Source organism: Lagenorhynchus albirostris, chromosome 10 (genome assembly GCF_949774975.1).
Source record: "Lagenorhynchus albirostris chromosome 10, mLagAlb1.1, whole genome shotgun sequence".
In the NCBI taxonomy this organism is placed as follows: Eukaryota; Metazoa; Chordata; class Mammalia; order Artiodactyla; family Delphinidae; genus Lagenorhynchus; species Lagenorhynchus albirostris.
The window spans coordinates 63327420-63397368 of record NC_083104.1 but is presented as its reverse complement, the minus strand read 5'-3'; the positions used below and the strand labels follow the sequence as shown (position 1 = coordinate 63397368).

General features: G+C 43.9%; 4 protein-coding genes across 6 annotated transcripts; 3 read left to right on the top strand and 1 right to left on the bottom strand.

Moving 5' to 3' along the window:
* Positions 1-34717: 34717 nt before the first annotated feature.
* On the bottom strand, positions 34718-41198 carry PSMB9 (proteasome 20S subunit beta 9). Its single transcript, XM_060162550.1, has 6 exons — positions 41044-41198; positions 39135-39202; positions 36759-36890; positions 35960-36089; positions 35574-35715; positions 34718-34898 (listed from the first exon to the last, which is right to left on the bottom strand). The coding sequence occupies exons 1-6, from the start codon at positions 41101-41103 to the stop codon at positions 34771-34773; spliced, it is 660 nt and encodes a 219-aa protein (XP_060018533.1). The 5' UTR covers positions 41104-41198; the 3' UTR covers positions 34718-34770.
* Positions 41199-41330: 132 nt separating this feature from the next.
* Positions 41331-49726, top strand: TAP1 (transporter 1, ATP binding cassette subfamily B member). Its single transcript, XM_060162549.1, has 11 exons — positions 41331-42317; positions 42797-42911; positions 43050-43180; positions 43944-44149; positions 44814-45011; positions 45866-45994; positions 46157-46345; positions 46918-47091; positions 47325-47487; positions 47765-47901; positions 49111-49726. Exons 1-11 carry the CDS (start codon positions 41720-41722, stop codon positions 49321-49323), a joined length of 2253 nt encoding a protein of 750 aa, XP_060018532.1. The 5' UTR covers positions 41331-41719; the 3' UTR covers positions 49324-49726.
* A 1158-nt stretch (positions 49727-50884) lies between these two features.
* PSMB8 (proteasome 20S subunit beta 8) lies at positions 50885-55476 on the top strand. The gene is made up of 6 exons (XM_060162547.1): positions 50885-51077; positions 52832-52979; positions 53139-53250; positions 54069-54198; positions 54573-54777; positions 55180-55476. The coding sequence occupies exons 1-6, from the start codon at positions 50931-50933 to the stop codon at positions 55266-55268; spliced, it is 831 nt and encodes a 276-aa protein (XP_060018530.1). The 5' UTR covers positions 50885-50930; the 3' UTR covers positions 55269-55476.
* A 1968-nt stretch (positions 55477-57444) lies between these two features.
* Positions 57445-69668, top strand: TAP2 (transporter 2, ATP binding cassette subfamily B member). Of its 3 annotated transcripts, none has more exons than XM_060162544.1 (12): positions 57455-57550; positions 57658-58158; positions 58239-58353; positions 60594-60724; positions 60955-61160; positions 61735-61782; positions 62088-62216; positions 64132-64320; positions 64458-64631; positions 64814-64973; positions 68478-68614; positions 68915-69668. In XM_060162544.1, the coding sequence occupies exons 1-12, from the start codon at positions 57487-57489 to the stop codon at positions 69143-69145; spliced, it is 2085 nt and encodes a 694-aa protein (XP_060018527.1). In that variant the 5' UTR covers positions 57455-57486; the 3' UTR covers positions 69146-69668. The 3 variants fall into 3 exon arrangements, with proteins under 3 accessions (XP_060018529.1, XP_060018527.1, XP_060018526.1); XM_060162543.1 differs by having other exon boundaries at positions 57457-57550; positions 61735-61932; XM_060162546.1 differs by lacking the exons at positions 68478-68614; positions 68915-69668 and adding an exon at positions 68211-68470 and having other exon boundaries at positions 57445-57550; positions 61735-61932.
* Positions 69669-69949: the final 281 nt, after the last annotated feature.

Below are 69949 nucleotides of genomic sequence, written 5' to 3'. Positions count from 1 at the left end.
CTCAGGGTTTGTCCAATCAGTGAATTGATTTCCACCATATCCATAGTTTCCCCAGATGGATCCTTGTGATCAGGGCATCTCTTCTGGAAGGAGTTTCATGAAGAAGTCAATGGTAGGGGAAAATGCTCACAAGTTCAAAATAGCTATTCTCTGAGCTGGGCCATATAACGTAGGAAGCAGTGGAGTGCCATGCGCTGTGATCCGTATAGGTAAGCTCAGAAACTAATCTCTACAAATTTTACCAGTTTTATGTTTCATTGAAAAAAAGTTTTTATACAACATTTAATTAATTAGCTTGTATATCATGTAAATAATCTATCACCTCTACCCCACTACCTGCTTTCTTTAAGAACTTGCTGTTTGAAGTCTTGCCATATTGTTTCATTTTCATTTTTCCATTCGCTGTTCTTGTTTTTGTTTGTTTGACAAAGCTAATTCCTTCTGATAGTCTAGTCTGGGTGGGGCTTTGGGTCTTGTCTATGCCTGGCCTTTTGTGAAGGAGACGCTGTACTTCCCAAGGCTCTGGGTGTGGTCTCAGCAGTGAAAATCAAAGTAGCAGGACGCCAGGGGAAGGAGGGAGAGAGTCAGCTAATTAGAGAGCTTCCAGTCTCTCTCTGGAGACCCCGTGCAAACTTTTCTCTGCCCTAATCGCGTAGGTGTTTGGTTTATAGGGAAGGCTGTCCCCTTCCAGATGGGGAGTGGGAAAAAAGTGTCACATAGATCTCCACAGGCGAGTGAGTGGTGCCTGGAAGGAAGGCAGAAGAGGGATAACGATGCGCCACCTCCTGTTTGAGGAGAGTAAAGGTGTGTGCGCGTGCGCGTGCGCGTGCGTGAGAGAGAGACAGAGAGAGGGAGAGAGTTGGGCTTCTGTGTTATATCTAATCAAAGTGGCACAACGATTGGTTCTCTCCCTTCAATGTCTTTTCTTCGTTTTTTTTTTTTGCGGTATGCGGGCCTCTCACTCTTGTGGCCTCTCCCGTTGCGGAGCACAGGCTCCGGACGCGCAGGCTCAGTGGCCGTGGCTCACAGGCCCAGCTGCTCCGCGGCATGTGGGATCTTCCCGGACCGGGGCACGAACCTGTGTCCCCAGCATCGGCAGGCGGACTCTCAACCACTGCGCCACCAGGGAAACCCTTCTCTTAAATGTCTTGTTTTAAAAACTGAACTTGAAGCTGGAATTGACTTAATATGTCATCTAGGCCAACTCTCCACCCATAAAGGACACACGTTTGTGACCATGAGGGCAGGAACTTCAACACTTGGGGCAGATACCAATACTTCAGCCAAATGTGTTGACCCCAAGTTTGAGGTTCTTCTTTGGACCATTGAAGACGATGGTAATAAAACCAAATGCACCCCACCAGAAACTAACACGACATTGTAAATCAAGTATACGCCAATAAAAATTTAAAATAAAATAAAATAAAAGGAAAAAAAAAAAGGAACACCAAGGATTTCCAGCAACCATTGGAAACTAGGAGAGAAGCATGAAGCAGATTCTCTTTTACAGCCTCCAGAAGGAACCAATCCTCTCAACACCTTGATTTCAGACTTCTGGCCTCCTTAACTGTGAGAGAATACATTTCTGTTGTTTTATTTTATTTTTATTTATTTATTTTTAATTTTTGGCCATGCTACACAGCATGTGGCATCTTAGTTTCCCAATCAGGGATGGAACCTGTGCCCCTCGCAGTGGAAGCGAGGAGTCCTAACCACTGGACTGCCAGGTAATTCCCTCTGTTGTTTAAGAAAAAAAAATCCAAACATACCAAATGCATCCCGGGAGGGTGTCTCCTTGGTGTTTTCCTGAAGGAACGCGTGTTCCTGTGTTCCAGGTTCTTTGCTTCCTTACTCAGCACACATTCATGTGAAAGGAACAGACAGGGACTGGTATTTAACCTCACTGTTTATTTAGGGAAACTATTTTTAGATCATCTTCTCAAGTAATTGTGTTTCCAAAGTAAACCCGGGGGTATCAGATGACAGATGAGGGTGGAGTCAAACCCCACCCCCACCTTGGTCATGGATGGAGTACCTGCCATTCCCAAGAGTCCTCAAACTGCCCTGGAGCAGGACCTGGGGGATTCCTCCTTGGTGCTTCCTGCCACCCCTTGGCCAGACCAGTCCGCAGGGGCTGCAGAGAGTGGAAAGGCCCCAAACTCAAAGAGGCTGCTCCCAGACAGGGGCTCACTGGCTCTCCCAACACTGCCTTTCTTTTCCACTGCATGTGGGGCTCCCATGAGCCCCCTGGTCAGACTGGACTGGGGCAGGGAATGAAGAAATAAGTGACTTTCATTGTATCAAGGCCTCAATGGAAAACGAATGGCACTTACACCAGGATAGTTCAAGGAGACTCTATTTACAAGGAAGTGGGTGGAGGACAGTACAGTGACCTGGAGCTAGCAGCAGCTGAGCTGTCACTACTCCCTGGGGACGGGAGGGGTTATCAGAACCCAGAGCAGGGCAAATCCTGTAGAGTCCCTGCCTTGCCAGTAGCAATGCCCTACCCTTCAGTCCAAGGGACACAGCCAGCCTAAGCTGACCTTGCAGGGAGGGAGCCAAGGGAATAAAAACCCTGACCTCACTCTCCTCTTCCCTCTGCTCTCTGGGCAAGGCTAAAAGCAAGAGAAAGCCAGGGAGCAGGGAGCCTGTGATGTCATATAGGTTAGCGCCCTGGGGCAGTGGAGAAGTGCAGAGAGTGGGACCGAAAGGCAGAGGGAGGACAGTCAGCACATTTACAATATGAAGGAAAGAAGCCAAGGTTGGGGGGTGGGGTGGGGGGGAGAAAGATGCAAAACTTGGGGGTTTTTTTGGCCTTGGACAAGACCTCAGTTGCAAGAGAAGACCAAGTTTGTACTTTCCTGCTGGGGGACCTGGGAGAACACTCTCCCTCTCCACCCCTCCCTGCCCCAAGTTTCTGTAACTCTTTCTGAATCTTTCTTTTTTTCCCCTACAAGGTTTACAGTAAGTTTATAGAGTTCTCAAAATGAAAGTCGAAGTTTGATTGAGGTTATACTGAATATATAGAGCAACGTGGGGATAATTGATTTCTTTTTACGAGCAAGTCATCCCATGCAAAAGCAGAGGGTATGTCCTTATTTATTCAAATGACTTATTTGCTCTTCATTATGTCCCCACTCCCACCACACCGCGAAGCTTGCAGGATCTTAGTTCCCTGACCAGGCATTGAACCTGGGCCATGGCAGTGAAAGCCTGGATTACTAACCATTAGGCCACCAGCGAACTTATTATGCTTTTTAAAATTCACTTTTTCACAGTAATCTGGGTATGATCGGTTAACTCTTGGACATTTTAGAGCTTTTGTTGCGATTGTGATTGGTATCTTATTGTAATTTTATTTTCAATTCAGTTATTTCTGGTACAGAGAAATGTAACCAATTTTCTAAAATTGTGGTAAAAAACATTTAACATAAAATTGACCATTTTAACCATTTTTAAGTATACATTTCAGTGTTAAGCATGTTCACTTGTTGCATATTTGTTCAACAAATCGCTAAAATTTCTTCATCTTGCAAAACTGAAACTTTGTACATATTAAACAATTCCCCATGTCCCTCTCTCCCCAGCCCCTGGTAACCACTGTGCTTCTTTGTGTTTTACTGAATTTGACTGCTTTAGATACTTCATATAATTGTAATCATACAGTATTTGTGTTTTTGTGACTGGCTTATTTCACTTAGCATAAAGTTCTTAAAGTTCATCCATGTTGTCACATGATAGGATTTCCTTCCTTTTTGAAAGCTGAATAATTTCCCATTGTATGTGTATACAACATACTGTTTATCCATTCATCCACTGATGGACATTTGTGTTGCTTCCACCTCTTGACTATTGTATATAGTGCTGCTATGAACACGGGTGTGCAAATATCTGTTCAAGTCCCTGCTTTTTTTGTTGTTATTTTAATTGTAGCCATCCTAATGGTGATATTTCATTGTGGTTTTGATTTGCACTTCTCTGATGAGTAGTGAGGTTGAACATCTTTTTGCAGGCTTGTGGGCCATTTGTGTTTCATCTTTAGAGACGTGTCTATTCAAGTCCTTTGCCCATTTTTCAATTGTTTTTTGTGTGGTTTTATTTGTTGTTGTTGAGTTGTAGTAATTTTAAAAATAGATTCTGGATATTGCTGAGGCCATGAATGGGGCTGAGCTCCATGAGTCTCGGCCTGGCCCTAACGTGGCTCTGGCTGCTCATCTGAGCTCCTTTTATTTTCTGATACCTGGACATCCCTGCCCTGTTCGGCCCCACAGCTCCTAGCTAGTCAGTTTCTGTTCCTTGGTGGGACCTCTGACTGTTTGAATAAACCAGACACCCCACATGTGTCACATAAGTTAAAAAAAAAAGATTCTGGATATTAACCACTTATCAGATCCATGATTTGCAAATATTACTTTAAAAAAATATCAATTCGAATTTTGTTAATTTTATTTATTTTAAAATTTTTTGGCCACACAACGTGGCATGTGGGATCCTAGTTCCCCAACCTGGGATCGAACCTACGTCCCCTGCATTTGAAGCATGGAGTCTTAACCACTGGACCACCAGGGAAGTCCCTGCCTATATTACTTTCAACCTACCTGTATTGTTATACTGGCATACATCAGAGATATTGTGGGTTTGGTTCTAAACCACTGCAATAAAGTGAGTCCATAAATTTTTTGGTTCCCAGCACATGTAAATTTATATTTATACAGTACTGTTGTCTATTAAGTGTGCAATAACATTATGTCTAACAGAACAATGTACATACCTTAGTTTAAAAATAATGCTGTTGGAAAAATGGTGCTGATAGACTTGCTCGATGCAAGGTTGCCACAAACATGAATTAGTAAAAAAAAATCTGCAAAGTGCAATAAATTGAAGTGCAATAAAACAAGGTATGACTATATTTGAATTAAGTTTCTTGTAGTTAGCATATCTTTGGTTCACCTTTTAAAAATCAACTCTTCCAATCTCTTTTAATTGATGTATTTAGACTATTTACATTTAATGTAATTATTGGTATGTGTAATTGTCTACTTGGGATGCCATAACAAAATACCATAGATTGGGTGGCTTAAACAACAGAAATTAATTTTCTCACAGTTCAGGAGGCTGGCAGTCTGAGATCAGGGTGCCAGCATGATTGGTTTCTGGTAAAAACTCTTTTCCTGGCTTGCAGATGTCTGCCTTCTGGTTGTATCTTCCCTTGCATGGGGCAGCCATTCCTCAGGTCTTGGCATCCTAGATGGTCTGCCTTCTTATCTCTACCTTTCAGAGACTTCTTATGTTTGTCTTATATATATAATGCCTGGGGGTTTTAGTTGTACTTAAAATTAAAAAAATAGTTTCCAGCATTGATTTATTTCATCACATATATTTTCCCTCTTAATCTTCTAATATAGTGAATTATATTGAGAGATTTTTTGATGTGAAATGTCTTTGCATTCTTTGGATAAATCCTATTTGATCATCCTATAGTTATATATTAACAGTTGGTTTTATTTAGTTATATTTTACTTAGAGTGTTATATTTACTTTTATAAAGTATGAACATAAAATTTGCTTTTCTTACATTTCCTTATTTATTTTTACAATAAAAATTCCTCTATACAATGAGCTGGGCAGATTTTGTTCCTCATTCTTTTTTTCTGGAACAACGTCCATATGTATATTTTCAAAGGCCAGTTTTTGTTTTCATTAGTGCTTTTATTGCTTTCAGTTCTCTATTTCATTGATCTCTATCCTTATTGTTATCATTTCCTTCTGTTTGTTCTGTTCATCTTTACTTAACTTTTGAGTTGAATGCTTAGCTCACATTCACATCTTTTATTTTTATTTTTTTAGTTTCCTGATAAGTATAGTTAAAGGTAAAAAATTTTCTCTAAGTTCTGCTTTAGTTATATCTAACACATTTTGACATGTACTGATTTAATTTCTATTCAGTTCAACTTATTCTTTATACTTTTATTTTAACTTGAATGTTATTTATGAAAAATGTAAGCTTTTTATTTTGAAATAATTTCAAACTTACAGAAAAGTTATAAGAATAGTATAAAGAATTCCTGTATACACTTTGTCCAGATTCAAGTTTTTAACATTTTTCCATATTTGCTTTCTTTTTCTCTATTTCTGCCTCTCTCTCTAATGTTTTTTCCTAATCATCTTAGAGTAAGTTGAAACACATATGCCCCTTTACTGCTAAATATTTCAGTGTATTTCCTAAGAGCAAGGATATTCTTTTATATAAACACAGGAGAATTATAATATTCACGAAATTTAACTTTGTTGTAATACTATTATTTAATCCACAGTACATATTCAAATTTCACTAATTTTCCCAATAAAGATTCTTGTAGTCTCCAATCCCCAACCTTCTGCCCTGCATTCTGGAATCATGCATTTCGGTAAGTTGTCTTATCTCCTTTTTTTAAAAAAAAATATTTATTTATTTGGCCACACAGCTTGTGGAGACCTTAGTTCCCCAACCAGGGATTGAACCTATGTCCCCAGCAGTGAAAGCAGAGTCAGGGAATTCCCAAGTTGTCTTATATCTTTAGTCATTTTTAATCTAGAAGAGTTCATCAGTTTCTTATTTGTTGGGGCCTGAATAACTTGACTGTTCTGCTATTCAAGACCTCTTTTTATTTTTCTCTCTTCCACATTTTGAGAGGGTTTTGTTAAAATCTCCAACTGCAATTTTTAAAAACACACAACTTTTTTGGCTGTGAGCCTTGGCTTGCGGAATCTTGGTTCCCTGACCAGGGATTGAACCCGTGCCTCCAATGCAGTCTTAACCACTGGACCGCCAGGGAGGTTCCCCGCAAAAAACACAACTTTTTTCGGGCCTCTCGCTGTTGTGGCCTCTCCCGTTGCGGAACACAGGCTCCAGACGCGCAGGCTCAGCGCCCATGGCTCACGGTCCCAGCCACTCCGCGGCATGTGGGATCCTCCTGGACCAGGGCACAAACCCGTGTCCCCTGCATTGGCAGGCGGACTCTCAACCACTACGCCACCAGGGGACCCAAAAATCACAACTTCTAACTGTAGTTTTCTTTAGTTGTTGCTTTATAAGTTGTGAGGCTGAAGTTTCAATTTTATATATATTTCTGATACTCATCTTCTTGCTCCACTGTTTCTTTTTTTAAAAATTTAATTATTATTTGGCTGCTTTGGGTCTTCGTTGCTGCTCGCGGGCTATCTCTAGTTGCGGAGAGCGGGGGCTACTCTTCCTTGCGGTGTGCGGACTTCTCATTGCGGTGGCGGACCATGGGTTCTAGGCATGCGGGCTTCAGTAGTTGTGGCACATGGGCTCAGTAGTTGTGGCTTGCGTGCTCTAGAGCGCAGGCTCAGTAGTTGTGGCGCACAGGCTTAGTTGCTCCATGGCATGTGGGATCGTCCCGGACTAGGGCTCGAACCCATGTCCCCTGCATTGGCAGGCAGATTCTTAACCACTGCGCCACCATGGAAGTCCCTCTACTGTTTCTTTTTAATATAAACACATTTTCTTTTGTCCTTTATGCCCTTTTATTAAAACTTAAATTCTATTTGTTGTGCATTGAGATTATTGCCCAATTTTCTTTTGGGTCATATTTGTCACCTGGTTAATCTTTTTCCTCCTTTTAATTTCAACTTTTATGTGTCTTCTTGCTTTAGGAGTATTTGTTGTGAATAACACATGGTTTGGTCTTTTTATTTCCTCCATTATGAGAGTCTCTGTCTTTTTGACTGGTGACTGTTGACATAGTAAGACTTATTTTGCAACTCATTGCACATTTTGTATTTCTGTACGTAGTTTCTTCCCTTTTTCTGCCTTCCATTTGATAAACTGATTTTGTTTTCTGCTGGACTGAAAACTATACATACTGATTCTGTTCTTTGATGGTTGCCTTTAATTTAAGACCTACACTTACATTTACCTATCTTTATTATTTTCTTTTTTTATTCTTAAAATATTTATTACTATATTGGACATACTTCCTCAAAATTATTTTTGATCTTGAAAAATTTATCAAATGGAACATATATGCAAACAAATGTATACATATTTCTTGTTCCTTAACTTAAATGTATCCAGTGCTTTATTTCCTTTGGTTATCATTTTAGCAAAATGCATTCCAGGTCTGTTTGTAAGGTTTTCTTTTTCTTATTATTTTCTTTTTTAACAATTTGAATAATATTTTGTCATTATGAAAATTAATTTCTTAATACAAAGGTAACTATTTTTAGCATATTGGAATTCTATTTATTTATTTTTATTTTTACCATTTTAACCATTTTTAAGTGTATAGTTCAGTAGTGTTAAGTTTCTTCACATTGTGGTGCAACCATAGTTTTTCTTAAATGGAACTTAATTTATTGCTGAATGTAGTGTTGCTGAAGCAATATCTTCATGTTTTTTCTACTTTATTGTTCTTTCTCCAGAATATGTATCAATTTGAAGGCACTGGGTTTTCAAATATCCCTCAACTTATAGCCCATCACTATTCAACAAAACAGGTCATCACTAAGAAATCAGGTGTAGTTCTGCTGAATCCTATTCCTAAGGTAGGTGCATATATACACCTAAAATTTTTTTTAAGTTAAAAAAATTTTTTTATTGAAGTATAGTTGATTTACAATATTGTGTTAGTTTCAGGTATGCAGCATAGCAATTCAGTTTCATATATATATATAATCTATCTATCTAGCTAGCTATATTCTTCTTCAGATTCTCTTCCCTTATAGGTTATTACAAAATATTGAGTATAGTTCCCTGTGCTATATAGTAGGTCTTTGCTGGTTATCTATTTTATATCTAGTAGTGTGTATATGTTAATCCCAACCTCCTAATTAATCCCTCCTCCCACACCCCTTTCCCCTTTGGTAACCATAAATTTCCTTTCTATGTCTATGAGTCTCTTTCTGCTTTGGAAATAAGTTCATTTGTATCTTTTTTTTTTTTTTAAGATTCCACATATAAGCAATATCATGATATTTATCTTTCTCTATCGGCTTACTTTACTTAGTATGATAGTCTCTAGGTCATCCAAGTTGCTGCAAATGGCATTATTTCATTCTTTTTTATGGCTGAGTAATATTCCATTGTGTGTTTGTGTGTGTGTATAAAATATTCCATTGTGTGTGTATATAGATATATATAGATATGTATACATATCTCTATCTATTTATCTATCTATGTCACATCTTCTTTATCCATTTATCTGTTGATGGACATTTAGGTTGCTTCCGTGTCTTGGCTATTGTAAACAGTGCTGCAGTGAACATTGGGGTGCATGTATGATATTTTTTCGAATTAGAGTTTTCTCTGGATATATGCCCAGGAGTGGATTGCAGGATCATATGGTAACTGTACTTTTAGTTTTTTAAGGAACCTCCATACTGTTCTCTATAAAGGTTGTGTCAAATTACATTTCCACCAACAGTGTAGTAGGGTTTCCTTTTCTCTACACCCTCTTCAGCATTTATTATTTGTAGACTTTTTGTTGATGGCCATTCTGACCAGTGTGAGGCGATACCCCATTGTAGGTTTTTTTTTTTTTTTGGCAGCTCAACACGGCGTGTGGGATCTTAGTTCCCTGACCAGGGATCGAACCCGCGCCTCCTGCAGTGGAAGCGTGGAGTCTTAACCACTGGACTGCAAGGGAAGTCCCACCTCATTGTAGTTTTGATTTGCATTTCTCTAATAATTAGCGATGTTGAGCATTTTTTCATGTGCCTGTTGGCCATCTGTATGTCTTCTTTGGAGAAATGTCTATTTAGATCTTCTGCCCATTTTTTGATTGGGTTGTTTGTTTTTTTGATATTGAGCTGTATGAGCTATTTGTATATTTTGGAAATTAATCCCTTGTTGGTTGCATCATTTACAAATGGGAGAAAATATCTGCAAATGATGCAACCGACAAGGGATTAGTTTCCAAAATATACAGTCATTGATTTCTTAAAAAAGATTTGAAACAAGTAAGGCAAAATATTAAGATTTAATAAAGCTGGTGTTTGGGCAATGAATGTTCTTTAGTGTTTAAATATTTAACAATTAAAATAAAATAAAAGATCATAAAAAGATTGACAAACTAATTGATTTTAAGAAATGCTAATCATAGGAACAAAATCAGTTGTTACTTGCTCAAAGAACCAGACATAATTAATAACACCTGATTCTGTTAGAACTAGACAGAATTAATTAAAACTTATTCTATTATCTGTATATGGATTATGAGAATAAGAAGTTTGATCAGAAGAGTGGTATTCTATAATTGGCAGCATGAGGGACCTGAGTACATTTTACATTGTTATAATTAGTATTAAACATTTCTAACACACAGAAAACACAAAGAATCATACTTACACACCTGACTTCAGTTCCACCTTTCTTTTCCCTCCTCAGATGTAATTATTAAAGTTAGTGCATATTATTCTTCATTATGTTTGGAGAATTGTCCTTGTGAGATATTGCAAAATATTTAAATCTGGTTAATAACACAACTGATGTTTTTCTGAGGGAATTCAAAGATACACTAATAATATTCATTGGACTGTCATAACTATTCACAAAACACCTTAATTTTCTAAAGGCTGAGGATGCTTTCACATTCCACTTGGTAACAAGGGAGGAATCACTATCTACAGCAGTATGAATGGACCTCAAGATGATCATACTAAGTGAAGTAAGTCTGACAGAGAAAGACATCTCTTATATGTGGAATCTAAAAAAAAAATGATACAGGGACTTCCCTCGTGGTCCAGTGGGTAAGACTCTGAGCTCCCAGTGCTGGGGGCACGGGTTCAATCTCTGGTCGGGCAACTAAGATCCCGCATGCCACACAATGCAGCCAAAATAGAAATAAAATATAAATTTAAAAAATGATACAAATGAACTTATTTGCAAAACAAAACTAGACTCACAGATGTAGAAAACAAACTTATGGTTACCAAAGGGGAAAGTGGGGGGAGGGATAAACTGGGAATTTGGAATTAATGGATACATGCTACACATACTACTATATATAAAATAGATAAACAATAAAAACCTACTGTATAAAACAGGGAACGATATTCAATATCTCATAATAACCTATAATGGAAAGAATATGAACAAGAATATATGTGTGTATGTGTGTGCGTGTGTGTAAGTGAATCACTTTGCTCTACACCTGAAACATTGTAAATCAACAATATTTAATGAAAAAAATGCTTCAGGTTGAGTAACCTTGTGTTAAGGGTGACACGTGGCCTAAGAAACGAGGGAGTTTTGGTCTATGTTACAATATTCCAGATTAAGACAGTCCCTCAGTGGACAAGCTGGGACGCTGAAAAATTTTCATCTGATGACTTTGATGTTTCCTTTCTGATCATTATAAAGAATGAATAGCTCCTTAGCATTGGCAAGGAATACTGATGGTGGTGGTGATTTCATTCAAGTGACAAACTCCTGCCAAGTTTCCAATCCTTATCTGCTTTAGGATTAGAATATGTAATTAGTAAAAATCATGGAAAGAAATACTAACTTGCTACAAAGCACTCTGAGTACCAACAAAGACCCCCTCATGTCTCATCTGTACTTCACGTGCTTATTTTGCATGATTTCAAGGCAGTGAAGGCAAAAGTCTCAACATTTATTTCTGACAGATCAACATCACATTTTGGAGTAAAAGAAACACATATGAGGGGTACTATGATATATGTTTTCTTGAACTTATTCAGACTCCTAGGAGAAATATTTTCATTAACTTTTACCAAATATTACTGGATTGTATAAATACATTTTCTACTTGGGTTCTGGTCTATGATATACTGTTATTTCTCTACTCATTTATTTTTTATCATATACTGACTAGATTCAGATTAATCTGATAAAAAGATCTTGTGGATTCTGCTGTACATAATGCACCTAGCAATCAGTGATAGAATTTCTGTAAATTTACACTTATTGGTGATCTAATACCTTCTCTTCATTTAGCTGTTGATTTTCACTAAGTAGATTAAATGGTGTTCTTAAAAGCAGAAAGCCACTTATGAATAAATACAAAACGAAATGTTCCCAAATGCAATCTTGGATGCAATGTCTTAAACTTAAAAAAATTCAGGTTCATTTATTTTGGATTAATTTCTCCCTGTTGGATGTTGACACATTGTTTTTCATCTGTCAAATGTATAATTATAAAACTAATCATTGTTGACAATGAAGTGAAATGATATACACACATTAAAGTGTCCATCTCTTTGCCATACTTCTATTTTTTTTTAAATTTATTTTTTATTTTTGGCTGCGTTGTGTCTTCGTTGCTGTGTGCGGGTTTTTCTCTAGTTTCGGTGAGCGGGGACTACTCTTCGCTGCGGTGCGCGGGCTTCTCATTGCGGTGGCTTCTCTTTGCTGCGGAGCACGGGCTCTAGGCACATGGGTTCTAGGTGCACGGGCTTCAGTAGTTGTGGCACGCGGGCTTTAGAGCACAGGGTCAGTAGTTGTGGCGCAAGGGCTTAGTTGCTCTGCGGCATGTGGGATCTTCCTGGACCAGGGATCGAGCCCGTGTCCCCTGCATTGGCAGGCGGATTCTTAACCACTGCGCCACCAGGGAAGTCCCTCTTTGCCATACTTCTTAAACGCACTTCCAGATGACATAAAAAAAAAAATGGAAAAAAAGGTCTTTATTCAGAACCCACTGAATTTTCATTTTCAATTCTGTGGGTCTGTCTGTTTCTTTCTATCCCCAATTTCATCTAATTTGAGTTTCACAAACAAGATGCCTCTAAGTGAATGGTTAACACGTAAAATTATTGGTTATTTCATAAGAATTTGTAAAGCCTTTTTGGTATTGAGAAAGTGATAGAACCTAATGTATGTGCAAAAACAGTTTTGCAAATCAAGTAGTTTCTAATTCTTTGCTTCAACAAAACTGAAGAAAAACTCTACATTTGAGACTTCCCTGGTGGCGAGGGGTTAAGAATCCGCCTGCCAATGCAGGGGACATGGGTTCGAACCCAGGTTCAGGAAGATCCCACACGCCGCAGAGCAACTAAGACCGTGTGCCACAACTACTGAGCCTGCACTCTAGAGCCTGAGAGCCACAACTACTGAGCCTGCATGCCACAACTATTGAAACCCACGCGCCTAGAGCCTGTGCTCCGCAACAAGAGAAGCCACCGCAATGAGAAGCCGGCGCACCGCAACGAAGAGTAGTCCCCGCTCACCGCAACTAGAGAAAGCCTGCGCGCAGCAAGGAAGACCCAACGCAGCCAAAAATGAATATATAAAATAAATTTAAAAAGAAAATCCCAAAACCTCTACATTTGAGTTGTGAGACTATTAAAAATAGTATTTGACAAGAGCTTACTATGTGAGTTTTTGGCATATAACTAAGAGGAAATTTGTAAAATTGGGTGAAGTTGCTACAAGAAAATTATTTCCTCTTCCATACTTTTTCTGTTCCCACACTTACATATGTGAACAAAATTCTTTAGTTATTTTACATTAAACTTTTTTTTTAAGGGAATAGAAATCATATAGAACCTGGCCTCACAATAAGTAATTTTCATCAACATGAAATTGGGAAAATAAAGCTCCTATCCATCTCAGTAAGAGATGCATTTCAGTTAAATTTTACTTTAAAAAAATTATAATTTCATATTTTATTTACCATAATCTATATTATTTATATTGTTTTGATCATCTGTGTATCTTTAATAATTGTAATTATTTTAATTCACATGACTTTTTAAGCACTTAGAAGAGAAAATTAAAAATTCATTTTTAGAACGTACTTTGCTGCAAAGAAACATAATAGCTGGATCAAGAAAAGATTTCCAAGAACAAAAATATATTACATTAGGATGCAGCCAGGGTGGAGAATTCAAAAACAATTCCATAGGGGGCAGTAAAATGAAAATAGGAATTCAAAGGAAAAAGGAGCAAAGTAAAAATTCCAACTGTTAAGGAAGGGGTTGCTTGTGCCTTTTAAAAATTAATGATGGGTGTCAAACATTATGGTACTTGGATTCCACTGGACATGTGATAGAGTGATTAATAGTTTTATGTAAATGTGTTGATATATATATTGAAATTTCTATTCTTTGTAACTATTTGAATCCATGATGAGAATTTCAGGTCAACTTCAGCTTGTGGGAAGAGGCATATGATGTTTCACAATTCTTTTAGGAGAGATGTGAAGAGAAGAGCACTAATTCTTCCCCCTTCTTTTGTTACCCTGATAGGAACACAGACATATTACTGGGGAAGAGAACCTAGGTGTCAGCAGACACAGGAAGGAGTGGACATTTTTTCAGTTCTATGTCAGGAAGTCCACTCAAACTGAGGCTGGAAACAATAAGACACACTAGTCTTGAAGCCCCTGGTATTCTGGAATCCCTTCCCACACCCCAATGACCAACCCCCAAAACTTCCTTCCACTGAGTAGACTATTCTGAAACTCTCAGTAACTCTTCCGCACAGCAAAGAACTAGTTTTTCCTTTCCCGTGTGATTTGAATCCCTCCCCCTTATTTACTAGATGATGAGGATACCACCCTTTTTCATTCCCCATGAAGAGAAAATGACCGTGTGGGGTCAGGGTGAAAGTGGAGGCTGTGAAGTCCTAGAGCAGACCCATTAGTCTTATATTTGAAGCAGTATAAAAATGTAGATGCCAGATGCAAGGTAGCATCTGGAAACAATGGAGGGGAAGACACATTTGTGCCAGGCATGGACAATGGCTCTCCTAGAAGTCTGTCCTGAAGTAGTGGCTTTCCTCCAGTGAACCCTAGATCTGGGGACCACACCAAGGTGCTTTGATTCCAAATTTTCGTCTCATCTATGCTTGGGGTAGAAGTCCCCTTTGACTATTCAACACACCATTTGTAGCACCATTTACATACCCATACATGCCACCTAGAGGTTTTTGGGTTCATTTTTTGTTTTTAATCAAGGCTGGGACCTGGTTTCCTCCCATGGAATCACTATTTTTTTTTTTTTTGAATCACTATTGACAAGCTTGAGAAGAGAATTCTTGGAGTGGATATCTTGAAGCTAAAAGAACCATTGCTCAGGTCCCTGGTACCCTTCAGTCACTCTCCAGCCTCCTGGCTTGGCTTCCCCAGCCTTTTTGAATAAGCAGGGGAGCTCTGAATGCAGACCAGCCAAGTGGAGCTCAGCCCACAGAGACTGGCCATTCCTGGTGGAAGGCTGCCATTGGGCACTGGGACTCCTGGAAAACCTGTACTGCTGAGTTTGCAGTTCTCCATCTTGGCTGCTTCTCGGACTGACCACGAGGCTGAGTTTTCACCAGCCTCTTGCCTCCCCTCGTTTCCCACAAGCAGACATGGGAACTCACTTGCACGTGCTGACCCCCTCTGCAGTGGCTACATGGCCACACGCTTCTACCAGGCTGAGACCCGCTTGCCTAAGGTCTGACTCCCTTCTATCCTCTACAGAACACTTGTGAGTCAACACCTCTGGCCCTAGCGTAAGAGTGGTCGGATATTGTGTAACTCAGCTACTTAAGAGTGGAAAAACAAAGTCAAGGTGAAGAGACCTGGTATCCTCACTCAAGTTTTTCATCTATGTTATCCAACCTCCACTCTGATAACCAGAGCACCAAGGAATAGTAGGTCAGCAATTATGTCCATGATGATTTTTTTTTAGGGTTACAGAAAAATGGAAGTTTATTCAACTTTTTCTTATTGGTAAATTTTTACTTCTTTAGTCCTTTTCTATTTCCATTGAAAGACCTATAAAAGGGAGAGCTCAGTAGTTCAGATTGAATATAGAATACATAAGGTATCTTACTTTTATAAGAAGGTTATCCATTTCTGGGATTCACCAAACTCTTGGCTTTTAGTTTACTTAAATTATGAAACCAAATTAAAACTGCTTTTTAGATATTGAAGAGTCCAGAAAAATCGTTTGCTTTCTACAACTAAAATTTTGATTTTATATTTATAATTTTATTTTTGTTTTAGACTTCCATGATTATACCATTCCAAATTGGAAAAAAAATACTTGTTAGTTAATATATTTACTTCCAGGACTCTGTATAGAATAAATATCTACTATACTATTTCTCTCATAGAGAAATAGAGAGCTATTTCTGATCACTGATCATTGGTATTTCAGTTAGAAATATGATATTCAGAAGAAGTTCAACTTAGGATTTTTTCCCCTAATTTCTTTATTATTTTGAATTATGGAGCAACTGTGTCCATGATTATAAGGAGGTAGGGCGATGGCTTTTGAAAAGGGGAAAGGAGATGGCTTATGATTCTCTCTTGGCTGGAACCCTGGTCCTGCCTGCACCTTGGATGGCTCCTGATTGCCTTGGTCTGAGAAGAGATTCCCTTCCCCACACAACCCTCCGTACCCCACTTCAGGCTGAGGAGTGCGGATGTGAAGCCCAGAGGTTGGTGTCTAAGAGAGAAGACGGCTGTTGCACAAACTAAGGCCACCTCAGGTTAAACGGAACGAGTTACACATCCAAACAAACGCGGTGAGAACCGAAGGGATAAACGTACTACCCGAAGTATTCTCCTGGGACCCTCCCCAAGAACCTGGATTGCTTTAATGATCCCGCCAGGACAGGAGGACTCAGCGTACACCTCCCATAACTAAAGGGTCTAAAGGTCTGGGCAGACCCCGTCCCTCCCTCGTCAGGGACGAGACCTATTCTCATTGCTCTCCCTCACCTCACTCCAGGGCTCCGTGAAGAGAATGAGAGAGGAATCTAGGGGTCCGGATCCCTTCCTCACTACCCCAGCTGGGTGGTACCTGGGGGACACAATCACGGTTCCAAATCTCACCCCACAACAGCGTCTCCTGCGAGTTCTTCAGGTATTTATTTGCAAGCCACCAGATGCATGCCCTCTTTGTCCAGGCAGGCGCTTCGGGACTTTGCAAAATAGGCATCTATTTTGGGGGCTTTGAGCAGCAGCACCCGCTTCTGTCGAGTCTCCAAGCCCGGGTGCAGGCTTTTTTTTTTGAACATCTTTATTGGAGTATAATTGCTTTACAATGGTGTGTTAGTTTCTGCTGTATAAGAAACAGAATCAGCTGTACGTATACATATATCCCCATATCCCCTCCCTCTTGCGTCTCCCTCCCACCCTCCCTATCCCACCCCTCCAGGTGGTCACAAAGCACCGAGTTGATCTCCCTGTGCTATGCGGCTGCTTCCCACTAGCTATCTATTTTACATTTGGTAGTGTATATATGTCCATGCCACTCTCTCACTTCGTCCCAGCTTACCCTTCCCCCTTCCCAGGTCCTCAAGTCCATTCTCTACGTCTGCGTCTTTATTCCTGCCCTGCCCCTAGGTTCATTAGAACCATTTAAAAAATTTTTTTTAGATTCCATATATTTGTTAGCATACCGTATTTGTTTTTCTCTGTCTGACTTATTCACTCAGTATGACAGACTCTAGGTTCATCCACCTCACTACAAATAACTCAATTTCCTTTCTTTTTATGGCTGAGTAATATTCCATTGTATATATGTGCCACATCTTCTCGCAGGCTTTTAACGAGGGCTGCCAGAGGCGCGGAGAAGCGGGACTCTGCCGGTGCCCCCTTGCACCAGAAAGACTGTATCCCGGTATCCATCTCCGCAAGAGCCCTAGGAGCGCTCAGGCCCCACCCACCTGTGGGCCGGAAGCTATGATTGGCTCTCTGGAACGCCAATCAGAGCTCGGCGCTCTGAGTGGGGCGGGGGGAACGCAGCCCTGCCCTCCTGCTTGAACCTGGCCTGGGGGGCTGTCTGTGCTCTCCCGGAGGAGCCGTTTCCCTGGAGTCCCTTAGTGCGGTCCCGTGGTGACCTGAGATGTCCGGCCACACCTCAGTTCCCCACGCACCTGCTCACCGCTGCGGCAGGGCCCGTGAAAGGAGCAGGAGGGGGATTTCTAGTAGCGTTAGCGGGTTCCAGATGCCACTGCATGAAACAGCAACCTAGACCCTAAGTCAACTCCAGCTGACTTGGTAAATGTGAATCTTGACTAGCCCTGGAGTCTTCCCCATAGGCAGGTGGAAAAGAGGGACGTCAGCTGCCCCTGTACAGAAAAACTGAAATCGCAGGTACCATGGATGTGGAAATGTGGGGTCCTGGGAATCCTCAGCACTGATCACGCTCCGAAGTCCACTCCCAAGCCACATCCACGACCCTGAAAGCCTGTATGTATCTGTGTGTGTGTGTGTGTGTGTATATATATATATATATATATATATATTAGTGGACTGGAATAAATAAGATATAAATATATAATATAAACGTATATAATATTTATATAAAATACATTTATATATAATATATAGTAATATATAAAATATATAGTAATATATGTAGTAACATGTAAAACATGTAGTAATGTGTAGTAATTATAAAAATGTATATGAAAAAATATGTTTACATATGTGTATACAAATATAGTGGAATGGAATAGAATACAATAGAATAGAAAATACCAGCCTGCTCCACAGATAGTGAGTGTAACTATAGTTTCATGAAATGTTTCAGTTAAATATATTTGTGTGTGTGTATTAGCAGATATATATATATATATATACATACATACATATATATATATATAAAACATTTTTAAAAAAATGTTTGAAAAGCACGGAGCCCTCTCCCTGAATTGAACTCCTGGTGCCCTTGCTCCCAAAGTAACCAAGAGGCCCTCTCCCTCTGAGCCCTACCCCCACCACCCTTAGACTCATCCTTAGGGAAAGGAGCCCTCAGCCAGAGTGACCTTCCTTCAGGACATAGCAGGTTATGGAAAGGGGCTGTGCTCTTTCTTTCTGAAAATAGCTGCTGTCTGGGGTTCCACATGATGATCAGCTCATCATTTTTCAGTTACATCGAATCCTTCATTTTAATAATCATCTGCAGAAAAAATTGAATTGATCATTGACTATCTTCACACAAAAGAAACTCAAACCCTAATTGCTACATCAGTAAGTTGTACCAAACACTTAAAGAAACAACAATTCTAATCCTACAGAAGTTCTTACAGAATATAAAAAGAGGATATATCCCCTACTTATTTTAGGAGGCTTGTAATAACCTTTATACTAAAAATTTGACAGACAGTACAAAAAAGGAAATTTATAAGTCAATCTCACTCGTGGATATAGATACAAAAACCCTAAACACACAGTTCACATGGACTTTCACACAGGTAGAATAAATCTCACACTCAAATAAAAGGAGAAATCATTAACTTCTTGGAAAAACTAGAGATTGTTCTACTGTACTTTCCTTCCAAGGAAAAGAAAGAAAAAAATACATTCCATCTAGAAGAAAAAAAAAAATCACACAACTTTCCTATGTTTCCTTTAAAGAAATATTTTGGGGTGGGGGGTTGTGGATCTCTTACTGAGGAAAAGCAACCTATTGGAACCTCTGTGTTCTGCATCGTGTACTTAAACCCAGGCTGGGTTATTCTCAACTCTCTCTATGGAGACACTCTCCATCTCAGCCTCATTTCTCACAAAGAATCACTCACTTAGAATCAGATGAATTTTTAACACAACCAACTTAGAAAAATGAATGATAGAACATGTGCTGGAATTACAGCTGTTCTTCTACTCCAGTGGTTCTCAAAATGTGGTCTTTGGATCAGCAGCTTTTGAAATGTATTTAAAAGGTAAATTCTTAGGTCTGAACCCAAAACTTCTGAATCTGACACTCTGGATGCGGGACCCAGAAATCTGCATTTTAACACGCCTTCCAGGGGATTCCAATGCATTCAAGTTTGGGAATGCCTGCTTGGATTCAACTGCTAGTACTCTCACAGATAAGAGTGCACCTGGACCCATACCAGTGACATCTGGCAAAAACCTTTAGACAAAAATCAACAACAAAAGAAAATCCCATAATTTTCTTACTTTCTAATAGCTCTGGATTTTCAGTACAAATAATTCTTTAACAACAAAGTTTTGAGCTAGCTAGGGAAAGATCACGGAGGCAGAGAGGCTCCTATTGAGGCCAAAATAGAGATTTGTCTTACTTGATATTTTTAGAACTAAAAACTTTTTTTTTTTAATTGTGGGCTTATTTTTAGGCTCAGCATGGAATCACCCTCCTTATGGTTCTACTCTCTGCTTGGTTCACTCATTGAACAGTCTTTCATTCTTTGTTTAATAAAAAGTCCAGTAGAGTCATTTATTCTGTGTGTGTGAGAAGAGGGAAATGCCAATGATGCTTTTTCTCATTTGACAGAAGAAATTCGCAAGTAATTTTAGCTTCCTGCAGATGGAGATGTTAACAATATTATCACTAGAGCTTACATTATCAAGAAAGATGAGTGGTCAGATTACAGATGTTTTATAGGTTAAGGGGTATTTTATCCAGTCTTGTCCAAAGTCTTTGATATATAGGGGTTTGACAACTTGTCTTTGTTAGATGTATCATTCACAAAGACAGCGTTATGTTAAAAAAATGCATTCATCATTCTCCCCAGCTTTGCGAGCAGAAGATAACATCTTTTCCTTATTACCTTACAGAGAATTTTGTCACCTGCGTCTTAAGGCTAAGAACTGAAATTCCATCTTTGGCATTGAGTTAAAAAGAGGTAGACCCTTCTAGAGAGTCAAATATTATACTGTGAAATGGAAAATGGCTTAGTGGGGTTACTTAGGCAGAGAATTTGGGACTTTTTAACAACAGGCAAAAGGAAAGAAAGAAAGAAAAAGAAAGGAAGGAAGGAGGGAAGAAAGAAAGAAAGAAAGAAAGAAAGAGAGAAAGAACGAAAGGAAGGAAGAACATAGAAGCATAGGAAAGGAAAAAAACAAGCTTTCGTTATGTATAGGTGGTATGATTGTCTACAGAAAAAATACCAAAAAAATCTGAGATGTAAGAATTAATAATATTTTAGCAAGGTGGTTGGATAAATACACAAAAAAATCAATTGCACTTTTCTATCAAAACAAAAAAAATGGGATATGTGATAAAATGGTCTCTTTTAATAGCAAACGTACAGTAATCAGAAATAAATTCTCAGAAAGAAAAGACAAGCAAATTGTCTCATTTCAAAACACAAGAACAGGGCTTCCTTGGTGGCGCAGTGGTTGAGAGTCCGCCTGCCGATGCAGGGGACACGGGTTCATGCCCCGGTCCGCGAAGATCCCACATGCCACGGAGCAGCTGGGCCCATGAACCATGGCCGCTGAGCCTGCGCGTCCGGAGCCTGTGCTTCGCAACGGGAGAGGCCACAACAGTGAGAGGCCCACGTACCGCAAAAAAAAACAACAACAAAAAAAACCCCACAAGAACGTAAGATTTCTAATGTTATTGTTAAATTATTATCTTTAAGATGATTTAATACACAATTCATTGTTAATTTCCTTTTGCTGCCCAACATCTGCTAATTTCCTTTTTGTACATTCATGTTTTGGTTGTTCATTTGCTAAGCAGGACTTAGAAGAAGGAAAGTGGCCAGATTCTCTGCCTCTTCTGAATGAGATTTTCACAGTGTTTTAAGTGAACAAATACTTATTGCATGCACATTTAAAATATAAATGATCATGATTAGGAATGATATTTGATGACCTTTGTTCCCGTACAAACAGGGACGCGTGTATGTGCTTTTCTTTTCCTTAAGTGAAATCTTTTCATAAGACTTTGAATCTGATTTAAGTAGCTCTGAATTTGAATGTGCTCTCAAATATTTACTAAACCATCATTATTAAGCATATACTTTGTGTGCAGTGTAATAAGTCTCTTGGAATGTAAATGTGAATAATATGTAACCCCTGCTCTTAAGGAAACGAAAGTCTAATAGAGGAGGCAAATATGTTGATAAGTGATTATAATAGACTCTAATGCTATACTGTTATATGGTAGTTATGTTATAATGACCCTGGGAGCCTCTTACAGGATTGACTGTAGCTTGGACAATCCTTCACCAAGAAAAAAAAAAAAAAAAAAAAAAGACATGCAAGATTTAAATGGGGAAAACTAAAAACATTGAAAGGGAGTTCTCTGGTGGCCCAGTGCTTAAGAATCCGCCTGCCAACATGTATACAATGGAATATTACTCAGCCATAAAAAGAAACGAAATTGAGTTATTTGTAGTGAGGTGGATGGACCTAGAGTCTGTCATACAGAGTGAAATAAGTCAGAAAGAGAAAAATAAATACCGTATGCTAACACATATATATGGAATCTAAAAAAAAAAAAGGTCTGAGGAGATATATCCAAAATATATAAAGAACTGTTTGTCAATTTTGTTTATCTTTTCAAAGAACCGGTTCTTAGTCTCATTAATCTTCTCTTTTTTTAAAGTCTCTATTTCATTTATTTCTGCTCTAATCTTTATCTCCTCTCCTCTACTAACTTTGGGTTTTATTTGTCCTTCTTTTTCTAATTCCTTTAGGTGTAAAAGTAGGTTGTTTATTTGAGATTTTTCTTGTTTCTTGGGGTTAGGCCTATATCGCTATGAACTTCCCCCTTAGGACTGCTTTTTCTGTGTCCCATAGATTTTGGACAGTTGTGTTTCTATTTTCACTTGTCTCAAGGTATTTTTTGACTTCCTTCTTGATTTCTTCATTGACCCATTGGTTGTTTAGTAGCATGTAGTTTAGTCTCCATGTGTTTGTGTTTTTTGCAGTTTTTTCCACAGTATTTTAAAATATTTATTTATTTGTTTATTATGGCTGTGACAGGTCTTAGTTGCGGCATGCAGGATCTTTGCTGCCGTGTGAGGTATCTTTAGTTGCGGCATGCATGTGGGATCTAGTTCCCTGACCAGGGATCGAACCTGGGTCCACTGCATTGGGAGCTCAGAGTCTTAGCCATGTACTACCAGGGAAGTTCCTGTAGTTGATTTCTAGTTTTATACTGTTGTCCCAAAAGATGCTTGATATGATTTCAACCATCTTAAATCTATTGAGACTTGTTTTGTGGCCTAATATGCCAGTCTGGAGAATTTTCCACGTGCAATTGAAAAGAATGTGTGTCCTGCTGAATTTTGATGGAATGGGCAAAGCAACTAGGCAGAGACATAAGGGTCAGTGATGCGATGAGTCAAGCATGTTGGAGATTAGGTAACGATGCATCCACAGCCCACTTGTGGATGTTCATCCTTCAGATACATATCCTCCTTTTTTTTTTTTTTTTTTTTTGCAGTACGTGGGCCTGTCACTGTTGTGGCCTCTCCCGTTGCAAAGCACAGGCTCTGGACACGCAGGCTCAGCGGCCATGGCTCACGGGCCTAGCCGCTCCGCGGCATGTGGGATCTTCCCAGACCGGGGCACGAACCCGTGTCCCCTGCATCGGCAGGCGGACTCTCAACCACTGGGCCACCAGGGATGCCCACATATCCTCCTTTTATCCAGGGAGACTTAAGGAGAGGAATGTGTACAGATCCAGTGTATATTTCTACAATTTCACTTCAGCTAAGAAAAAAGAGTGTATATCTTTATTATCAGTGTGTGTATCTCTTCTCAAGTTTCCATCATTCCTACCATAATGCACTGCAATTGTTCACTTTCAGTAGGAGTACATCTCAGGCCCATTTTCAGAAAATCAGATTACAGGAGAACATAACCAGGAAAGCATTACTCAAAAGAGCAGATACCTATCATCTGGTGTTCATGGAGCAATTAAACCTCAGACTGATCTACTTAATAAATATTTGTAGCTGCAAATGGGCTACAGCCTTTGATTTTCGGCTTAATAAGTATTTCTTTTTGCCCTTCAGGTTCAGACTAATATTGATTGTAATTCTCTACTACCACCTAGTGGAAAATCCATCCATTAAAAAAAAAATGAAAAAAAGGTCCCATTTTTTATTTCTTAAAATTCCGCAGTAAATACCTGATCATGTTATAAAATATCTTGTTATAAAAAGTTCCAACCATATAGAAGAGTGTAGAAAGGGTAAAAGGTCTCCTTTTATCACTCCCCTCTCTCCATTTCGCTCTGCTTCCCAAAGGTAACTGTGCATTGTAGCCTGTATCCTGCTAGGACATTCCCTGTGCTTTTGCATATTCAGGTATACAGCAGGAAAAATTCTAAGACATCAACTAAGGATTGTTTTGTCTTTCTACTATAGAGACAGATAAGGCATTTTACCCTTCATGCCTTGGGTGGCCACAGCAAAACAATGATGATCGAAAGGTTAAGCTCTTGAGCTTCAAATTTACCTTTGAAAACTATGGTAGAAGCAAGATGAATGAAAGGCCTAGATTAGTAAATATCTGGTCAATGCTTATGCCATAAGTGGTAGATTTGGGAAGAACTCCTGATGAAGTTAGGGCCAGTTTTCTTGCCTGGAGTTGATACAGAATCCAGGCTTTGCACCCTGTAATCCTTCTAAACTGTGTCACAGATGTTTTTGTTTTACTTTAGTTTACATAATTTAAATTAAAAAAACCTGATCTACTAAATTAGGAGGCAAAAAAGGAAACAGGATATTTGATTGTGCTATGCTTGACCTATGACCTACTTGGTTTTCTATTGCCAAAGCCCACAAACTCCACAACTGAAATTTCTGATCTCATTTTGTGGTTTTTAATAAAATTTTGGAGGTGTAATTTACATAAAACCAATGGAAACATTTAAAGCAGGGTTCCTCAACCTCTGGGCCACGGACCTGTAGCGGTCCGTGGCCTGTTAGGAACCGGGCCACACAGCAGGAGGTGAGTGGCAGGCAAGCGAGGCAAGCTTCATCTGTGTTTACAGCTGCTCCCCATCGCTCGAATTACCACCTGAGCTCCGCCTCCTGTCAGATCAGCGGCAGCGCTAGATTCTCATAGGAGCGTGAAACCTACTGTGAACTGCGCATGCGAGGGATCGAGGTTTCGCGCTCCTTATGAGAATCTAATGCCTGATGATCTGAGGTGGAGCTGAGGCGGTGATGCTAGCGCTGGGGAACGGCTGCAAATACAGACTATCATTAGCAGAGACCATAATAAATCAATTGCTTTCAGACTCATATCAAAACCCTACCAGTGAGTGGCAAGTGAAAAGAAGCTCAGGGCTCCCATTGATTCTGCATTACGGTGAGTTGTATAATTATTTCATTATACATTACAATGTAATAATAATAGAAATAAACTGCACAATAAATGTAAGGCACTTGAATCATCCCCAAACCATCCCCCCCGCTCCCGTCTGTGGAAAAAATTGTCTTCCATGAATCTGGTACCTAGTGCCAAAAAGGTTGGGGGCCGCTGATTTAAAGTATTCAGTTTGATGAGTTTTGACAAATGTATACACTGTGTAACCACCACCCCAATTGATACATAGAACATTTTTCGTGTCTCAAAAAGTTCCTTCTTGCCCTTTTGCAGTAACTCTAGACACCTACTAATTTGATTTCTATCACTTTAAATTGATTTTGGGGAAAAAAAAGAAAAGGATTTGTTCCCCGTTCTCAGATTTTTTTTTTTTTTTTTTTTTTTTTTTTTTTTTTTTTGGTCACTGCCATGGGGCATGTAGGATCTTAGTTCCCTGACCAGGGATCAAACCAGTGCCCCCTGCAGTGGAAGCACAGAGTCTTAACCACTGGATCATCAGGGAAGCCCCTCATTTTGCTGTCTTAATTTCTGGGAAGAAAACCTAAATGTAAACATATGTATTTAATCTAATTAACACAGGACATGCTTTTATTCTGTAAACTGTTAGCTCTTGTGGTCTTTAGACAATGCTGCAAATCATTGACTTAGTTACTCCACTTACTTTCTCAGTAAAAATTTAAAATTTCACCTCTGAAAAACTTCTAAGGTCAATAGTGGTTATTATGTTCAACTTCGTAGTCTTACCTAAATGATTTTATAAGTTTGGACTAATTTAAATTGAGTTAAGTAAGAAATGACTTTTAATTACCCGCAACATTCTTTAAAAAAATTTATTTTGTTTTAATTTATTTATTTACTTTTGGCTGCGTTGGGTCTTTCTTGCTGCATGCAGGCTTTCTCTAGTTGCAGTGAGCTCGGGCTCTAGAGCGCAGGCTCAGTAGTTGTGGAGCACGGGCTTAGTTGCTCCGCGGCATGTGGGATCATCCTGGACCAGGGCTCAAACCCGTGTCCCCTGAATTGGCAGGCGGATTCTTAACCACTGAGCCACCAGGGAAGCCCCACTTACAACATTCTTAAAAGAAATAATAATTCATAGAGACAAAGAAAAAAATACTGAATCACCAAAAAATACTGAATCAGCTTCTATGTATATACTCTAGTCCATATTTACTTTTTGCAAAATGAAATAATATGGTAAACTCAAGTCCATTGACAGATGAATGAATAAAGAAGATGTGGTGTATCTATATCTATATCTATATATTTACACAATGGAATGTTACTCAGCCATAAAAAAGAATGAAATAATGCTATTTACAGCAACATGGATGAACCTAGAGATCATCATACTAAGTGAAGTAAGTCAGACAGAGAAAGACAAATATCATATGATATCACTTATATGTGGAATCTAAAAAAAATGATACAAATGAACTTATTTACAAAACAGACTCACAGATATAGAAAACAAACTTTTATGGTTACCAAAAGGGAAAGGTTGGGGGGAAGGATAAATTAGGAATTTGGGTGTAACATATACATACAGTACTATATTTAAAATGGATAACCAACAAGGACCTACTGTGTACCACAAGGAACTATACTCAATATTTTGTAATAACCTATATGGGAAAAGAAGCTGAAAAGGAATATATATATATATATATATATATTTACATATATATGTAAAACTGAATCACTTTGCTGTATACCTGAAACTAACACAACATTGTAAATCAACTATACTTCAATAAGAAAAGATGGTAAACTCAATGTGGTATACACATAAGTGTATTGTATTAATAAGATTAATTATATTTTAAAGCTGAAGTTGAAAGCTTTAAATAATATTGTCATCTAACTATACACATATTTGAAACACACACATAATGATGACTTAAAATTAATAAGCAAAAAAAGAGAGGGGCTTCCCTGGTGGCGCAGTGGTTGAGAGTGCGCCTGCCGGTGCGGGGGACGCGGGTTCGTGCCCCGGTCCGGGAAGATCCCACATGCTGCGGAGCGGCTGGGCCCGTGAGCCATGGCCGCTGAGCCTGCGCGTCCGGAGCCTGTGCTCCGCAGCGGGAGAGACCACAACACAGAGAGGCCTGCGTACCGCAAAAAAAAAAAGAGAGGACTTGTTCAAATTTGGTCTTGGAATATTCATTGTACTCTTTAAAAGAGATAGAAAAAGCTTTTATTTCCTTGAGTGTAATCGGCTCAGCAAGCAGCCATTTTCTCTCAGAATACTCTCACTCAGTATCCTGATAAATTTGAGTGCTTTTGCTGATATTTTCATGGCCTTAAATATTTTAAAAACAAATAACAAAAACCCTTTGAATCGTGAGAGACCTACAGGCTTGTATAATTATTATGTTACCTTCTTTATTTATTTTAAAATGTTTTATTATCACTCTGGTTATTGGGATAGAAAAAACTTTAACAATTGACCACTCTTAGGTACCTGTCCACTTATATGAATTAAGTGACCAGTTTCCTCTGACAATTCTTTTTTGTTGTTGTTGACTTCCTGAAGACTAAACTCTTAATTGAAAATATTAAAACTGTCAAGCTATCTTTTACTGTACTCTAAAAAAACCCTTTTCCCCACTAGATAGCCACTACCCATTTGACCACTAGGTGGCCCCAAAGCCTTAATCTGTCACAATATGAAACGCAGGAGGCCAGAAGTTAATTAGGTGCATTTTGCATGCCTTATATACTTTAAATTAATTCTATACTCTCAAAAGAGCTACCCTGTGTATCAACCCCACAATGCTGAAAAAGCTGACAAAACACAGGAGCTCAACCTTTCCTTTATTAATCTTGTCCAGGTAAAAATATTGCGAATGTGTGTCTTAATGACTGTAGATGTTTCAGGAAGGATAAAAGCATACTCTTGTTCGTATTCCAAGTCTGGATGGGTGATTTTAATACTTTTTGTTTTTTTTTTTTGCGGTACGCGGGCCTCTCACTGTTGCGGCCTCTCCCGTTGCGGAGCACAGGCTCCGGGCGCGCAGGCCCAGCGGCCATGGCTCACGGGCCCAGCAGCTCCGCGGCATGTGGGATCCTCTCGGACCGGGGCACGAACCCGTGTCCCCTGCATCGGCAGGCGGACTCTCAACCACTGCGACACCAGGGAAGCCTCAATACATTTATTTTAAAGAAGGTTTTGTTTCTGGGTTTAAAATACCCTTGTCAATCAGTAGGAATCCTAGTCCGCACTTTACAGGCTGAATTAGAAGAACACGGAAAGTTGCCAAAGCCCCTCACTGTCTAGAATGTGTACTTACCTTCAGAGTAATGACTCATAAGTCTTTGTGAAATTGTGAGATTTCTAGATTCTACTCGTCTATTCTGATATTGTTGGCTACTGTGATAAATTAAACTGCGCCATCTGGCCAAACAGATGTTTTCTGTTTTTCTCTCATACTTGAAGAAGCCCTCTGCTAGAAGCTATCACCAAAAATTGGGTCTTCTGAGAGAAACAACAGAAAAGGACAATCTCAGGGGCTCAGTGGAAATGATGACCAGGATTTCTTGATTCTTGCTATTGCAGAGAATAGAATTATGAGAGCAAATTTACCAGTTTAAGCTGATATGGTCACCTATTGACACCTGTCAAACTGTATCGGGGACTTAAAAATTGGAACTTATAGGACTATTTTAGTACAGAAGCAGAGAAGTCATTAACATAGTCTGCTAGCCCTAGATCAGTGGGACAGGAAATAAGACTGAATGAAACTGTTAACCAATATTTAATTATGGTGATTTATTTCAGAACATTGTTTTAAGTGTTCTATTTTCTGATGAGCATGTAAGCAGACCATTTTATTTTCTTCTTTTCTATCTGTAATCCTCAGGTTTAACCTATGCTTATGGAAAATAAAACCCAGTGTTCTTTGAATGGTGTCTTGTTCCATTGGAACCACAGAATTCAGGAAAAAATATCCTATAGTAAATCTTAATATAGACTGCAAAGTATAACTACTCAGGAAAAATGAAAGATAATCATGACCCTATTCCTAATTGGAATTCTGACAAATGCTTTTACAATTTTTAAGCTTAGAAAAATCCCAGCTATCCTTTGTTAAAGGACAGTGAGTCAAATTTTGCTTTTTATAGCTACCATAGCTCTATAGACAATCAAATATTTTTGTAGACAGCATCACTGGTGGAATATATGATAATTCTATAGAAAATTTGGTATATAGTTCTTCTCTGCAAATAGTGTTCAAAGTGCTTTTGTGGGTTGCTTTATGTTTTTATGGCAATGTAGTGATATGCAGTGGTTCACATCTCCAAATTTGGAACGCTGAGCATGCCGGAAGTGTCACATAAAAAGGAAAATCTCATTTCATTAATCTCATTAATTTCTCTAATAAGAGAAAGAACTGCAGTTTGTTTGTGGAAACAAGGCCTACAAAATCCTCTGAGCACACTGGTTCCTAGTTTATTGTCCCCACCCGACAGGTGGAAAAGGATGTTAATTTCTGATGAGCCAGAATCACTGATGAACTTTGAGCATCTCAGAGAAAATGGGATTTCATCCTCAGTGAAAGGCCCTACAAATGAAGCTCTGAGATGGTGAGTCGGGGAGGGTTCTTGGGATAAGTAAGCTCTTGCATGGCAATAAAATGATTTCTGGTTATCATAGGAGTAATTAAAACTATGACCTTATGGGCTAAAGCCTTCCAGAAAGATGTGAACTGTTAACATCATTAAGACCTTTGTTTTGTTAACTACATGACAAGGAAGTCTTCACATCTTAATCCTAAAACAGGCCAAATAAAAGAGCCTGTCAAATTAAGGATATTGAATTAGAATATTTCTGGAAAATCTTATTTGGTCAATTCATTACTTTAGGGGTAGGAATCATGTAGGGAAAATGTTCCAAAATTTGGAAATAAGGCAAACATCTGCTTTCTTGATTAATATATGTGAACATTTTCTTATAATCCTGCCTGATTATAATCCTGTTTCAGGGATTGTAAGTTGACTAAAAAGAACCCAGCTGGCCCTGTACTATGAGATGTTAATCTGTAGAAAGCTGATAAGGTGTGATGCCTTTGCTTTTTATCTGGTAAAGGAGATAACTCCAAGGTTATGATTTTATTGCTTTGTAGTACATTAACCATTTTGAATCTCTAACACAGCGATTTCCCCTGACTATGTGCAACTTTGTTTTGCAAATACTCTTTGAATCTAGTCTCTTGTATTCTTCCTGGTTCCCTCATTAATTTTTGGTAACACTTTAAAAAATCTAACAAATACATTTCTCCAACATATGGTAGGCTCATCATAAACAGATAACCATCCCCCCCCCCCACCAAGCCAGAACAGGTCTCATAAACCACTTTACTGCTGCTTCCAGGTGCTGCTGCTTCCAGGTGTTGCTCTTTCATTAGGAATTAGACTTTATTGCAACCACCACTGAAGATACTTCGAAGCCGCTTTGGTGGCAGGAACTTAGCCTTTTTTTTTTTTTACCACTACTTCCCTCAAAGCCAGTTGCTTTTCCTGTCACCTTTGCCTCGAACTGAATGCAGGGTAGATGCCCATTTCCTCCTGTCACTCAGTTGTGAATTGAAGTCTGAGGTGCATGAATTTGATTTTTTTAAAGGTGGGACTTAGGTCTTATATTGGTGCCCTGGCTTCCAAGAGGACTGGGAGAAGTGGGTTTTCTGAATTGTTCTATGGGGAGGCAGGACCCATAAAGTCGGGGAAATTTTTACAGTATTCTAAAGGTGTTCAGATCTGATGGGACAGGTAACCAATGTCCTTACATGAAATGTCAGGGATTGTCTGGATTGGCTGCCGTGATAAATGCTTTGGTTCACGGGCTACATCAGTGGTTCTTCAAGTTCATTTAACCCCCAGAATAACAAGAAACCATAAAATGATTGTTTTTGTTTTAAGCCACAAAGTTTAAGGGCAGTTTGCTCCACAGCAATAGATAACCGAAACCTATATATATATTTTTTTCTTTCTCTAATTTTATTGAAGTATAGCTGATTTGCAATGTTGTGTTAATTTCTGCTGTACAGCAAAGTGACTCAGTTATACACATATTTTCTTCATATTCTTTTCCATTATGGTTTATCTCAGGATATTGAATATAGTTCCCTGTGCTATACAGTAGGACCTGGTTGTTTCAAAACATATATTGTGTAGTTTTGTGTGCATCTGGCTTCTTTATTCAATATTATTTCCATGAGATTTATCCATCTTGTTGCATTGTCAGTAGTTATTAATATGCATTGCTTATGCAGTATTCTATTGTATTACTAAGCTACATTTTATTTATCCATTCACTATTGAGGATCTATGTTGTTAAGCCATTTGAGAAAATTTGTGGATATATAACATTTTACCCTAAAATAGTTTGGAATGTGTATTTTAAGAATAAGGATGTTTCTTCTACAAAACCAGAATAACATCATCACCTCTAAGATACTTACCATGGATATAATATTATCAAATACACAGTCCGTATTTAAACTTCCCCTGTGTTCCCAATAATGCCCAATTGTAAATGGTTGTTATTTTAAGCTGCTAAATTTTGGTGTCATTTGTTACACAGCAATAGGTAGCTAATGCAGTGAGTATGAGACAACAATAGAAAATTAATTTCCTTCCTTCTTATTTCTTTAGGTTTGCTCAATTGTTCTTTTTCCAACATTTTAGGAGAATTTTTAAGTCATTTATTTTAAACTTTTTTTGTTCTAAGAAATGTATTTGAAGCTATAAAATTCTAAGTATTCCTTTGTGTCCCACAGAATCTGATAGGTAACGTTTTTACCACCTGGTTCTAAATGAGTAAATTTCTTTTATGAGTACCTTTTAAATCTGTTATTTATCAATATTGTTTTAGTTTGAAAACCATCAGAATTTTAGGTATCCTTTTGTTATCAAGTTCTAATTTAATACAATATGGTTGCTGAATGTAGTTTCAAAGATACTGATACTTTGGAATTTATTGGCGTTTTCTTTATGGCATGATGCATATTCTATTTCAGTTAATGTTCTATGTGATTTGAAAAACTATATATATATATTATATATATATTGTTGTTGTTTTTGGATGATTCGCTTTTTAAATGAATCTTTCAAATCTTGTACCTGATTTCATTTCCTTTTTTGCTTTCACTACCCTGTAGCTCAGAGCCAGTTGTTTTTCACCCATGGATAGCTGGCTGATCAACATGTGGCCTGTTAAACTGGCTTTCTGGGGAAAAAACCAAAAAAGTTCTGATGCGTAGCATTGCTGGTTTCTGTAGTATAAATGCTTTCACCACGGTCAATGTCAAGCTACCAATGGTTAACAGTTACCTCTCAAAATTCCTGAATGTTTTACAATCTCTTTTCTTTTCTTTTCTTTTTTTTTTTTTTTTGCGGTACACGGGCCTCTCACTGTTGCGGCCTCTCTCGTTGCGGAGCACAGGCTCCAGACGCGCAGGCTCAGCGGCCGTGGCTCACGGGTCCAGCCGCTCCGCAGCATGTGGGATCCTCCCGGACCACGGCACGGCACGAACCCGCGTCCCCTGCATCGGCAGGCGGACTCTCAACCACTGCGCCACCAGGGAAGCCCTCACTTTTCTTTTTTAAAAGGAGATATTCATGTTGTATATTGTTTTTACCTCTTGGCTTCATTTATTTCTTAACTTTGTCTTTGCTCTAATTATTTTCTTCCTCTACTCCCCCTTCTCCCCCTCCCCCTCCTCGTCCCCTGCCCCTCCCCCTTCTCCCCCTCCTTCTCCTCCTCCTTCTTCTTTTAAAATTGTAAGCCATTATTTTGGAATGAGGGGCATAAGGATGCAGTATTTTGGCCAATAAAGAAAAAGACCACCATCTAATTTTAAAAGGTTTACATCTTAATTCAGTCCTCAAAGTCTTTGCTGTTTTGTGCTGGTTATGTCATATGTGCAGCTCAGGAGTAACCCGGCTGTCATGAGGATTCATACCTAGAATTAGGGAGCCCCGTCCCTGGCTCTCTCATCTGGGAGATTCCCCTACACTCTCCTGCCCACAGGGGCCTCTTTTCACCAGCCAGAACGGCAGTGGAGATTCAGTTCAGAAGTGTAGCTCTGTAGCTGCTGCCTGACTTCAGGGCAGAGCCATGAGAGGAAAGAGAAAAAACATTGAACCCTCTTTTTCCCCCCAGAGCGTTGCCTCCCCAAGTTTTGACTCCGCAATCCCCCTGCTTTTGTTTATTTTTCAGAGTGGTTTAGTCCTTGCTTTTGTCTACTCTCCAGAGTTCGAGGTGGGGAGTTGTGATCAGCAGGAGAGATAGGCTCTTAAACTATTATGTTAAATTGCAAAATAAGTTAAATCTCGTGGCTAGAAAGAACTCAAGGCTCTAGTAATTTAATTTATTTTTTATTTATTTTTCAGTTTAAATGGTTGATCTAATTTTTATTTGCAATGTACAATTTATTTATTTAACATCTTTATTGGAGTATAATTGCTTTACAATGTTGTATTAGTTTCTGCTGTATAAGAAAGTGAATCAGCTATATGCATAGATATATCCCTATATCCCCTCCCTCTTGAGTCTCCCTCCCACCCTCCCTATCTAGAGGGCTAGATGGTCACAAAGCACCGAGCTGAGGCTGCTTCCCACTAGCTATTTTACATTTGGTAGTGTGTATATGTCAATGCTACTCTCTTTGTCTCAGCTTACCCTTCCCCCTCCCCTAGGCTCTAGTAATTTTAGATTATTTTTCTCCAAACCAAATACACACTACCAAGGACACAGGAATGTCTTAGGGTACTTTGAATTTGTATGTTGAGCCTGAGATCCAGAAAGAAAAGCAGACAGAAGCTTCCTGGGTAGCCTACTAGGATTTCTGTTAAATACACCTCTTAACTGCTTACTTATGAGCAAAATGGCATTGAATGTCAAAACTATAAACCATCTTAGAAGTCACTCAACACCTTCATTTGACAGAAGAGAAAATGAGGGCTCAAAGAAGGGGAGTAATTTGTCCTCTCACTCAGAAAGTGCCTGGCAACGATAGGACCAGAACTCAGCCTGTTTCGTACAGTTACTCAAATATCTAGTGACGACTTCGGAAGTGTCAAATCATGGGCTGGGCTAATTACTGCAGATTTCAAGGAGGAGATGCTATATGAAGCTTGTGGGAATAGAAGGTTTCATGTTGTGGTAGAGGAAAGGCATATGGTAAACTAAATCCCACATCTCAGCTTTTGAACTTGCCATGGCTTACTCTTCCTAAGTTCCCATCTATCCGTACACAGAAGTAGTTGTCCTACCTACATAAGATTATTTTGTTTGGGTTCTAAGAAATGAAGTTTATAAGCATGTAGCTAATGCCTGGTTCAATACATGTAGCTTTTTTGGTTCTTGTTATTATTCTTTGAAATTCACAAGTACCCCCCCACCAAATATTTAAGTACTTATCAGTTTTTCGTCTCTAACGTGAATGAATGCATTATGAAAGGAATTCTCTTCCATGTGAGTTTGCTGGTGCTCTTAGCTAATTCTCCTGTGTGTAGCTGTCTTAGCTACCTATGACCTGTCCTGTGTAGAGCTCTTCCTGGTTCTAGTATACACCCCGCCTCCCTGCCCACCTCTCTCTCCTGTGGGAAAGATGTTTTAGACCTGGGGACAAAAGAATAAAAAAGATATGCTAACACCTGGGTGGGAAGAAGCCCCCTTCCCAAGCTTCATCTCCCTGAGTGACCATGACCATACCAGCTTCCAGTCCCAGAAAGTTTATTGTAAAATAAAGAAGGGAAGTCTGAGAAAGATTCACTCGTCATAGAATTTCGGCAGCTCGTTGCCCAAGATGACTCGATGGTCCACACCAGCGGCTGTGATCGTGACCAGGTAGATGACGCCCCCACTGGAACCATCCCGGTTCATGGCCAGAGCAATAGCTGCAGAGGGTTTCAAGTTGCAGAGAGGAAGAGAGAATGGCTTAGCTTCAAATATTGTTTCCCTTCCCTCCTGTCCCTATGCCTATGACCACTTTCAGACTTCAGAACCCGTCTCCTAGAGATGCATATTTAGTGGTGGTCAACCAACTTAAAAAAAAAAAAAGTCTTCACATGATGTCCATGGTCTCAATACTCCCGCCATGATTGACTTCAAATTATGAATAGATAAATAAGCAGCTCCGCAACCTTGAATATTTAACCATCAGCTCTTATGCGCGGGCCCAAGCTAGCTCACCACTGGTTTTTGTGGTCGCCCTAGATCTTAATTTGGTGTACTCGTAACAATCCTGGTTTATGCCTTTCATCCTGAAAGCCCATCTAGTTTAGCCTTTGTCCTGCCGTCTCTCACTCTCAAAAGTGTCCCAGTTTGGACGTTTTCTGTTTTTTTTTTTTTTTTGGCCATGCTGCATGGCTTGCGGGATCTTAGTTCCCCCACCAGGGATCCAACCCGGGCCCCGGGAAGTAAAAGCGAGGAGTCCCAACCACTGGACCGCCAGGGAATTCCCATTGGACATTTAATTAAATGGTCACCCACGTATTCCTATTCCTCATACTCTACCTCCTTCCCACAATTAACAACACCTGCCCCAGGTACCCTTCCACTTGCTTAGTTACCATTCGTGGTGAAGCGCCTGCACTCCTCCGGGGACATGCCTCGTTTATACGCCGCGTCCACGTAACCGTAGATATAGGTGCTGCCAGAGCCACCGATGGCAAAGGGCTGTCGAATCAGCATCCCTCCCATGGTCCCATATACCTGGGGGAGGCATCCTCAGGTCAGACTCTAGAAGCCTCCCTCCTCTGCTCACCACTGAGACAAGCAGGTGGTGTCCACACTCTGCAGTGAAGCCCCAGCATCTCATGCCCTTCTCCTTTGAGACTATCCTACATTTTCGAGGCAGTGTCTTTGGAACCCTTAGTGAGAATGCCATATGACCTCCATCTCCCTCTCTGCAGGAGAGGGGAACCCCGAGGGAGGGAGGACATTGGGAGAGACTCACCTGGCCTCCTTCGCGTCGGTCCCAGCCTGCTACCATGAGATGTGCAGACAGGTCCTCCCGATACTTATAGGTGATATTCCTCACCACATTTGCAGCAGCCAGAACGAGTGGGAGTTCCTCCATTTCCATTCTGAAGGAAGGGTTAGGAATAGGCAGCAATAATGATTTTCCTGAAGTTCCACCCTCCTGGGCCATTACCATCATCGCTGCCGGGGGAACACCCGAAACCTATAGCTGCAAGGATTCAAACTCTAGCTCCCCTCCCACAAGTGCAGGGGAACAAGAGTCTCACATCACCCACTGGGAAGAAGGTTTCAATTGCTAATTGTTCTCCCTCCTTTACTCTGTCCCACCCCCAGCCCCCAATGACATAATTCTCCTGACTGCCAGAGCCCTGCCCATGTGGGTCAAAGCAGGTAAACTTTACTTCTGCCCTAATGACCTTGGTTTCCCCTACGGTCACCACCTGATATTATGGTGGCCCATGTCCTAATCTTCGTCCCCACTATTTATATTAGGGAAGTGATTTGCCGTTTTTGAACTACTTTCACTCATATGTTTTGATTCTGGAAATAACCATCTGGTGAGGTAGGGCAGGTACTATTAGTCATCTCTACTCTACAGGTGCAGAAACCAGCTTCGAGAGATCCAAATGCCAGTTCAACACCAATGAAAGCCGGAGGCAAAGCAAGAACTTTTCATTTTCCACAGCACTGCTCCTGGAACAGTACTCTGTATAGGGGTTCACTGGTTGGGGGAACTCTAGGTGGTGTGGACTGGGGACCCCAGAATTTCATACCCATGGAGCTCCAGCTGGTAGGCAGCCATGTCCGCTATGGCCTGAGCATCAGCAGCTGAGCCAGAGAGAGCACAGTAGATGCGCTGGTGCAGGGGGGACAGCTTGTCAAACACTCGGTTCACCACCACCTCTCTGTCAGGAAGGAGTCAAAAGTCATCAACGTTAGAGATGCCAATTTTTTACGAGATTTTATTGAAGTATAGTTGATTTACAATGTCGTGTTAATTTCTGCTGTACAGCAAAGTGATTCAGTTATACATATACATATTCTTTTTCATATTCTTTTTCATTATGGTTTATCACAGGATATTGAATATAGTTCCCTGTGCTATACAGTAGGACCTTGTTGTTTATCCATCCTATATATACTAGTTTGCATCTGCTAACCCCAAACTCTCAATCCATCCCTTCCCCACCCCTCTCCCCCTTGGCAACCACAAGTCTGTTCTCTACGTCTGTGAGTCTGTTTGGTAGATATGTTCATTTGTGTCATACTTTAGATTCCACATATAAAGTGATATTTTTTGGTATTTATCTTTCTCTTTCTGACTATGCTTAATCTCTAGGTCCATCCATGTTGCTGCAAATGGCATTATTTCATTCTTTTTTATGGCTGAGTAACAGTCCATTATATATATACACCACATTTTCTTTTTTTAAAAAAATTTTTATTGGTGTATAGTTGATTTACAATGTTGTGTTAGTTTCAGGTGTACAGCAAAGTTAATCAGTTACATATATACATATATTCACTCTTTTTTTTTTTTTTTGTATAAAGACAACCCTCAGAATGGGAGAACATATTTGCAAACGAAGCAACTGACAAGGGATTAATCTCCAAAATATAACGGCTCATGCAGCTCAATATCAAAAAACCAAATAACCCAATCAAAATATGGGCAGAAGATCTAAACAGACATTTCTCCAAATAAGACATACAGATGGCCAAAAAGCACATGAAAAGATGCTCAACATCACTAATTATTAGAGAAATGCAAATAGAAACTACAATGAGGTATCACCTCACACTGGTCAGAATGGCCATCAACAAAAAATCTACAAACAATAAATGCTGGAGAGGGAGTGAAGAAAAGGGAACCCTCTTACATTGTTGGTGGGAATCTAAATTGGTACAGCCACTATGGAGAACAGTATGTAGGTTCCTTAAAAAACTAAAGATAGAACTACCATATGACCCAGCAATCCCACTCCTGGGCATATACCTGGAGGAAAACATAATTCAAAAAGACAGATGCACCCCAATTTTCATGGTGTACCACGTCCTCCTTACCTGTTCCTCTGTCTATGGACATTTAGGTTGCTTCCATGTCTTGGCTACTGTAAATAGTGCTGCTATGAACATAGGGGTGCATGTATCTTTTCGAATTATAGTTTTGTCTGGATATATGCCCAGGAGTGGGATTGCTGGATCATATAGAGAGTTGCCAAAATTTCTGATGTTCATCTTCCGGTGTTTTTCAAATTTATTTCACAAGAGAATGGCTTCAGAGTACATGAAATATAATGCTTGGATTAAAGCAGGAAGCAAAGAATTGTCTCAAACAAACGAAACACTGCAAGTAATGATCAAAATTAGATTTATTTTCAGACTTAGATTTTTTTTTTTTTTTTTTTTTTGCGGTACGCGGGCCTCTCACTGCTGCGGCCTCTCCCGTTGCGGAGCAACAGGCTCCGGACGCGCAGGTTCAGCGGCCATGGCTCACGGGCCCAGCCGCTCCGCGGCACGTGGGATCCTCCTGGACTGGGGCACGAACCCGCGTCCCCTGCATCGGCAGGGACCACTGCGCCACCAGGGAAGCCCCTCAGTCTTAGATTTTTATAGTAACACAAAAAATACTAAATTAAGCTAAGAATAATCTTCGCCTTATTAATTTTTCTTTGTTATTAACCATATTGAGGACGTTATGTGTTCTGTGGAACATAAAGTAAGTAATATTGATCTAATCCTGTATACTTATCTTGTATGTGAGGAAACTGGCCAGAAGGGAGAAAGACAAACTTAGTTCAACATGTGATGGATCAGAAACCAGAATATCTGCTTGGCAGGACCATCTTTTCTATCTCTAAACATAGATGGAAGGTGGGCCCCTGAAATCTCTATCTCCTAAACCCTTTTCAGACCCAATTCTGTGACTCCCTGGGACGGGCCACATTAGCATCCAGGCCCCAGATTCTTCTCCATGAATTCAGAGACCCAAATACCCACCCAATATCTTATCACAGTGGCCTTTCTGAAAGGTTCACTCAGTTTCTCCAATGCTTCAGTTTGCCAGTCTCTTTATGAATGGTTAAGAAAAATGTGCACTCGGGGCCATTAGCTTCCTTCCAAAAGAACACACTGGCACTGCTACTCACCCTGCAGACACCCGGGAATCAGATCCCACCACGACGCCCCCATCAAACTCTACCGCCATGATGGTTGTCTGCAGAGACACAGAGAATGGAACGTCAGAGCAGCAAGAGCCTTGATCCCTTCGTGTTACAGATGAGGAAACATTCTCAGAATGGGGAGGCGCCTGGCTCAAGGTTATACAGTAATTTAGGCCAGAGCTGACTCCCAGAATGGGATATTTTTCTTCATCTTTCCATTTTCTCTCTTGTCTCTCCCAGCAGCAAGGGAATGTCAGAGCCTGGCAGTGGTATCACACAGAAAGAATGGCATCCCTAGAATCCTTCCACTGGAAAGAGAGAGAGGTGGGATGAGGCTCCTAGGGGCATAAGTGCTCCCTTTGAGTGAAGGGCTCAGGGCGGGCACTTCCAAGTCCCGGTGATGCAGTTCCACAAATGAATTACCTCCGCATGCGTTTGTTGTGTGTACAGATGTGCTACAGACCTCCCCACACAGCGAGTGACCGTGACCTTGGGAAACAAGCTCAAGCCCTTCTTTTGGGCCCACAATCATCCACCCCCCCCCCTTAATCAGAAGTGAGCTCTTTCAGTTTACTGAACAACAGAAAACATCTCAGGGGTCAGTGGTTAGCATGGCCACGTGTCAAGGAAGGAGGAAAGCAGCAAGAAACACATGGGACAGTTTAAAACAGAGGTCTCATTTAAGGATTTCTTATCAAGAGGTAAACAGCCAGGGGAAGAGAGTAGCCAGGGAAAGAGATCTGCACCAAAAGAGGATTTGATTGGGGAGTTTGAGCTGACTTTTTCAGGTCAAGAAAAGAAATTAAACAAAAGAATTAAGGAAGAGTGAAGGAGGATAAAGCTACATTTTAAAACTCCTGTTGAACTGGAAAAAGCCTTAAAGATCCTACAAATGAAGAAACTGAGTCACAGAGAACGCAAATGACTTGTCGAAGGTCACACAGGACTAAAACCCATGTCTACCTCCCATGCTTTGTTTTAACTTCTACTTCTTATTTTTCACTGCTCATCTGGCAGTGAGGAGAGATTTTCTAATTTATAAATGGTTTTACGGCTATACTTCTCACCACTCCATAAATTACTCTGGCTTCCAGGGATGCTGGCCGAGTGTTCATTTTGACATACTGATTCATCATGAATAGCACAGCAGAGAACAGAGGCAACCCCATCCAAGAGGTTATTCCTATATAACAAAGCTGCCCCAAAGCTAAGCTTGGTGGTAGAAGTTTGAGAGCAGAAGCCAGCCTGCCTTGGGCTGCCATCTGCCCCACGGGTCCAGCCTGGGCAAAAGTCGTCCAGCAGGTTGTGGAGGTGGGTGGGGAAGACATAGGGAAGGGAGCACGGTGGCACCTGGGCCAAGTAGGAGCCTTCCTGGGCCAGGCTGGGGAAGGGCCCCTCCAGCTCACATGGAACCCCCATTATCAGTGCTGGGGCTATGTTACCCACGGGCTAGTTTATCAAAGGTCTGTGTGATGCGTCCCTTCTCAATCAGTGCCCATACTCCCCTCTCTCAAGTGCTGTCCTACTTAACCCAGGGCACCGTTTCCTTTTCTCTGTGCACCTTCTCCAACCCCCTCCCTTGATTTAACCAGCCGCTCTCTCTAGCCCAGAGTGAAAGCGAAAGCGCTTTAGGGCAGCTTCCCCTTAACGCTTCCAGCTCAGAGCCAAAGTACACCTTCTCTGCCTGCCTCCCGTGCCCAGTCCCTTCGCGGACCCCTAGACGACCCCTTCAGAATACAGACGCCCGTGTTCATTTCGGGATGTGAGCACTGGCTGCTACAAGCTATCTCCCCACTCTTGTTAGTCTCCAAATTTACTCTTTGGCGCTTCCAGGGTCCCCCTATCGCTCTACTTCCTCCACCCCTCCGCTAACCCTCAAGCCCAGACTCATTACCCCGGTGTGGACTTCTCTGGCCCGGGGTAAGTCTCCGGTGGGTGCTCCCGCTCGCAGCATCCCTGCGCCGCGCTCCTCGCCGCCTGGTGCACTGGTTTGCGACCTGGGACAGCGCGCCACTCGCTGCCTACAGCTCCTCCCCTTCTCCACGCCCGCCAGGGGGCGCCCGGGTCCATGCCGTGAGGCTTCGCATCCGGGCGCTAACTTGCGCGGGGCAGAACTGCCCGGAGACAGATGACGTAGGCACCCCGCCCAGAGGCTGGAGTGAGAAAGTCGCGGCAAGTGGGTCCCGCAAGTGGAGGCGAGGACAGCAGGGTCGGGTGTTGGGAATGGAGAAGGTGGAGCACCAGGGCTGCTCCCCTAAATCTCGGATCTGATGTCGACGCCCTCCCCCCACATAGTCCGGGCGGGCCGCCTTCGGAGTGGGTGGGTCTGGGGAGCCGGAGACGCTTTCGTTTTCCCTTTACTGTAAACTGCTCACTTCAGGCCAGCGCCCGCGGGCTCGGCGGGTTCCCGGGACTTTCCGAAGCCCCGACCCGGCTCGCCCTGCTCCCTCCCCGGCGCGGTCCGGGGACCCGCCCTGCTACGACTCCAACTGCGTCCAGAGACTAGACTCCGTCCTGGCGAGGACGGCGAGAGTCCCAGGACCTGGGCCGGCCTCGAACCGCGCGCGCCCATGGCCTGCTCGGAGTCCCCCGCTCCCTGCGGGTGTCTCCGCCTCTCCCGAGCCTCCCTCGCGTGCCTGGGGACAGCGCTGCTGCTCCTCGCCGACTGGATGCTGCTCCGGCTGGCGCTGCCTCGAATAGCCTCCCTGCTGGTACCCCCTGCGCTGCCGCTGCTCAGTGTCTGGGTGGCGGGCCTGAGCCGCTGGGCGGTACTGTGGCTGGGAGCCCGAGGCGTCCTCGGGGCAGCGCTGGGCTTCCGGAGAGAAAGCGCAGGAGTCCGGGGATGGCTGGCTGCTTTGGAGCCGCTGGCGGCGGCGCTGGGCTTGGCTCTGCCGGGACTTGCCTCGTTCCGAGAGCTGCGCTCGTGGGGAGCCCCCGGGGACGCTCACAGCACCCGGCCACTGCACTGGGGGAGTCGCCTGGACGCCTTTGCGCTCAGCTACACGGCGGCACTGCCCGCGGCCGCCCTGTGGCATAAGATCAGGAGCCTTTGGGTGCAAGGAGCTCACGGCGCTTCTGGAGTGGCGGTGAGACGGCTTCTAGGCTTCCTGGGCCCAGAGATACAACGCCTGCCGCTCCTTCTGGCCCTGGTGGTACTCTCCTGTCTTGGTAAGGGGGATGCAGGGGGAGAGGGACGAGGCTAGAGGACTGGGAAGGAATCGAGAGTAATGGTCAGTGAGATCGATTGGTATGAGTTCTCAGAAATGTGGATGAGAGGAAGGGGACCCAGCTCAGGTCTTGAGAAGAGCCCCCACTCCCCACCCCCGTGGAGAGGGAAGAGCCCTGTACTGGGTAGGAGTCAGGAGTCCTGGACTCCAGGGCTGCCCCGGGCGTTGCTTCACTGGCCACCTTGGACAAGGCCTTTCCTCTGGGGCAGACCATCCTATGATCCCTAGCCTTCCTCATCCAACCTCTAAAGGTCTTGTGGGGCCACAGGGTTTTGAGTTCCCAGGTGGCCCATTTAGGTGTAGATTGTGTCTTTCTGCCACTGCCCTCCAGGATTATGGGCAAAGGTGAAAGGAGGGTGGGCCGGGGGTCGTCTGGTTAGAGCTGACCTTCTTAGACTTGATATTTCTCTCCCTCCCCAGGGGAGATGGCTGTTCCATTCTTCACGGGCCGTTTCACGGACTGGATTCTACAAGACAGGACAGGCGCTGCCTTTGCGCGAAACATAACTCTCATGTCTGTCCTCACCATAGCCAGGTCTGGGGGCTGAAGTTGGAAGGCTGGGGATGGGGGAACCCTGAAAAAGAGGGAGTTGAAAGTTGGGGCTACCGTCTGGAGTGCATTTCTGGGGGGCCCCCTGACCGTGCCTGGCCCTCCTTCTCTGTCTCCTTCTAGTGCAGTGCTGGAGTTCACGGCTGATGGAATCTACAACAGCACCATGGGCCGTGTGCACTGCCACCTGCAGGGAGAGGTGTTTCGGGCTGTCCTGTGCCAGAAAACAGAGTTTTTTCAAAAGAACCAAACAGGTTTCTCATGAAACTCTTTTCACTATCCATCCACTTACTGTTTATATCCCCATACATATTTTTACTTATAACCTTGATCCTCCTCTCACACAAAAACGTCGTCATGTCTTATTCTTGACGTACCTCAAGAGCAAAATACATATACTTCCTATTTGCAGAAAAACCTAGTGTTTCCATCCAAGATTTTCCCACAAATATATCCCTCTGTGTGTATTTAGATAGAAACGACAGGAATCTCAAACCTGGAAATTTTGAGATCACAGAGTCCAACCACCTCGTTTTACAGAGACGGGAACTGAGGCCCAGACCCTAAATGCCAACACTTGCATAGACACGTATGGATAGAGATGAACTTGGGAATAGAAGCCATCTCTTGATTCCCAATCCAGGACTTGCTACAGTTTCCTGGACTGCTTTCTAGCAGCACCTTCGTTTTTCTCCAGCTCTGTTATATGATCAGTTTAAGTTTTTCCTGCCTATGTGCAGGGGATATACAAGTTCTTTAGAGAACAGAAATCTGTCAGAGAATTAGAAATTCACAAGGGCATCAATTTCTTTAGAGTTAAAAGGAAGGTCTTTGACCAGGCTTTTCCTCTGGAACCCATTCTCCTTGAGTTGAGAGTCCAAGCCTCCCTAAACCACTGACCTTGTTTTCCAGACCTGCTTAGAACCCCTCCCCCTGGCACCCTGGCTCATTGCCAGTCCCTCCCATCACTCTGAGTTTCTCACTCACTCACTCTCTTTTCTCCTCAACCCTTGGCAGGTGCCATCACATCTCGGGTCACAGAGGACACGTCCACCGTGAGTGAGTCTCTGAGTTCGGACCTGAGCCTCTTTCTGTGGTACCTCTGCCGTGGACTGTGTCTCTTGGGGCTCATGCTCTGGGGGTCCCCGTCCCTCACCATGGTCACCCTGCTCGCCCTGCCACTACTTTTCCTTCTGCCTGAGAAGCTGGGAAAATGGCACGAGGTATGTCCAGGGAGTTGCCTCAACCTATACTGACCCTCATCACCCAGACTTGGTGGGCTCTCCTCACAGATTTCTTTCCTGGCACCTTCGCTGATTCTTCATCTTTTTGAAACTCCTTGTCCACGTTCCTGGATTGCTCAGTGTCGATCTTCACCTTCTCTGTGTCTTCTAATGTCTGCCTACCGTCTGTCTTTAAGCATATGATCACCGAGGTTGGGATTAACATATACACACTACTATATATAAGATAGATAAGTAACAAGGACCTACTGTATAGCACAAGGAACTCTACCTAATACTCTGTAATAGCATATATACGAAAGAACTCTGGAAGAGAATAGATACGTATGTATGTATAACTAAATCACTTCGCGGTATACCTGAAACTAATATAATATTGTAAATCAACTGTACTCCAATATAAAATGAAAACTAAAAAAAGGAATATGATCACCAGTCTCAAGAATATGATCCTCTATGACCCTTCTGAGTCACTTTCCTCTTCTCTGTATCTCTTTAGTATCCGTGGGGGATATAGCTGTGTCCCTTTCTCTTCTGTCTCTCTGCCCTTTCTCACCTTTAATCTACAATTGGATGACTCAGGTCCTAGCGTCCCTTATGGTTTGCCAACCACGTGTGACATCTCTTGTCCATGTCTCCACAGGTGCTGGCAGCACAGGTGCAGGAATCTCTGGCAAAATCCAGCCAGGTGGCCATTGAGGTGCTGTCAGCCATGCCTACAGTCCGGAGCTTTGCCAACGAAGAGGGTGAGGCCCAGAAGTTCAGGCAAAAGCTGCATGAAATGAAGACACTTAACCAGAAGGAGGCCCTGGCCTACGCGGTCAACCTCTGGACCACCCGTGTGAGCACCTGGGGATGAATGCCTATTCCCTGGTCCCCTTGGCAGGGGACTGCTTCAGTGCCATTCCCTGTCCCATGACCCTGCTCCACACTCTTCCTCCGCTGGGCAATGGTGGGTTCAGTGTCTGTATCCCAGCAACCAGAGGCTCCATGACCCCACTCAGTGTTCCTAACCCCCTCCCTCTTTAGGCATGCTAGATGGCTTCGTTTCCGAAGGGTGCACAAAATCTCCCCGACCCCCTTTATAGGAAAGTACCAAGTCTTCCAGTCCCAGGGCCTTCCTTTGCCTCATGGGGGGTGCTCAGGGAGCTATACATTCCTGCACCTGGGCCTGCTTCATGCCTGAACTATGCGGATGTACTCCTGAGAGCCATGGGAACAGCGGAAGCCAAGGATGCGGGGCATCCTGTGATATAATTGACAGAGAACTAGATCAGCGATCAGAAGTTCCTGCCTTGATGCTGCCATTTACTAGCGCTGGGACCACGGGCTAGTAACTTACTTTCTCTGAGACTTTTTTCTCATTTTAAAAAAATGGGAGTAATATAACCTAGTTTATAGGGCTGTTGATATGAATACTAGATGACATTACATTCATAAAAGCCTTTTGTGAAGAGCAAGACGCTCCCCAAGCAAGGCATTACTGGTGATGGTGATGGTGATAATTGACTTCTATCGTGGGTAACCGAGTGAGACTCCATGGCACGCTATGGTTCATTCTTTAATACCTATTGAACCCCCTGAGTTACTTGCGGAAATGGGACGCTCTCTCTCCTTACTGTTAATGATTCTGGATCTTTGCACCAGAATTTTAGGTTTTCCTCCCACAGTCCCTTTTCTCTGTGGTCTCCACAGATCTCAGGATTGCTGCTGAAGGTGGGAATCCTGTATTTTGGTGGGCAGCTGGTGACAAGTGGGTCTGTAAGCAGTGGGCACCTGGTCGCCTTTGTTCTTTACCAGAACCAGTTCACCACAGCTGTTGAGGTGAGGTCCTTCCGTTCCCACTCCCCAGTGCTTTTCCTTCCCCTGTGCCGTCACCATCTGAATCACTTTCCTTCCCTCCTTTGCCCTTCTCACATCACATAACCCTGGTAACAGATTGGGTCCCTCCCATCCCCCGCCTCACTATTCATACCTCCCCTCCAGGTACTGCTGTCCACCTATCCCAGGCTACAGAAGGCTGTGGGCTCTTCAGAGAAAATATTTGAATACCTGGACCAGATCCCTCACTGCCCAGCCAGTGGTGTGTTCACTTCCTTAAAGTTGCAGGGCCTCGTCCAGTTCCAGGGTGTCTCCTTCGCCTACCCAAACCGTCTAGATGTCCCAGTGCTGCAGGTACAACCTACCAATCCCTGTATTCTACCAACCTCACCCTCAACTCGACCACCTTAAATTTTCTCCCTGCCTTCAACCTGCTTAGCACCAGGTTTAGGTAGAGCCTCCCTCACCCTTCAGAGGCAAAGACAAGCTCACGCGTTCCATAAAACTGCCCCTGAGCTCAAGGACCAGGCTGGATTTCCAAGAAGAATGGAAGAGGAGGCTCTCAGGGAGAAGGCTCTCCTGTCCTAAGGCATCATGGAAGCAAAAGCTGTGTCTCCAGTCTTCCTTTTTCTTTCCATCTGTGGTTTGGAATGTGATTGTTTTCGTTTTTCTCATGCTCTCTGAGATTGCGTGTGTGGCACAGTGGTCTTAGTGTTTGCCTTTGTCTTTGTTTCATCTTCCGTCTCTACTCCATGGGGAGGTGTCTGTGCATGTGGAAGGGGAGTAGTTGCTGTACTTCACCATTTTCCTCCTCTCTTCTCTGGGGGAAGACATTGACAAGACAACGTAACAAGACAATGACTGACAGGTCTCAAGCTTAGGGGCCTCCGGCTGCCTCTTAGTGTGTGTGATTCTCTGGCTTCCAGGGGCTGACGTTCACCCTTCGTCCTGGTGAGGTGACGGCGCTGGTGGGGCCCAATGGGTCTGGGAAGAGCACAGTGGCTGCCCTGCTGCAAAATCTGTACCAGCCCACCGAGGGGCAGGTGCTCCTGGACGGGGAGCCCCTTCCCAAATATGAGCACTGCTACCTGCACAGACAGGTGAGCTAGAAGATGGCATGGGGGAGGGCAGGGAGCCTCAAGTCAGAAGAGCATTCTTACCGAGCACTCTGAACAGAGCGTTAGGAGACCTTAGGTGGAGGTGAGCGCGTGGTCAGGAGAGAGGCTGTGTAATTTTGTGGTATGCTTCCAGTAGAGATTCTCAGTCTTCAGTCTCTAGAGAACCACACTCCTGTGTTCCTTGTTCTATGACTCTGCATCGTATTTTGTCCCAGGTGGCTGCTGTGGGACAAGAGCCACAGCTATTTGGAAGAAGCTTTAAAGAAAATATTGCCTATGGCCTGGTCCAGAAGCCAACCATGGAGGACATCACAGCTGCTGCAGTGGAGTCCGGAGCCCACGGGTTCATCTCTGTACTCCCTCAAGGCTACGACACAGGTGCTCTCTCCACTCACATCACCACCCAGACATCTTTACCTTCCTTGTAACCCCAGTAGTCTTGCCTTGATTCCTTAGCTCCCCCCACCCCACTGACATCAATTTGAAGTTGTAAGATCTTGTTCCTATGGCTCTTTTATCCTCATGTCCTCAGAACTCCTTTACCTTCCCAGAACCTTCTCTATCTTGCTGCATCCATCAGTCCTTGGTGTGCGTGTACGTGTGCGTGTGCGTGCGTGTGCTTATTCAGCTCTCACCTTGGCCCTTGTCTCTGCAGAAGTAGGTGAGGCTGGGGGCCAGCTGTCAGGGGGTCAGCGACAGAGAGTGGCCTTGGCTCGAGCCTTGATCCGGAAACCGTGTGTACTCATCCTGGATGACGTTACCAGTGCCCTGGATATAAACAGCCAGTCCTGTGTAAGAGAGTCATCTTCTTCTTTTTTTTTTTGCGGTACGCGGGCCTCTCACTGTTGTGGCCTCTCCCGTTGTGGAGCACAGGCTCCGGACGTGCAGGCCCAGCGGTCATGGCTCACAGGCCCAGCCGCTCCGCGGCATGTGGGATCCTCCCGGACCAGGGCACAAACCCGTGTCCCCTGCATCGGCAGGCGGACTCTCAACCACTGCGCCACCAGGGAAGCCCGAGAGTCATCTTCTTAATGCCTATTTCCCATCCAGTCCTCCTTCCTTCACTCATCCTTTGTTATTATATTAACATCATAATTCTCCAAACTGGTCCTTGCAATTCTCAGTTCCCGTTAGCTTCTCCCCAAGATGCCTAAAACCAGTTAAAAGAGATGATCTATAGACCCTGAATCTGTGAAGCCAAACATAAGCAAAAGACCGCCCTCATAATACTAATATGAATTGAACTTTTACTATGTGCTGGACGTGCTGGATGTAGTCTCTTGCTCACTTATTCATCATGAATGCTTGTGAGCTGGGTGTTGTTACCCTCATCCAACAGATGATAAAACAGAGGCTAAGAGAGGTTGAATAACATGCTCACTGTCATTCAGCTATTGAATAGCAGAGCCTGGACCCCAATTCAAGTCTGCCTGACTTGAGTGCTCATGCTCTTTACTAGTAAGTTATATTTCCTTAAAAGAGAATTTAAAAATTAGAGAGGAGAGACTATTCAATACCTTTCACTCTTTTCTTATGGGTTTCACCCTAGGGCTCTTTCTTTCATTACTTTAAAAAAAATTTTTTTGTTGGAGTATAGTTGATTTACAATGTTGTATTCGTTTCAGGTGTACAACAAAGTGATTTTTTTTTTTTTTAGATTTTTTTTCCCATATAGACCATTACAGGGTACTGAGTAGAGTTCGCTGTGCTATAGAGTAAGTTCTTATTAGTTATCTATTTTATATACAGTAGTGTGTGAATCCCAATCTCCCAGTTTAGGCCTCTTTCTTTTATTCCACCGTTGCCACCTCATGTAAACAGCCCTTCACAAATCAAAGGTTTGACAGAGAAGCACCCAGAAGGAGAATCTTCAGTTTCCTTTGGGTTATTGGCAGAGGTGGCAATGATCCTGGCGAGGTCTGTCCCAGCTCTGGAAACACAGATGTCTCCCTGAGCTGGGAGTGGTCCCCTGGTCTGACAGAGTGTATGTTTTTTTCTCAGGTGGAGGAGCTCCTGTATAAAAGCCCTGAGCGGTGCTCTCGGTCTGTGCTTCTCATCACCCAGCGCCTCAGCTTGGTGAAGCAGGCTCACCACATCCTCTTTCTGGAAGGAGGCACCATCATTGAGGCGGGAACCCACCAGCAGCTCATGGCGAATAAGGGACGCTATTGCACCATGGTTCAGGCTCCTGGTGGGTCAGGTGCTCCAGAATGAAAGACTCCTCAGATCTGCACACTCCATCTCCTTCCCTTTTTCCCTCCTCTCTATAGTGGAGAGTTTGAGAACAAAGGTCTTACCAGAGTTGCAGAGTGGGCAGCTGCTACTGGGAGGGGTGACATTCTAAAACGTAACCCCTGAGGTGATGCCTGAAATTTTGCCATGAGTGTTAACTGCTCTCCAAGCTCCTCTTGGTTATACAGATTTCCTGGAAAAAAACAGGCTTCAGAACTTCTTAGTGTAACTGGGTTTGGAGCCAGGGTTGGTGTGGCTAGCATGAGAAATATTTAGAATACACAGAAATGGAAGGTCAGCTCCTTTTCAACCTGACCCGAGGCATATGCTGGCCCATAAATACCCTCTGGTTTCTTGATATTTATAATAAAATTGGTGTCTTGTACTGTGGTTTCTCGTGTTTTCAGTGGACCAAATGGCCCACCGACCATTGCAGCGCCATTTTCAGGAGCTGGGTCCCTCCCTCCTTCAACATCCTCAGTGTTTCCCAGCCCTAAGTGTGCCATCTTTTCCCTTAAGTCTTCTATTTCCTATGGTTGCCCCCTTCACTTCTCCATCCCCCTGTGCCCACCCCCAAGGATGAGCCAAACGGGGATACGGTGTCCTCCAGCAGGCACCAGCAGCTGCAGTGCCTCAGAGCCCGGAGATGGAGGATGGAGGATGAGCACGTCTAGAGGAAGTTCACCACCTCCTTCGCTTGCCCACCCCGGTCCGTTACAGCAGGGCTCGCCGGGTTCTGCAGTGGCACCTGCCCCGGTAACTCAGCGTAGTGGGCGGGGTGGTCTAGTAGATCTCTTCCATTCAGGGAGGGCCGTGGTCATGTGACGTCAACAGTTGCCGGGCAGATTAGGCCAACTCAGGTTGCAAGGAGAGGCGGGTTTTAGAGACTTAGAACAAGACAGTGCTCAGTCAAGCAAGAATTACGCAAGTAGGTGCGGTCAGAAAGGGCAGTTCTTGTGGGTGGCTACAGGTCAGGGAGACCGTCGAACTGGGAGAGGCCCTAGGTCGAAGGATTCAGAGGCTGCACCCTCTCCTTGGTGCTCCCTTCCCCCAAACGCTGCAGGTGTATTCTATTGCCTGTCTCCCCAAGACCTGTCTGTCCTCAAGACTCAGTGCCCCCACGTACTCCTATCCCTCCCCTACTTCTATAAAGCGATGCTCCTAGGCACACCCCTCCCCCATTCCCGGTTTGAAACTGCTCCCAGGTTCTCACTGACTTCCAGATTTCTGGTTAAGGCTACGCTTTTGATGCTATGACCCCTGCCTACCCCATAACTGTCCCCGGAGGATGCCCCAGCCTGTCGGTGTCTCTTACAGTAACCTCATCGCCCAGGGAGCTTTCGAGCTGCTCGCTCTCTTTCTTCCTTTCTTCTGGCAGTCTATCACCCCCGTTTCCCTAATTTCCATGAAGGCGGATCAGAGAAGCGTGTCCCCAGCATAATACTCCTGGTCCCCATACGCCCACTGGACACTTCTCGAGAAGGGCAGGGGGATGTGGAAAAAATTCTGGTTCCCTCCCCTTAAGGCTTCGGGCTTTCGCTTTCACTTCCTCCTCCGAGAGCCGCCAGATCTCCGGGTGCTGGGCGGTCATGGCGCTGCTGGACGTGTGCGGAGCCCCGCGCGGGCAGCGGGAGGACTGGGCTTTCCCTCACGCGGGAAGCCGGCAGCGCTCGGACCCCGGTCACTACAGTTTCTCTCTGCGATCTCCGGAGCTCGCCCTCCCCCTGGGAATGCAGGTCAGGGCTGTAAGAAAATCCCGTGGGAGGCGGGCAGGAGGGAGCAGAGTAATGGAGGGTCTTCCTTGAGACTGTCCGGAGGCGGGGAAATGCGGAGGGGGCCATCCTTTAGTCTAGCAGAGCCACGTCCAGGGTCTAGGGCCGGAGCCAGGGAAGAGGCCACGTGGGACTTGGGGGCTGGCCGCCTGAGGGTTAGGAGGTGCAGATTAGGACAAAGAAGGAGAGGTGAGCGGGAAGGGGGCTCCCATCGGGAGACCAGAGAGCTTTCCTGCCTGTTCTCCATCACAAACAAATCACGAAGCTTTTCTCATGGGCCTATCCTATGATACAGGGGCTGTGTAGTGTCTTGCAAAACCTATGAACTCGAGCGTTTAGCCTGGGCTCAGCCACTCACAGTTGTGTGCCTTGGATCAAGTCCCTTAGTCTAGGTCTTGGGTCTCTCTTCTGTAAAATGGGGATAATATTTATAAAACGTTTTTCCTGAGAGTTAAATGACCTATGAATGGAAAACCATTACAGTCACCCTTAAAATGTTTAGTTATGGTAGCACTATTTTTTTTTATGTATCAGAGATGTCAATTTATTGTAAAACACAATTAATACTTTCCAGAAACATGGTTTTATCATCAAGTAAGAGTCACAATCCCAGCTACGAATGAAGGCTTTATCAAATCACCTTTATTTTAAACTGAATTCAGAATACCTCTACCTGTGTACCAGGTGTGTTCTTTTTCCAGTTTTCTAGGAAGTAAGGTACACAGAATTTGTGTTCAAAGTTGGGAGAGTCAGTTTAGCTTATAAACAGATGGACTAACCAAAAATCTATGCTAAATTTTCGCCGTTCATTCATTCATTCAACAGATATTCATTGAGTACTTACTATATGCCAAACTCCACTCCTTGTGCTAGGGATAGACACATGTTAAAACAAGACAGACAAGATCTCTGTTTACATTTTGCAAGGAAGCCAACAAAAAACAAATGAAAATAAGACAATTTCAGGAAATTAAAGTGTTTTAATGAAAACCTTTAAAAACAATGAGATAAGAAATCGGGGGAGGTATTTTGGGAGACACTCACAGATGGTCTCTCTAAAGGAGCAACAGAGTGGAAACCTTAATAAAGAGAAGAAGGCATCCAGGCAAAGCTTCAAAGTATTGCAGGCCAACAGCAAAGACCCTGAGGCTAAAATGAGCTTGGCTCATCCTGAGATTTAACGTTTGTAGTTAATACAACTGATTGTATATTTTATTTTAATTAATTAATAGTTCAAATATATTAAAAATTAAACTTGAAACAAACTTGAAGTATTTCCACTGAATGCTGCTGTCTTACAAGACACAGTCTGCCCTAAATAAATGCATCTATATCTCGGCTACACATTAACATCAATTATAGGGCAATTAAAAAAAATACCAGTGTCCAGGTCCCACCCAAGACCAACTGAATCAGAATCTCAGGATGTTTTAAAATTGCCCAGATAATTCTAATACAAAATGAGAGTTGAAAGCCATTGTTCTAAGTTAATCTAGTGTAGCACTTAGTCTATTGTGCTGGCATATGGAAAAGGTTGGTGTCATGGCCTCTTCTTTCCCTTCTCCCAAACCATTTCCTTGTAGAGCTAGGTTATTAACTGTTTCATTTATTGGTGGTTGGAGAATTTCTGGGTATCTCCTTCCTCTACATTCTTTTCCTGGAGTGTCCAGCTTCAGAAGTTTTCAGTGGCCCTTTCTCTGCCTTTTCTATCTCCTTAGCCCACTGAATTCTTCCGGTCCCTGGGTGGGAATGGAGAAAGGAACATTCAGATCGAGATGGCTCATGGCACGACCACGCTGGCCTTCAAGTTCCAGCACGGGCTGATTGTGGCTGTGGATTCTCGGGCCTCGGCCGGGAATTACATTGGTGAGTGTGTGTTCTCCAGCTGGCAGACTCTGGGGAGCTGGGTCCTCCTCTCAGCAGGAGCCCAGCATCTACACCAAAGTGGGACCAGATATTGTTTTAGGACACACAGGGAGAGCTGTGGGGTCATTCCTCCTCTCCCCAAACTCCATCTTCTTCCAGGCACATTAACGGTGAACAAGGTGATTGAGATGAACCCTTACCTGCTTGGCACCATGTCTGGCTGTGCAGCTGACTGTCAGTACTGGGAGCGTCTGCTGGCGAAGGAGTGCAGGTAGGCCTAGCCCCTTACCTCCCTTCTAAGCCTGGATTCTTCATCTTCCAGATCACTGCTCCTAACTGCCCCCAGCATCTTAGTGCTAATGTCATATTTCACAAAACAGCCTTTTGGTGGTTAAAAACCTTCTCCCAAATCTCAGCCTGTGCTCCTGCCAAGAAGCCAGATCATTTGTCAATTATCAATATTTAGCACCAATAGCATCGACCCTGGTGGGATCCTATCATTTACTGGGATTTCTTTTTTAAAATTTATTTATTTATTTATTTATTTTGGCTGCATTGGGTCTTCGCTGCAGTGCGTGGGCTTCTCTCATTGCGGTGGCTTCTCTTGTTGCAGAGCACGGGCTCTAGGTGAGCGGACTTCTGTAGTTGTGGCACGCAGGCTCAGTAGTTGTGGCGCACGGGCTTAGTTGCTTCGCTGCATGTGGGATCTTACTGGACCAGGGCTTGAACCCATGTCCCCTGCATTGGCAGGCAGATTCTTAACCACTGCGCCACCAGGGAAGCCCTCTTTGTGTGGTTTTGACGACTTCCCTGGTGGTCCAGTGGTTAAGACTCCGCCTTCCAATGCAGAGGACGCAGGTTCCATCCCTGGTAGGGAACTATGCTTCACATGCCACATAGCCAAAAACTAAAGAAAAGTTAATTCTATATACATTCCAAATCTTTCCCCATCCTTAGATCCTACAAAACCACTCCTTTCAAATGCTTCTCTCTTCAATCATTTTCTGCCCATCAAGTGGGCTGCTAGGAGGGCTAGCCTTCTCCTGTCACCTCTAAGTCCTCTCCTGGAACCTTCCTGTTCTCACCCAGGCTGTACTATCTGCGGAATGGTGAGCGTATCTCTGTGTCTGCAGCCTCCAAACTGCTCTCCAACATGCTGTGCCAGTACCGGGGCATGGGCCTCTCCATGGGCAGCATGATCTGTGGCTGGGACAAGAAAGTGAGTCCCCTCCCTTCTCCATATTCCCACACGTGGATGAGAGGTCAGTTTCCCCACCTTACACTCCCACTCCCTCCCCTACAGGGTACGTGGCGCAGAGAACACTCGGTTATAGAACTGTTACCCACTGGCAATTTCTGGGTCTGGACGTGGACCATTGTTCCATAAGCTTGTCCCTTTGGATCAAATAGCTGATTCCAAGTTTGTTTTTCCTCCCTTAAGTTCTATGATTGTTCCCACAGTGTGCTCCTGGTTCAGATGTTCCTGGGGTCAGCCTAAGTCTTTGGTCCACTTCTCATGGCTCACACTTGAATCTGGATGTTACCAACAACTTCCTTTCCACTTCCAACCTAGACCCTTCTTGCATCCTATAGGGGCCTGGACTCTACTACGTGGATGCAGTTGGGACTCGGCTCTCGGGAAATATGTTCTCCACCGGTAGTGGGTGCTCCCATGCCTATGGGGTCATGGATACTGGCTATAGACCTGACCTTAGCATTGAAGAGGCCTGTGACCTGGGCCGAAGGGCAATTGTTCATGCCACCCACCGAGACAGCTATTCTGGAGGCGTTGTCAATAGTAAGAGACCAATGCCCTCCTCCCCTGCCACGCCCCTGGGGAGTGAGGAAGAAGGAGGGGGGTTGAGATTGGGAGACATGGGGGAGGCTGAGTGGCAGGGAGCGGGTTTTCAGAGCCTGAAGGGGGCATTGCAATCCCCGTAATAAGGGCTTTGAGAGTGTGTGTTGCTGTTGTCGCCCTCAACGTAACATCATTAGCAGGATCTTGCTGAAGGGAAGGTGACTCTGTTTTTTTTTTTTTTTTTTTTTTTTTTTTGTGGTACCTCACGGGCCCAGCCGCTCCGCGGCATGTGGGATCTTCCCAGACCGGGACACGAACCCGTGTCCCCTGCATCGGCAGGCGGACTCTCAACCACTGCGCCACCAGGGAAGCCCGACTCTGTTCTTTCTCCTTTGCCTGCAGTGTACCACGTGAAGGAGGACGGTTGGTTGAAAGTGGAAAGTACAGACGTCAGTGACCTGATGTACCAGTACCGTGAGGCCAGTCAGTAATGGTGGCAGTGGTGGACTTGGGGACCTGGGCCAGGTTACACCCCAGGAGAAAGGGGGGCCTGACCTGACCCAGAGATAGAGAACCAGGGGCCACTGGGAGGCAGCGTGTAGTTTATCCTTTTGTGTGTTCTCTGTCTCTGTGAGTATCACCCCCAGCCCAACCTTCTGGGTGTCCCACCGAGCACAATAAAGGAAAACGGTTATAAAAGCCTCTGTGTTGTGGCCTTGTGAGGGCTCTGGGCTGGGCTTGTTGGGAGGAGGGATCAGGAAATAAAGACAGACTTTTCCTGAGAAAAGAGACTCAAACCCCTACCTAAGAAATGGGGTCTCATCAAATACTCCTCTGGGCTTTCCTTCCACTTTCATCTCTCCAGGACCTCGGGAAGGTTCAACATTGTCTGTGGACACTTAGGTGCAATTTAATTCAGGTTAGGCACACAGCCTGAAGGCTCCTGTGTAGTCAGTTGTTAATGGTTTGGGTATCTGGGTGTAGTGTGCTTAGAACAACTGTTTTTGACTTGGTAAAGTAGGATGAACAAGCTTCCTCCTCACGTGTGTGCGGTAATCGTAAACACGGTCCCATTTATCTCAAATAACCCCGTGGAGAGATTGGATATTACATGGAAAGATGGACGTTAGGGGTTCCATTTCATGATGGGTCACACTCCATTGCAAGATGACACGACTGTGATTGAAGTGGAAGAGGAGATAAGGAGGACTCGCTGAAGTTGGAAATATGAGGAAAAGGTAACCAGGTTAGAAAGATGAGACAGAATGAGATTTTCTGAATCACGCTGGGATTTCAGGAAGGAGCAGGACACTGTCACCTCTCCAAGGAGAGTTCGTCAAAGGAAGAGCTTGTAAGTAGGAAGCAGCTGAACATGGAGCTTTTTCGTTAGAGAGAGATCCTTAAAATCCCAGAATGGACGGGGTTGGAGAAGTTTTAGTAATCCTCTAACTTCAAATCTAAATTTGAAGTGACCCATGGAAGTCGTGCCAATAACATTTCAAAAGGGTGCATTGGAATCCACGTGGCCCTCCCTTGGGGAATATGTTGAGTCTGGGAGGTGGTTTCAACCAGAAGAGTTATTTCTGGAATAAACCAATCTACCTGCCCCATAGATGGGCTCTGGGTCTGGCAGGACCTATAGAAACCTGACTACTGTGCTGATCAGTGTTAAACTAAGAAACAAAATCTACTTCCCTCATATGAGGAAGGTGGTTCCACCATAATCTGAAGCATAAATCTAGAGGCGTCTGAACACTTTCTCTGCTCAGGAGCTGTGTTGAGAAAGACAGGGAAGATGTGCAGTGGTGGGGGGCCTTCTCAGCTCAGAATCTGTAAGTGGAAACTCACTTAGGTCCTGGTGAGAGTAGCTGGGCCTTCTGTATAGAAGTCCTGTGTGTTTCTCGCTTGGACTCTGGCTCTGTTTCGTGTGTGTGTGTGTGTGTGTGTGTGTGTGTGTGTGTGTTTTGTTTGTTTGTTAGTTGTTGTTGTTTTAAACCCCAAGATCCTACATCTGGCACTTGGATTGGGAAAGAGGGCAGTTCTCAAAATAGGTTCAGAGCTGAGGTCTGAAAATCCAGCGGTTCTCCAATTACAAAGCATCCCAATCCTCGAAACAGCTCTATTTTACTTAGTGGCAATTTAAAAAACTGCAGCCGTTTCCTATGACAGAGTAACTGTTGCTGAGGGTGGAGACTAACCGGGGCCTGGCACGTGGAGCAGGACTCAGGGGTCTGTTCCGCGGGCTGCAGGTGTCGCGCGCCGCCTGCTGGCCGCCGGGCCCAGCACCGGGCACCGGCTGCGGAAGCGAAAGCGAAAGCCGAGGGAGCCCGGCCGCCCTGGCTCGGGGATCCTCGCCCGCCGACAGAGGGGAAACGAAGCGGAGGCGGCGCGAGGGCACTTCAGAGCTCGGCCCCTAGCACGTAAAGGAAAGACCTCCGAGCTGCAGCCCAGAAGTCCCCTCCGGTGAGTTGGTGCGCGTGGGAACCTGGAGCTCTAACTGGGACGCAGCCCATCCACCAGCCACTCCGCGTCCCAGGCTTCCAGCCCTTCTGGACCCCGGGAGCAAGGGAGCGGGGCGGGACCGCCTGGCCCTTTGGAACTCGGCGGGGGCGGCTGGCGGGGGCGGGGTGGGGGGAGGGGGTCACGGGTCTTTTTTTAGAGGATGAGGCTGCAGGTGGTCAGGCTTCCCAGCTCCCTCTGTCAGGCCGAATGCCTGGGATCCTAGGAGGGAGAGGACCAAGCACTTTTCAGGCATCTTTCAGGGTAGCACTGGGTAAATAAAATGGGAAGCCCGTGGACGCGTTCGGCGGAGTGCGAGTGGGGAGGAGTGGGGACAAGGATTGGGACTCACCTCTGTCGTTTCTCACCTTCTACCCCTAGATCTCGCCATGCGGCTCCCTGACCTGAGACCCTGGGCCTTCCTGCTGCTGGCCGACTGGGCGTTACTCTGGCTGCTGCAGGGGACGCTGGGGGCTCTGCTTCCCCGCGGGCTTCCAGGCCTGTGGCTAGAAGGCACCTTGCGACTGGGAGGGCTTTGGTGGCTTTTGAGGCTGGGAGGGCTGCTGAGGTTTGCGGGAGCACTGCTGCCCCCCCTCTGCCTGGTGACCCCTCTGTTTCTCTCCCTGCGGGCCCTGGTCCCGGGGACCTTGAGTGCTCCCCCAGCCAGGGCGGCTTCAGCCCCGTGGAGCTGGCTGCTGCTGGGTTACGGAGCGGCAGGGCTGAGCTGGGGCGTGTGGGCTGTGCTGAGCCCTCCAGGAGCCCGGGAGAGGGAGCAGGGCCAGGAGAACAACAGAGCCTTGATGTGGAGGTTGCTGAAGCTCTCAAGGCCAGACCTGCCTTTCCTCGGTGTGGCCTTCTTCTTCCTCGCTGTTGCCGTGTTGGGTGAGTCGGGAGAGGGCGCTGTGACTTGGAGGTGGGAAAAGGCCCTGGGCACCAGCACATTCACTGTTGTCCTCCCGCAGGTGAGACATTAATCTCTTACTATTCTGGTCTTGTGATTGACATCCTGGGAGGTGATTTTGATCCTGATGCCTTTGCCAGCGCCATCTTTTTCATGTGTCTCTTCTCTGTTGGGAGGTAGGTGATGGTGATTTGCTAGCCCCCAGTTTTTACAGGGGCCCTCACTTTCCTAACTGTTTTCAGACCCTCTTGTGCCCAAAGCACAAAATACTTAAACTAAAAAATCTGTATTTGTTCATTCACCATTCTGTGTCATGCATCCACTCATTTATTCCTCCGTTCACCACGTGGCTCCAACATCTTCAAAGTTTATATTACTTATTATAGTTACGGATAGGAGTGAATGTAGTACAGAAGGTGTTTATGTGTCGAATGGAATGTCTCTCAGTTACCTCTCAACACTTTTATCTCCATGAAGTTCCATTTCTCTTTTCTGTCTCCAACCTCCCACCCTGTGTTTGTTTCCACAGTTATCCAGTTGTCAGGGTGGGCATGTTTCTTCCTCCTGACTCTTCGTCCTTAAGTCATCTTGTCTATCCTGGAAGATCTTACTCTGAGGCTTGTCACCTTTCTTTCCAGCATCTTTACTCTTTTCCACTTCATTTACTTTTCCTTCTGTTTTAAGACGTAGCCAGGAGTCCGCTGTCTACAAACTAAGTAACTAATTAACTAACTGCTTGATAGGGCTGGGACTAGGATCAGGTGAGTCAGGCACCTAGGCTGCAGAATTTAAGAAGGTGCTCATTCTCAGGGTCGTGCGAGTACCTCACTAGCCTTCCCCAAATACCAGCCGGCTGCTTGATCCTGCTCCTTTGATATGGTCATACTTCATTTAGAATCCCTCAAAAACCAGTTCTTCATTATTTCATGCTTACTACTCTTTGCTGAAACTACTTAAAAGTGAACTTCTTAATGATCAAGCTGCTGCTTTAAAAAAAAAAATCAGCCCTCAGTTCTCTATGTGTCTGTAGCATCTGGCATCAGAACAATTTCTCTTTTTTAAAAAAATTATTTACTTATGTATCTTATTTATTTGTCTGTGCTGGGTCTTAGTTGCGGCATATGGTCTCTCAGCTGCAGCACGCGGGATCTAGTTTCCTGACCAGGGATCGAACCTGGGCCCCCTGCATTGGGAGCTCGGAGTCTTAACCACTGGACCACCAGGGAAGTCCCAGAACAATCTCTTATGATTGATCTTGTTCTTCAGGTAGCTTTTATGAACTTCCTTTCTACTTTCCAGTCCACTCTCCCTCTTCTGGAGAACCGTCCTCCTCTGGATCCTTAATTATGGACTTTTCTCAGGACTCAGTTCTTTGATCTTTAAGAACATTTTTCCTGTTGAGCTAATGCAGCTCACGTCTGCAGGACATTCCCACATCCACATTCCCACATCCAGCTCCAGTCTTGTAATCCAGAGGCCTCCTTGACGTTCCCATTGGATGACGCCCTGTCACCTCAGACTCCATGCACCCAGAACTCCAAGTGCATCCCACTCCCTCCTGGTCTCCTTGAAAATGCCTCCCTCTTCTTATTCCCAGTCATGAAACCATCAGTGTCCTCAGCTCCAAGCACCAGCGTCGTCGCTGCCTTTCTCACGTTCTTGCATTTGCCACACTCAAAACGTGCTCCTATGGCTCCTTTCTCTCCGTTCTCACTGGGATCACCAAAGTCCAAACCCTCACCATTTGATGTCTGAGTATGCCAACAGCCCTCTCAACATGGTCATTAGATTTGTATTAGAAACCCATATTTTGTACAGTTCCTGCTTTTGCGCTTTCACAGTTTTCCTTTGAGTTTGACTGTAAAAATTCATTTGGTCTAAGAGGAATTTTCCAATCCCAAGGACAGTGGAGAGGGAGAACAGCAGGATCCCAGGGCTTTGGAGATGGGAGGGCATTGCTACAGTTCCCACAAGAAAGTATCAATATCTGGAAGTAGGAAGAAGGACGTTGGGGGTGGAGGAAGGACACCAAGACCAAGGGGAAAGCTGGAGGGATGGCCCTGAGAGAGACCAGGTCAGAAGCAAGCCATAGGCTCTTTCCCTTCACAGCATCTTTCCATTTCTATTGTACTGTTCCCTCCTGTCTAGAACAGAATGAACTAGTGATGTTGGTGAATCTGTCTGTGTTATGATGTGGTTCCCACAGCTGGCTCACTGTGTCCTCTTTTCTCTTCGTCTGTTGATTCCTGCCCCTTGTGTCTCCCTCTCTCTTATTTGTTTCTCTTCTGCTCTCACGATATACTGCCCCCAACTTTGTATTTCTTTTCTTCGCATGCTTTCTCCTTTGCTTCTCTCTCTCCCTCCGTCCTTCTCTGCATCTCTCCTCTTCATCCTCTGCCGCCCTCCTTCCCCGCAGTTCACTGTCTGCAGGCTGCCGAGGAAGCACCTTCACCTTCATCATGTCCAGAATCAACCTGCGGGTCCGGGAGCTGCTTTTCTCCTCCCTCCTGTGCCAGGACCCTGCTTTCTTCCAGGAGACTAAGACAGGTAGGGCCTGGAGTCCAGGTCTGGGGTCCCCCAGGACTTCCTTTCCCCTCCACTGCCCTCCCCCTGCATCCCTGGTGCCAAGGCCTGGAGCTGTTTTTCTCTCTTTGGGGACCATGTAGAGAGGCAGTCTGCAGGGAGGGAGGGCTGTGTGAGATTGGGAGCTCAGGAGGGAGTTTCTGGGGGTTCTGCATTACAACACGTGGTTTCCTCACCTGCTTTGTCCTGCCCAGGGGAGCTGAATTCCCGGCTGAGCTCGGATACCAAACTGATGAGTAACTGGCTTCCTCTTAATGCCAACGTGCTGTCTCGAAGCCTGGTGAAAGTGCTGGGAGTTTACAGCTTCATGCTCAACCTGTCACCTCGACTCACCCTCCTTTCTCTGCTTGAGGTGCCTCTAATGACAGTGGCTGAAAAGATGTACAGTGCTCGCCATCAGGTATGTGTGGATGGTACGGAATCCTCAGGGAAGAAGAAAGTTCTCCTAGAGGCCTTCTCCAGGCCCTTAGAGGCTTCAGAAGGTCCATGACCCTCTGGGACTTTGTGTGTGTGTGTGACAGAGAGGGGGGGTGGGAAGAGAGGTGGCGGGGAAGAGAGAGAGAGAGAGAGAGAGAGAGAGAGATTTTCAGGTTATTTTTCATTATAGGTTACTAAAAGATGTTGAATGTAGTTCCCTGTGCTATATAGTAAATCCTTGTTGCTTATCTATTTTGTGTTAGTAGTTTGTATCTGTTCCATCTCAAACTCTTAATTTATCCACTCCCCCCTTCCCCCAATTTTGGTAACCATAAGTTTGTTTTCTACGTCTGTGAGTCTGTTTCTGTTTGTATGCAGATTCATTTGTATTATTTTTTTAGATTCCACATATAAGTGATATCATATAATATTTGTCTTTCTCTGTCTGACTTACTTCACTTAGCGTGAAGAGAGCGTTCCAAGGGCTGGAATGAGACGTGGGGGTCGGCTGTCTTCTGCCGAATCAGCCCCTCCTATCTCCTGCCCCACTTTTCCAGGCAGTCCTTCAGGAGATCCAGGATGCTGTGGCGAAAGCAGGACAGGTGGTACGTGAGGCAGTTGGAGGGCTGCAGACTGTGCGCAGTTTTGGGGCGGAGGAGCAAGAGGTCCGTCGCTATAAGGAGGCTCTTGACCGATGCCGGCAGCTGTGGTGGCGACGAGATCTGGAAAGGGCCCTCTACTGCCTCTTAAGGAGGGTGAGGAGGCTGAGTGGCTGGAGGAAGGGCTCAGGGAGGGGGCAGGGAAAGTGATGGTCCTCTTCCTACAGCTGGTCTGGGGGTCGCTCAGTGTCATAGGGGCAGGGAGGCCAAAGAATGGAAGATTCTCAGGCTCTCTTTCCTTCTCCCTCCAGATGCTGTACTTGGCAATGAAGGTTATATTGCTGAGACGTGGGCTGCAGCAGATCCTGGCTGGGGACCTCACCCGGGGCGGGCTGATCTCCTTTCTGCTCTACCAGGAGGACGTGGGCTGCCACGTGGAAGTGAGTCAGGAGCTGTGCACGCTCTCTTTTCCCGCTTTGTCTTCTATTTGTTCCCCTTAAAAAAAAACAACAAACTGAAATAACCCCAACTCATTGTGATAGAGAATTTCAAACATGGGCAATAAAAGAGAAAAAAACTATAATGTGAACCCCCATGTACCCAACATCTGTTTTTTTTTTTAACTTTTTTTTTCTTTATTTTATTTAAAATTTTTGTTTTATATTGGGGTATAGTTGATTTACAGTGTTGTGTTAGTTTCAGGTGTACAGCAAAGTGAATCAGTTATACATATATCCACTCTTTTTTAGATTCTTTTCCCATGTAGGTCTTTACAGAGTACTGAGTAGAGTTCCCTGTGCTACACGGTAGGTCCTTATTAGTTATCTATTTTATATACAGTAGTGTGTATATATCATAGGATATTGAATATAGTCCTCTCTGCTATACGGTAGGACCTTGTTGTTTATCCCCCAGCATCTGTTTTAACAATTACCAATTCATGGCCAATCTTATTTAATCTGTAACCCCACCCACTTCCCTCCCCCCATATTATTTTGAAGCAATCCAAGATACGGTTTCATCTGTAAATATGTATCACTACATGTAAACATTAAAATACATGTAACCACAAAGCCATGGCCACAGCAAGAGAATTAACAACAACTTCACCAAATGCAAGTCAATGATCAGATTTTCACATTTTTCATAGAGGTATATATTACACTGATCTCTTTCTCTCTCTCATATACATCTGTGGTGACAGCAACCAGTAAAGCTTAGATCCATTAAATCATTTGCGGTGGCAAAACGGTGACACTCCCCCATTCCTTATTTATTAGATGCATGTCTCAAGGGAGATGTCTCCTCATGTACTGTTTGGTTGCCAAATGGTACAGTTTGATTAGGAAAGGCACAGTAAGTGTTTAGTTCCTTCCTATATTTACCAGTTTTCAAAAATAATTAGTTACTGGATCTTGGGCTTTATAAGTTTCGTAGACACGGATTAAACATCTTTTATGGGTGGAGAGCTGTGCAAAGCAGTCTGGCATCTGCAAAGAGGAGGTGGGCACAGCACCCGCTTTTAAGGAGTTCCCTGTGTAACTCGGCCAGACAGAACTGTGTACGAGTAACTGGAAAGGTCTGGGGATGGAAGGACTCTGGCCTCCATCCTTTACCTGGCAAATTGGAATAATGGGGTATTGGTGCCCCTTTGAAATTCAAGCAAATTGCACATTAAGGGGACTTCCCTGGCGGTCCAGTGGTTAGTACTCCATGCTTCCACTGCAGGGGGCACGGGTTTGATCGCTGGTCAGGGAAACAGGATCCCACATGCCCTGTGGCACGGCCAAAAAAAAAAAAAAATCGCACATTAACAGTAGGGAATCGGGACTTCCCTGGTGGCGCAGTGGTTAAGAATCCGCCTGCCAATGCAGGGGACACGGGTTTGATCTCTGGTCCGGGAAGATCGCACATGCCACGGAGCAACTAAGCCCGTGCTCCACAACTACTGAGCCTGCGCTCTAGAGCCCACGAGCCACAACTACTGAGCCCACGTGCCACAACTACTGAAGCCCGCGTGCCTAGAGCCCGCGCTCTGCAACAAGAGCAGCCACTGCAATGAGAAGCCTGTGCACCGCAACCAAGAGTAGTCCTCACTTGCCGCAACTAGAGAAAGTCCACGCAGCAACGAAGACCCAATGCAGCCAAAAATAAATAAATATACATATCTATATATATGTGTATATATCTATATCTATATCTATCTATGTATATATAAAAGGTAGGGAATCTTTTTTGGATGAGGGGAGAAGCATGGCTGGGGTGGAGTGTGACAGGGAGGGTGTGAGGAGTTGGGAAGTTGGTTCCTGGTGGAGCTTCCTTTGCTTGGCTGACCCCTGCCTTCCTGTTTTGCAGACCCTGGTGTACACGTTTGGGGACATGCTGAGCAATGTGGGGGCTGCAGAGAAGGTGTTCTGCTACCTGGACCGAAAGCCAAATCTGCCTCCAACTGGGACACTGGCCCCGCCCACTCTGCAGGGCCTGATGGAGTTCCAGAACGTCTCCTTTGTGTATCCCAATCGCCCTGACCAGCCTGTGCTCAAGGTGCCCAACGGAGACCCCAGGGAGGGAATCTGGGCCCCTCACACCCTGAGTGATGAGAAGCTTATCCTTCTCTGATAGAAAGAAGAGGAGAGGGAGGGCAAACAGGCAGGCCTCTAACTCTTTCCTGGCTTTTCTAGGGTCTGACATTCACCCTGCCTCCTGGGAAGATGACCGCACTGGTGGGGCCCAGTGGATCTGGAAAGAGCACAGTAGCTGCTCTGCTGCAGAATCTGTACCAGCCCACCGAGGGGCAGGTGCTGCTGGATGGGGAGCCCATCTCCCAGTATGAGCGCCACTACCTACACCAACAGGTGGGTGGGGAGGAAGGAGAGGGATTGCAGATTGGATGGAAGAAGTATGTGTGGAGAGCAGGGGGTGGAGACGGGGGAAGAAACACAAGGGATCCATTGTGAGGTAGGTAGGCGAGGAGGAAAGGAGGGTCCCTGCCATGGGGGTTTCCACATGGTCCTCTGCTCCTGTTGCCTCTGCCCAGGTGGTTTTGGTCGGGCAGGAGCCTGTGCTGTTTTCGGGTTCGGTGAGGGACAACATCACTTATGGGCTGAAGGGCTGCAGCGATGAGAAGGTGCTGGCTGCTGCACGGGCGGCCAGAGTGGAGGAGTTCATAAAGGAAATGAAGCACGGACTTGATACAGGTACCTTCTTTTTTTTAAACATCTCTATTGGAGTATAATTGCTTTACAATGGTGTGTTGGTTTCTGCTGTATAACAAAGTGAATCAGCTATACGTATACATATATCCCCATATCTCCTCCCTCTTGCGTCTCCCTCCCACCCTCCCTATCCCACCCCTCTATGTGGACACAAAGCACCGAGCTGATCTCCCTGTGCTATGCTGCTGCTTCCCACTAGCTATCTGTTTACATTTGGTAGTGTTTATATGTCCATGCCACTCTCTCACTTTGTCCCACCTTAACCTTACCCCTCCCCGTGTCCTCAAGTCCGTTCTCTACATCTGTGTCTTTATTCCTGTCCTGCCCCTAGGTTCTTCAGAACCTTTGTTTTAGATTCCATATATATGTGTTAGCATACGGTATTTGTTTTTCTCTTTCTGACTTACTTCACTCTGTATGACAGACTCTAGGTCCATCCACCTCACTACAAATAAATCAATTTCATTTCTTTTTATGGCTGAGTGATATTCCATTGTATAGATGTGCCACATCTTCTTTATCCATTCATCTGTCAAAGGACACTTAGATTGCTTCCATGTCCTGGCTATTGTAAATAGAGCTGCAGTGAACATTGTGGTACATGACTCTTCTTGAATTATGGTTTTCTCAGGGTATATGCCCAGTAGTGGGATTGCTGGGTCATATGATAGTTCTATTTTCAGTTTTTTAAGGAACCTCCATCCTGTTCTCCATAGTGGCTGTATCAATTTACATTCCCACCAACAGTGCAAGAGGGTTCCCTTTTCTCCACACCCTCTCCAGCATTTATTGTTTGTAGATTTTTTGATGATGGCCATTCTGACCGGTGTGAGGTGATACCTCATTGTAGTTTTGACTTGCATTTCTCTAATGATTAGTGATGTTGAGCATCCTTTCATGTGTTTGTTGGCAATCTGTATATCTTCGAAGAAATGTCTATTTAGGTCTTCTGCCCATTTTTGGATTGGGTTGTTTGTTTTTTTGATAATGAGCTGCCTGAGCTGCTTGTAAATTTGGGAGATTAATCCTTTGTCATTTGCTTCATTTGCATATATTTTCTCCCATTCTGAGGGTTGTCTTTTGGTCTTGTTTATGGTTTCCTTTGCTGTGCAAAAGTTTTTAAGTTTCATTAGGTCCCATTTGTTTATTTTTGTTTTTATTTCCCTTTCTCTTGGAGGTGGGTCAAAAAGGATCTTGTTGTGATTTATGTCATAGAGTGTTCTATGTTTACCTCCAAGAGTTTTATAGTGTCTGGCCTTACATTTAGGTCTTTAATCCATTTTGATTTTATTTTTGTGTGTGGTGTTAGGGAGTGTTCTAATTTCATTCTTTTACATGTAGCTGTCCAGTTTTCCCAGCACCACTTATTGAAGAGGCTGTCTTTTCTCCATTGTATACTCTTGCCTCCTTTATCAAAGTTAAGGTGACCATATGTGCGTGGGTTTATCTCTGGGCTTTCTGTCCTGTTTCACTGATCTATATTTCTTTTTTTGTGCCAGTACCGTACTGTCTTGATTACTGTAGCTTTGTAGTATAGTCTGAAGTCAGGGAGCCTGATTCCTCCAGCTGTGTTTTTCTTTCTCAAGATTGCTTTGGCTATTCGGGGTCTTTTGTGTTTCCATACAAATTGTGCAATTTTTTTTTTTTGTTCTGTGAAAAATGCCATTCATAGTTTGATAGGGATTGCATTGAATCTGTAGATTGCTTTGGGTGATATAGTCATTTTCACAATGTTGATTCTTCCAATCCAAGAACATGGTATATCTCTCCATCTGTCTTTATCATCTTTAATTTCTTTCGTCAGTGTCTTATAGTTTTCTGAGTACAGGTCTTTCGTCTCCTTAGGTAGGTTTATTCCTAGGTATTTTATTCTTTTTGTTGCAATGGTAAATGGGAGTGTTTCCTTAATTTCTCTTTCAGATTTTTCATCATTAGTGTATAGGAGTGCAAGAGATTTCTGTGCATTAATTTTGTATCCTGCTACATTACCAGATTCATTGATTAGCTCTAGTAGTTTTCTGGTAGCATCATTAGGATTCTCTATGCATAGTATCATGTCATCTGCAAACAGTGACAGTTTTACTTCATCTTTTCTGATTTATATTCCCTTTATTTCTTTTTCTTCTCTGATTGCTGTCACTAAAACTTCCGAAAGTATGTTGAATAATAGTGGTGAGAGTGGGCAACCTTGTCTTATTCCTGATCTTAGTGGAAATGGTTTCAGTTTTTCACCATTGAGAATGATGTTGGCTGTGGGTTTGTCATATATGGCCTTTATTATGTTGAGGTAAGTTCCCTCTATGCCTACTCTCTGGAGGGTTTTTATCATAAATGGGTGCTGAATTTTGTCGAAAACTTTTTCTGCATCTATTGAGATGAACATATGCTTTTTCTCCTTCAATTTGTTAATATGGTGTATCACGTTGATTGATTTGTATATATTGAAGAATCCTTGCATTCCTGGAATAAACCCCACTTGATCATGGTGTATGATCCTTTTAATGTGCTGTTGGATTCTGTTTGCTAGTATTTTGTTGAGGATTTTTGCATCTATGTTCATCAGTGATATTGGCCTGTAGTTTTCTTTCTTTTCTGTCAACATCAGCAAAGGTGACATCTTTGGTTTTGGTATCAGGGTGATGGTGGCCTCGTAGAATGAGTTTGGGAGTGTTCCTCCCTCTGCTATATTTTGGAAGAGTTTGAGAAGGATAGGTGTTAGCTCTTCTCTAAATATTTGATAAAATTCGCCTGTGAAGCCATCTGGGCTTGGGCTTTTGTTTGTTGGAAGATTTTAAATCACAGTTTCAATTTCAGTGCTTGTGATTGGTCTGTTTATATTTTCTATTTCTTCCTGGTTCAGTCTCGGAAGGTTGTGCTTTTCTGAGAATTTGTCCATTTCTTCCAGGTTGTCCATTTTATTGGCATAGAGTTGCCTGTAGTAATCTCTAGTGATCCTTTGTATTTCTGCAGTGTCAGTTGTTACTTCTCCTTTTTCATTTCTAATTCTATTGATATGCGTCCTCTTCCTTTTTTTCTTGATGATTCTTGCTGATGGTTTATCAATTTTGTATATCTTCTCAAAGAACCAGCTTTTAGTTTTATTGATCTTTGTTATCGCTTTCTTCATTTCTTTTTCATTTATTTCTGATCTGAACTTTATGATTTCTTTCCTTCTGCTAACTTTGGGGTTTTTTGTTCTTCTTCCTCTAATTGCTTTAGGGATACAGGTACCTTCAGCCAAACCCACTCACCTCCCTCCCCAGCATCATGAGTTCTGTAGCTGCCTGTCCAGCTCAGGAGCCTTTGTTCCTGGAGAGCAGGGCAGGGTGATGATGCTCTATCTACACGGGCAGCCCTAGAGGTCCCTCCCCTACTCCGGGCCCTCATCCGCCTAATTGTTGGCTGTGGAAATACCGGCTGTGCTTGTGAGGAGGATGTTTTCATGGTCACCTGTGTGTGAGGAGAGGGATTTCTCGGTTTCCTCAGAGGTGGGAGAGAAAGGGAACCAGTTGGCTGTGGGACAGAAGCAACGTCTGGCCATTGCCCGGGCCCTTGTGAGGGACCCCCGGGTCCTCATCCTGGATGAAGCCACCAGTGCCCTGGACGTGGAGTGTGAGCAGGCTGTGAGTACTGGGCTCGGAGGGGCAGGGGCGGTGGGACCTTTCTTAGGGCTGGGATGGAATGGAGGCTACGTGGGGGTGGTGTGGGGACATCCCTGATGCCGCCATGTCTCCTGTCCCATCCTCCAGCTGCCACAGCCCCTCTGAGAGAGGAGGGCAGCGCAGACCTTTCCCTCCCGTTCTGTCTTATCTTCTCGTGTTTCATGCCTTCTCTACCCTAAGTCGCTAGAGATGGTGCCCAGTGGGGCCGTGGCGTCCATCTCATTCTTATCTTTCTGAGGTGTTACGATCCTCCCCCTTCAGCTGCAGGACTGGAAAGCTCACGGGGACCGCACGGTGCTGGTGATCGCCCACAAGCTGCACACGGTTCTGAACGCCGACCAGATCCTGGTGCTGAGGCAGGGAGAGCTGCAGGAGCATGAGCAGCTCATGGAGGGGCAGGACCTCTACTCCCGCCTGGTGCAGCAGAACAGGAGGACTGAGACCCCAGAGATGCTGGAGCCTTCTCAGGGCCATCTCAGTGACCCAGAGTAGCTCCTGCTTTGGCTTTCCCTGGGGGTGTTCCCCTGGGTGGTGGTTTTTGGAGCTGGAGGCACGATGATGGAGATTTAGACCATGTGTCCTTTTGTTGGGGCCATGGGAGGGCAGGAGGTTGCTTTCTGTATCCAGGGACCTTATTTCCTTGATGAACAGAGCTTTGCCTGGTGCTGAGTACTGTACTGTGGCATCATAAGTACATTTCAAAATATTTTTTCCTTATATAAATAGCACACATTCGTATAGGAAATGTAGAAAATAGAGACAGGTAGGAAGGAGTAAAGTAAAGCTACACATCCCAGAGATAATCACAGGGACTATTTTGCTGGCTGTCTTAGCCTTTGAATTGTTCTTTGAGATACATATTAACCAGTATGACATAAATATTCATGAGTTTGCCTTTCTGTATCCTTCCCCATTCCCACCAGGACCTGATATTTTGTTGGGGAGCTAGGGTATGGTGGGACAGAGGACTATTCCCTAATTAACAGTATGAATAAAATATTGATGAGTTACTGTGTACTGTGTACTGTACTGTGTACTGTGTACAGAGTAGGAACTATGCTAAGCCTTTTTCATGTATTATCATTTTTAATCCTTATCCTCAGCCCTTTGAGATTGTTAGTTATTATCCCCATTTTATGGATGAGAATACTGAGTCTCAAAGAGATTAAAAGACTTTCCCAAGGTTGCACAGTGGTGGATTTGGACTTGGAATCCAGGCCTGACCCCAGAGTCCACGCACTCAACTAATACATTATGTTGCATCTTGTGTCATAATCTACTTTATAATCAGATCAA

Bases quoted from the DNA above. Each gene is read 5' to 3' on its own strand.
- TAP2 (XM_060162543.1), top strand. From the start codon at position 57,487: ATGCCTGGGATCCTAGGAGGGAGAGGACCAAGCACTTTTCAGGCATCT. The intron at 57,551-57,657 runs GTAAATAAAATG...TTCTACCCCTAG, and splicing joins ATCTTTCAGGGTAGCACTGG to ATCTCGCCATGCGGCTCCCT. The intron at 58,354-60,593 runs GTAGGTGATGGT...CCTTCCCCGCAG, and splicing joins TGTCTCTTCTCTGTTGGGAG to TTCACTGTCTGCAGGCTGCC.
- TAP1 (XM_060162549.1), top strand. From the start codon at position 41,720: ATGGCCTGCTCGGAGTCCCCCGCTCCCTGCGGGTGTCTCCGCCTCTCC. The intron at 42,318-42,796 runs GTAAGGGGGATG...CTCCCTCCCCAG, and splicing joins GGTGGTACTCTCCTGTCTTG to GGGAGATGGCTGTTCCATTC. The intron at 45,995-46,156 runs GTGAGGTCCTTC...CCTCCCCTCCAG, and splicing joins AGTTCACCACAGCTGTTGAG to GTACTGCTGTCCACCTATCC.
- PSMB9 (XM_060162550.1), bottom strand. From the start codon at position 41,103: ATGCTGCGAGCGGGAGCACCCACCGGAGACTTACCCCGGGCCAGAGAA. The intron at 39,203-41,043 runs GTAATGAGTCTG...GTGTCTCTGCAG, and splicing joins CCAGAGAAGTCCACACCGGG to ACAACCATCATGGCGGTAGA. The intron at 36,090-36,758 runs GTATGAAATTCT...CCCTTCCTTCAG, and splicing joins TACCAGCTGGAGCTCCATGG to AATGGAAATGGAGGAACTCC.
- PSMB8 (XM_060162547.1), top strand. From the start codon at position 50,931: ATGGCGCTGCTGGACGTGTGCGGAGCCCCGCGCGGGCAGCGGGAGGAC. The intron at 54,199-54,572 runs GTGAGTCCCCTC...TGCATCCTATAG, and splicing joins TCTGTGGCTGGGACAAGAAA to GGGCCTGGACTCTACTACGT. The intron at 54,778-55,179 runs GTAAGAGACCAA...CTTTGCCTGCAG, and splicing joins TTCTGGAGGCGTTGTCAATA to TGTACCACGTGAAGGAGGAC.